The 72,089-nt window shown below is 36.7% G+C and overlaps 2 protein-coding genes and 1 non-coding gene across 3 annotated transcripts; all 3 read right to left on the minus strand.

Annotated features, from left to right (window-relative positions):
• Window positions 1-19,864: 19,864 nt before the first annotated feature.
• LOC145583578 (small nucleolar RNA R71) lies at window positions 19,865-19,971 on the minus strand. The gene has a single exon (XR_014100212.1). It is a non-coding gene; the product is annotated as a small nucleolar RNA R71 (small nucleolar RNA).
• An 18,350-nt stretch (window positions 19,972-38,321) lies between these two features.
• LOC145583099 (pectinesterase-like) lies at window positions 38,322-42,450 on the minus strand. The gene is made up of 2 exons (XM_081640245.1): window positions 39,433-42,450; window positions 38,322-39,308 (listed from the first exon to the last, which is right to left on the minus strand). The coding sequence occupies exons 1-2, from the start codon at window positions 40,481-40,483 to the stop codon at window positions 38,605-38,607; spliced, it is 1,755 nt and encodes a 584-aa protein (XP_081496371.1). The 5' UTR covers window positions 40,484-42,450; the 3' UTR covers window positions 38,322-38,604.
• A 105-nt stretch (window positions 42,451-42,555) lies between these two features.
• On the minus strand, window positions 42,556-44,987 carry LOC145583100 (28 kDa ribonucleoprotein, chloroplastic-like). Its single transcript, XM_081640247.1, has 4 exons — window positions 44,413-44,987; window positions 43,838-43,939; window positions 43,149-43,421; window positions 42,556-43,023 (listed from the first exon to the last, which is right to left on the minus strand). The coding sequence occupies exons 1-4, from the start codon at window positions 44,851-44,853 to the stop codon at window positions 42,970-42,972; spliced, it is 870 nt and encodes a 289-aa protein (XP_081496373.1). The 5' UTR covers window positions 44,854-44,987; the 3' UTR covers window positions 42,556-42,969.
• Between the last annotated feature and the right edge of the window lie 27,102 nt (window positions 44,988-72,089).

Here is a 72,089-nt window from a genome sequence, read left to right on the forward strand (position 1 = left end):
TAGAATGCTCAAATGGGCTATTGAAATGCAAAGTCTTGAAATCACCTACGAACCAAGAAAGGCAGTGAAGGGTCAGGCGTTTGCCGACTTCATTGTCAAAATGACAAGGTCGGTTGCTCCGGACAACCTTGATCAGGTTTGGAAAGTGTATGTAGACGGAAGCTCTACTATGAACGGTTGTGGTGGAGGTATAATCTGTCAGTCTCCTAAAGGAGACAAATATGAATATGCACTACGGTACAAGTTCCAGGCCTCAAACAATGAGGCGAAATATGAAGCCCTGCTAGCCGGAATCCACAAGTGCAAGACGGGAAGGGCAACAAAAATAGACGCCTGCTCAGATTCTCAGCTGGTCGTTAGCCAATACCATGGTGATTATGAAGCCACCCATCCGGCTATGATCAAATACTTGCAGGCAGTCAAAGCTGAGGCCGGGACACTCGAAGAATTTCATCTAAGTCAAGTTCCCAGGTCTGAAAACAACCAGGTGGATGCTCTGTCAAAACTGGCATCCTCCACCTCATGTGATACGCCTCGGTCAGTATTCTGGGAAGTTTTGGAAAAGCGGAGTAAATCTGGCGAAAAACCCATTGGAGTGCTTGACCGAAGCTCTACCTGGATGGATGGCATCTAGGCATATCTTACAGACGGTACGCTTCCGGATTCACCCCAGGAGGCGGCCGTATTAAAGAAGCGTACTGCAAACTTCGAGATGAAAGATGGATAGCTCTTCTAGGCGGGTTTCCTAAAACCTTTGCTGAAGTGCATTACCCCAGAAATGGGGAAAGAAGTACTCGAACAGTTGCACTTGGGATATTGCGCCTCTCACATAGGCGGCAAGTCCCTAGCTGTCAGGACCAGGCGGCAAGGTTACTTCTGGCCCACTCTTGAGGCAGACGCCATGAAGATGGTCAGAAAATGTGACAAGTGCCAAAGATTTGGCAAGCTCATCCATCAACGGGCCACTGACTTGACAACAATCCATAGCCCGGTCCCGTTTGCTAAATGGGGCATGGACATTCTAGGTACTTATACGCCTGCACCAGGCAGAAAGCGCTATATTCTGGTGGCTGTGGATTATTTCACCAAGTGGGTTCGGGTAGAGGCGGTCAAAGGCATCAAGACAAAGGATGTCATTTCTTTCATTTGGAAGAACATCATCACTCGGTATGGGGTACCTATGTCTATGGTGTTTGATAATGGCCCTCATTTTGAGACGCCTTAGCTCAAGACTTGATTGGGAGATCAAGGGATCTCACATTGTTTTGCATCAGTCGGCCGACCCCAAGTAAACGGCCAAGTTCAAGCCTTCAACAAACTCATCTCAGACGGCATAAAAAAGATAATTGAAAGAGTCGGTGGTTTATGGGCTGAAAAGTTAATTCATGTCCTATGGGCCATCCGAATAACTAAAAAAGGGGCGACTGGTGAAACCCCATTTTTCATGGTATACGGTGCTGAAGCCGTCTTGCCCATCGAACACTATGAGTCGACTTTACGAGTCATGCTATACGATGAAAAGACAAACTGGGAGGCCATGCAGCTAGCATTGGACTCACTCCTGGAGCGCAGAGGCAATGCCGCCTTGTGTCATGAGATTTACCATCTGAGAATGACTCGTGCCTATAACAAACGAGTACACAAATGGCCCTTGGAAGTTGGGGATTTTGTGTTACGGAAAATGGAGGCAACCGGTAGGGCCAATGAGCATGGAAAGCTGACTCCTAATTAGGAAGGTCCCTACCGGATCTATGAAGAAGTGAGAAATGGCACCTACTGCTTGGAAACCCCAGACGGCAGGCGGCTGCCCAAAACTTGGAATGTAGACAACTTGAAAAAGTACTACTTCTAAGAGTTTGTAAATTTCTGTAAATAAAAAAGCTTATCAATGACAAGTTTCTTTCATTTTCACTATTATTGTTTACTCCATAGTATACATGCGTAACTTTTTAAAGTACAGACTGAACAAAGTACAGGCGGACACTTCTAGTAGTCGAATAAAATAAGGCCGGATGATAAACTGAGTTAAAAACTCAATAGCTAAACAATTGTCTAACAGACATGAGGCCTTAGGCCGGATGAAATTAAATTTTATAATTCGTCTTCTCCAACATGAGTAAGGCGTCCGGCGACGGCCATCCGGGTGGAATCGTCGCGAAGAGTAGCTCCTTTTTGGGTGACAAAGTGCTCTACAAACGCACATAGATGGCAAAAATCGAATGACCTAATTGGTCAACTCGTAGCCGACTGACCAGGGTAATCTAAAAGAATGACCAAGACAACGAAAGCCGAATGTTTCTTACATCAGCCGGCGATCGGCCGAAGTTCTAACTTGGATTACCTCCCAAAATTATACAAGTCTTCCTAATAGGGGCAAGCAGACATGGATTATAATTGGATTACTAAGTTGTGGCTATTAATTTACATAGACGACCAAGTTTAAATTGGTCAACGTAAGGTAACTGTCACTGGAACCCATTTGAAATGGGGCAGGCACATAAGGTCGCTTGGTAAATAACGGACCGTCTATTATTGCAACAAGGTATAGCAGGCGGACCGCTGCAAACCTTACATCCTAAACCATACAACTTGTAGTATTTTTAGTATGGACAGCCATTCAGCTATTATGAAGAGGTCAATGACCGCATGCATCCATTACCGGTTGTATCCCAAATCAGTGGCCGGCTGCGCGCTTGGTTTAGGGCAATCACCTTAGTGATTGATTGACTTGGAAATCAGCCATACTCTCCTCAAGTATCACAAATTTCCAAGTCAATCAACTAACTTGTAAACCCAAGTGCACAGCCGCGCAGGGGCAAGAGCATCCGGTATACCATTCAAAAATCAATTTTCAAATCCAAAACACAGCTGTTGAAAATCGGCCTAACGGCCGGATGATTCATCATTAAAAAGCTGATCCCTTGATCAGCAAAAAAAGTTGAAATTGTTAAACGTTTTAAACAACCGGTGAGAAAAGAAATTGTTAAGTAACTCGACTCCATAGTCGGTAAAGAAACAAGCATACGCGGCACGCAGGCCGGAAAATGTATTCAAAAAGGCCATCCGGCCACTGAAAAATTTAAGCTTAATCAGCATTGGGGGAGGACTGCGCTTCATTCTAATCCGCCATCTTTTCGTCATTGGTCAGATGATTCACAGTCGAATCATCGTCCTGGCCCCTAATCTCTTCACCCGAGGCCCCTTCATCCGCCTGTTGATCATGATCCAGGGCTTTTGTTGCCTGCTCATAACGATGCTCCCGATGGAGTAATCGTCATTAGGAAAGAGAGTCTTCCACGTCATCTTCATCCGAGTGACGCAGTCTGTCTCATTCTCCTGAATGAGCTGGCACTTCTCTTCTTAAGCACGAGCCTTATACTTGGACCTAAGCTGCTCCTCCTGGTTGGCAAGCTTTTTCTGTAAATTCTCAACCTGGCGACGGAGATTGTCTGTGTCCCTGTCTATGTCTTGTAGCTTGCCAAGCTCCGCCAAGGTCGTCTTCAGCTCCCCCTTGAACTCAGTAACCTTCTTTTGAGCCGCCTCCAAATCTTTCTTGTCTTGCAAGTTGGCAGCCGCCTGCGAATACAGGATATTCTGAGTTAGTAACTCAGTTTTATTTACATCATAAAGCACCCGGTCAAGATTGGAAGCGGTCCTAAGGTTGGCAGCTCTTACCTCTTTTGTCTCCTCATTGAAAGGTTTTTTGAGCCCATTCACTCGTAGCATACCCTACATCCGGTCAGAGGAGTTAAGGGCGTCAGAAAACAGATGGTAGAGAAGCAAAATCTCAGAATTTTAAGTATAACATGAAAACACTCACCTCAGCAAGAAAAGCCAGTATAGCATTGAAGTTCATGGTGCCAACCCCCTTGATTGAGTCCCGTTGTTCGGCAGAGACGTTCCAGAGCATATCCTTGGCAATTTGCCAAACATCCGGCACTTGGGGAGCCTCTACATGATCAAAAAATTGGGTATAAGAGTGGATATACATTCGGTATGAAAGAGCTAAAGTCTCCTAAGATATTAGGAGGCCGGATGTAAAACTATACTTGGCAGAAATAATTTATCTGAATCTCAGATATCTAAGATTACAACCAGGTCCTGGACCTATTTGTCCCTGCGTTTGCCTGGGGAGTCGTCCCCAACCGCAGGCTTCTCCCTTGAAGATTTGGAGTCTGCCGCCTATTTAAAGGCAGCCATGGCAGCCAGCGATTTTCCGCCGGTAGAAGGGTGGGATTCGGAATTGCTCGCAGAAGGCTTGTGAGCAATTGTCTTCCAGGCCGCTTGGGTGTTTGCCCCCCATCGGAAGCAGGCCGCTTGGGGGGCCTTTCATTCAAAGCAGGCAAGATCAGGGGCTTGATAGAACCCTCCTGTAAGGAAACCAACGACACTTAGTAAAAATAATATGTTTGAATTCAAAGACAAAGAGACGGATTTATAGGGCTTACATGCTCGAGCTGGTCCTTCTTGAAAACTTGGTTTTTTTGCTTAATCATTTGGCGATAGGCGGATGCTGAGCTGCTTGGTTTCCTGCTTGGGGTTAGCTGAGACATAGCTTCCTTTGCAAGAAGGCCGAATGTCTGATTAGAAAAGCATAAACAAAGAACAAATGCACAACAAAACACTCATCCGGCTACACACCTTGACTTTTCTCTAAAATAAGGCCGCAGGCGCCTAGGTAGAATGGGTCCCAGCCACTCATATCTAGGGATATAGCTGTTAGAGATTATCTCTTTCTTAGCACTCCCCTTTATGGTCTTAACGTCAACTTTGAACAACCTAGGCGTCAGAATCTGATCCCAGCCATCTTCAGATACAGGCGGAAGGAATGCCTTCTGACCCAGGAGATAGGGATTTCTGTTCCAAGAATTGAACTTCTCGTTTTGGCTGGTATCCGGAGAAGATATTATGTAAAACTTGTTTCTCCGATCTTTCCACTTAGACTCTTTTCCAGGAGTCATCATGTACCCTTTATTGCTCGTTAGGGTATACCAGCGGAGATCAGATGACTTGGGGGCTTTGCTCATGTAATTCATAGAGGCAAATGCCTCAAAGCTTGACTTAATGCTTTGCATCTTACAGCCGACCACAAAACCTAGAATATTAACCCAGGAATTGGGGGTAAGTTGCCATACCCCCAGGTGGTAGCCGTCTAGGATCGCTTCAACAGCCGGATCCAAGGGAAATAAGAGGCTTGCCTGTATTGCGGCCGCATAACATCCAAAGCTAAAATCCTCGTAACTTTGGTTAAAAGGCCAGACGACTGTATCCTCTAAGGCTGGAACATTGATTTCATAGCCGACACCCATCACATAGGTGTCCCGAAGTTCACCTAGGTTTTCTACATAAGTTTTTGGGTGGAAAGTGATATGTGAGTGAAGTAAGGGGTGAATTCATCCTGCAGAGAGGAGGACACCTCTTCCTGACCTCTCTCGGGAGAGGCGGACTCCTCATTAGATTCATCAGGCGGCCCCTCTTCAGTTTCAGAGCCGCCTGAGGAAACACCTATATGGGAGGATCCTTTTTTAAATTCGGACCCCCCATCCGAGTCATCCGACTTCCTCAAAATAGAATCACCAGGGGTACTTGGGGCACCAGGCGCATCGTAATAAACTTCGCTCCTGGGCACCCTAATGAAACCCTCATCCTCTTCATCACTAGGCGGTCGAGCTGTCCTTTTAGTTCTGGCCATAGTGTCTTGCACAGACACAGAGGCGGTCGGATTGGGGGACGAATGCAGAGTGGGGTAGATGGCACTCCTAGTCCTAGATTCAGCCATCCCAGGTGACCGGCTAACAGCTATCCTAGGCCATGCCGTAAGTGTTTGTGAAACCATTTATGAAAACAATGAAAAACAAATACAGGCGGAGATTTAAAACTTTAAGGAGAAAAGAGTCAAGCGGTTACCTTGTAGAAGGTACTGATCGAAAGTGAATTGAGCCGGTTTAAGCAGGCGAACTGTAGCAAATGGCAGACAATAATTTTTTCTCTGGAAAATCTCAAATTCTCTTAAAGTTGTTTTCGTGACTATGCTAAAAACGAGGGGTAAACTTTATATATATATAGGGGTAATTCCAGGGATACCTTGGTAATTTTCCCCAAAGTTGAACAGTATAAACTGACCAGCTACTGAGTGACAAGTGTCACAGATGCCACGTGGCACGCCACGTCACATCTGTGAGGGGCAAATGTTTTGGGTAAAATTACCCCGCCACGTGGCCCATTTAAAGTAAGACACGTGTCCACCCAGTATTGGTCCAAATCGGGCCACTAGCAAGATGACACGTGGAATCCACTGTCAAGAGAAGGAATGACGGCTTTCAGAGGCCCAATTCCCCAAAAAGCCGCCAAAACGGGGCAGCCCACCAAATCTAGGTTATATGACCTATGTAAGGGCACAATCTCCAATGACCCTATAAGTAGGGAGATTTTCCCCATTTAGGAAACAAGTTTATTTAATACCTAACACCTACTTTTCTCTTACATCAGAGAAATCACCTGATCTCGGAATCCGAGAAGATCTCACTTTAACCTTTTTCTGCACTTTTTACTCACTCCAACACGTTCTAACTTGATCGTCGGAGGCGGAGCTCCCACCAACCGGAGTCTCCGTTGTTTTGCAAGTACAGACCGCGCCGGATCAGTCTTCGAGCTGTAACTCTCCCGAGGGACTAAAAACACCCAAAACATATAGTACGTGTGTTTTGTGAAAATTATTGATCAAATGGAAGCTTGCTTATTCTGAGCTTTATATATATGCTTGATGTTTGTGTCTGTGTTTGAGATACTTATGTTTGCATTTTGCTAATAACGCTGGTCTCTAGAAGTTTGGTCTAAAATGCTCCTTTGTTAGCATAAATAGTTGTTATCTTTGGGAGTCAATGATATTAGTTTATATGTCTGACACTTACTAACTTAAAGTGCCCAAATATTTTTGCTCAACTTGATTTCAAGGTAATAAAGAAATCTAAGATAAAATGGCACAGCTAGAAGCTATTCGCTATGAAATTTGTAGCATTTCCGTCATGAACCATGGTCCATTGACATGAAGAGTGATGGATAATCTTCACCAAGGTAATATGAACACAAGTATTAATTAAAGTTATGGTTATTATGAATGTGTCTTATCATTTGCACCATCAATATAATGTAAGTTGTTGTATGTATTCTAGGAGGGTAATAATTAAAATAGGTAACCAGTGAATTAAGAACTTTATTTTTCCTTTGTTCTAGCTTGTACTTTGTAAGTATTCAGTCACTCGAAGATTAGGGGTCTGGAGTTGTAAATCACCTTATGATAATTATAAGGTTGCAGGCTCTTGAATTAGAAGATTTTTTTTGTTGTTAGTTTGCTTCTCTCTACAAAAATTCTCTTAATTGCTTCCCCTTTGTATAAAGATGTCCATATTGCTTTTGTTGATCCTTTTTACCTTCCTTGAAACTCCAGGTTCTGACAGTAGCTTCAAGAAAGAAGCTTATATGAGCACCTCCATTATATTTATGGGTTTTACGTCTCTTACCTGGTACAAATTTAATTATATTTTGTCATTTTGGGATATGATTTGATGACTAATTTGACCAATTTATTAGAATTTTGTGTGCCATTATATTTAAGATCCACTATCTTCCTGCTTCTTATTTATTAATTTGGATGATACCTACAAAATTACTAGTGGAATTTAGTGCTCAAATTATCTCTGATCTAATTGAGATGCACAATACTTTCAATTTTTAATAGTAGGTATGGGTATTTTATACATATATGATTTTGATTTATTTCCAGTTCCATTCAAATGGATTATTTATAATTTACTATTTATCAAGTTGTGTCCATTACAATGCTTTGCGTAGTTGATATTTCTTGTAACACTCTCATCTTGTATTCTTATGTGATTGACTTTAGATGTTATGATATAGTTGGTTGCACTGTGTACATAAAACTTGGCTATGTATCATACTGAATTTTTATTTGAGTTGAGTCCAATTCAAGCTGTGTAAAGTTGGATATATAGGTAAAGACTTATATTGCTAGGTTTACTGCCTTGTATACAGTTTATCTTTCATTAAATTCAAAATCACTTGGTGAAAATAAGTCGTCTCACAGCTCAAGTAACGTCCTTGGTGATTTACCATATTAGTTTCCCCATAGATAGAAAGTACATTCCTATCTTCAGCTTAGACTAAGATTATATTATAGTTTCTTTTTTTTCTAACACTTCTATCTATATTATGCATACATTAGTACATTAGTTTGATCAACATTTTGGTTATTTTCTGATTTTTTTTAGGTGTTTTTGGGAAAAGATTTTGGTTATAATGATGGTGAGCGCATAAAAATTCAGGATTCAGGAGGATTGGTCTAGTTCCTTATAACTAAATATTTATTGAAAGACTCATTTTAGTTTTATTTAGATTTTTTTAGATGGAAATGTGTACCCAACTTTTAGTTTTTGTAATTATTTTCCTTTGTTTGGGACTGTGAAGAAAATTGGTTAGGATGTTAGCTGAAAACTTTCTTCATTTTTTTTATGTATTGTAATTGGACATGTTTGATACTATTATTATCCCAAATTGATTGGGTGGTATTGTTTAAATTGTAAAAAGCTAATATAATTATTTTTTCTTTTATGATGGAAAATAGTTATTAATATATATATGATGGTTCAGGCGCTTGTATGCAAAGGTGGATGAAATAATATTTCTAAAAATTAATATAATGATATTTCATAAGATTAATATAAAATGATATACATATATATATATATATTAATTTTTAGAAATATTATTTTATATATTTTTTTGTTTAAAAAAAAAGACTATTTGCAACTAGCCAAATTATAAGCCAACTGCAAATAAGTTATATTAGCAGCTGGCCAAATTATATGCTAGCTGCAAACAAGTACTATTAGCAGCTGGCCGAATTATATGTTAGCTGCAAATAAGTACTATTAGCAACTAGCATAGTACTCCGCCAATTGCTAAAAATACATTTTGATGTTTAAAAATTGACTATTTGCAACTGGCAGATAAATACGCCAGCTGTAAATAAGGACTATTAGCAACGGGAATTATAATCTTTTTATTTGTAGCCCCCGCAATAGCAGCCCCACGCGTCAGTTGCTCAAAGTCACTTTTCGCCAGTTACTAATAGCATTTTTTCCACTAGTGTGTTCAACTAGTAATGGCAATAATGTAATTCTTAAAACAAAAACATCAGTCCCTAAAACCCAAAGTACGTACAACTTGTATATTAATTCTTAAAACAAACACATCAATCCCCAAAACCCAAAGTACGTACAATTTGTATACTCCTCTTTCTCTCTCTTTAAAGCTGGAGGTGGGATTACAATGGAGACTAAAAATTGAAGATCGACTATTTCTCTCTCCTTTTCTTCACTGTTAATTTAACAAATGGGCAAAAACTTAGTTGCTCATTTATCAAATGAGCAAATACTTAGTTGCTAATTTGACAAATGAGCAAAAATGTAGTTACTCATCTGTCAAATGAGCAAATAGTTAGTTACTCATTTGTCAAATGAGCAAACATTTCTTTAATCAACAAGCATTTCTTTTCTCATTTAAATGAGCGACCATTAGTTTATTTGCTCATTTGGGTAGGTAGGGCTATGTAAGAAGAGGTCCCCTAAGTTTATTTGCTCATTTGGGTAGGTAGGGCTATGTAAGAAGAGGTCCCCTATTGCTAATAAACTTTTCTCGGCTGCTCCGGACCGAATAGAGCTTACCTACGGGCACATGGCTTTCTCCAGTGGGCTTTCTCTCATAAAGACAAAGACGCCCCAAGACAAAGTACAATTGTTTGGAAGAGGACATGATCAATAGAACTTGGCTAGATCCGGGTTGGGGGCGTACTCATTTCACAAATGATCAAAGTAAAATAAGCAAACATTTCTTTGATCATTTAATTTGGGAAATGAGTAGTCAATTTTTTTATCCTTTAGCAAATGAGCAAATAGTTAGTTGCTCATTTGTCAAATGAGCAAATACTTAGTTGCTAATATCACAAATGAGAAAACACTTAGTTGCTCATTTGTCAAATGAGCAAAGATTTCTTTAATAATTCATTAAATCAAAAGCATTTCTTTGCTCATTTGTGAAATGAGCAACCATTAGTTTGCTCATTTGTCAAATAAGCAAATAATTAGTAACTCATTTGAAAAATAAGCAAACATTTCTTTGATCATTTGGAAAATAAGCAATCAATTTTTCGCTCATTTAGAAAATGAGCAAATAGTTAGTTGCTCATTTGTCAAATGAGCAAATACTTAGTTGCTAATTTAACAAATGAGAAAACTTAGTTGCTCATTTGTCAAATGAGCAAACATTTCGAACGGAAATTGAACGAAAATCGCCAAAAATCGCAAAAAAATTGACGAATTAATTTATGCACATTTAATTCAAAAATTATGCACATTTAATTCAAAAATTATGCACGTGTAGTACAAAATTATGCTCATTTAATTCAAAAATTATGCACGTGTAGTACAAAATTTATGCACATTTAATTCAAAAATTATGCACATTCGTTATTTACTTGCGCAAAATGCACATTCTTCACAAATATTATGCACAATTAGTACAAATATTATGCACATTTAAATCAAAAATTATGTACATTCGTTTTTTCATTCATTTTTCTCATCACCGAAACAATCTCTTGCTCTCTCCTCCATTAAAACTTATTTCTAAGTTCTAATTTTAGAGGTAATAAGAAAGTAAATGTAGTTATGAGCAAATTGCAAACCCGGTAATAATGATCGGATTTTCAAGGTTCAGTACTTGGATTGTATTAAAATGTGCATCGTTCATACAGAGGGTTTGATGACTTCTGTTAATAAATATGCACATTTTTAAATTATGCACATTTTTTACATAAAAAATGCACATATTGCTTAAAAGTTATGCAAATTTAATCTTACTCTTGGATATAATACCCTTAATTGTTCTTTTTATTGTCCAAGACATATATATTTATAATAGTCATGACTCTTTTGATATTTTTGATATATGAGAGAGAAAAAAAAAGATGGGAGAAGAGATAGTGAAGGAGGAGAAAAAGGGAGAGGTACAAGGAGGAGAGAGAGAAAGAGAAATGGGTGTTTTTTTTTTTTTTGAACTCAGAGAAAAAAAAGTAATGCTGAAGAGTGATGATCAGGGAAGAAAGATCATTCCAAAAAAAAAAAAAAAAAAAAAAATTTACGGAGGAAAGAGATAGAGGGGAACCAAAGGAAAAAAAGAAAAATGGGAAAAAGTATTATTTGTTATAAAATATGTTATTATGGATGGTCATTATAGCTTGTAAATATCTCTTTTATGACTACATTAAGTATGGTAGTAATAGCATCCTTGTAACCCTCCTTTGTCATTAGTCCACATTAATCCTCTCATGAATGGACTCTTCATTGTCCATATAAGTTACATTGTTCACATCTTGTATATATATAGATGTTCATGAAATGGATGAAGATAGACATAACACTATTACCTCTCTACATCTCTCTCTCTTATTCTCCCTTTCTCCTTATTTTATAATACGTTATCAGCACCATTGCTTTACCTAACAAAAGTCGGAGGAAAACATAGTCAAATATCATAACACGTTATCACGGGAACAAAATCATCTACTACGTATGTAGGTTTTTTTTTATGTATACTATTTTAGATTCTTACAAATTTTGATGAATTATGTCACATGTTTATGTTAGCTATAATCATGAATTATGTCACTTTATTTTGCCGCAAGTATACTGCATTGTTGTGCTGCATTGTTATATTATTTTGCCAATATTGCTATGCCGCATTGTTATGTATGACTATGCTATAATCACGAATTATGCTGCATTGCTACATACAAGCTACTATATTTTATTATGGTTGCTATTTATTCAATATATTACCACGTACACTTTATTACGATCCGTGCAATGCTCTTGATTAGTGTTTCCCCAGTTTACTTGTTTGGTTAAGTAAATATGATTATTATACATATTAATATAGGATCTTAATGTTAACAATTCTTTATATTATGTATCTTTTGGATACTGCTTAATTTTTATTTGTTTATCTTGCCATTACTTTTTTTTTATTATCAACCATTATATTTTGATTTGTATCTGTTTGATGTTTTATGAGATCTAATTTTGAATATTATTTTATATAGTGAAAATGTCGAACCTTGCCAAGCTTGAATTTGTGGCCCTTGATATTACCGGAAAGAATTATCTATCATGGGTGTTAGATGCTGAAATACACCTAGATGCTAAAGGCCTTGGTGAAACCATTAAGGAGGCTGATGAGGCAACACCTCAAGATAAGGCTAAAGCCATGATTTTCCTTCGCCATCACCTCCATGAAGGGCTCAAAAATGAATATTTAACTGTGAAAGACCCACAAATCCTTTGGAGTAATCTAAAGGAAAGGTATGACCACCAAAAAACAGTGATACTCCCTAGAGCTCGTTATGAATGGTTGAATTTGAGATTACAAGATTTTAAATCTGTTAGTGAATATAACTCAGCTATGTTTAAAATAACTTCTCAATTGAAATTATGTGGAGAAAATATTACTGATGCAGAAATGCTTGAAAAGACATACTCCACTTTCCATGCTAATAATATTGTCCTGCAGACACAATATAGAGAAAAAGGTTTTAAAAAATATTCTGAATTAATATCTTGTCTTCTTGTGGCTGAGCAAAATAACGAGCTGTTAATGAAAAATCATGAATCACGTCCAACTGGCTCCACTCCATTCCCTGAAGCGAATGTGACAACCCATAACGGGAAAGAAACTAAAAACAGAGACCATTCCAGTAGTAGTGGTCAAGGTAGAGGTCGTGGTCGCGGTCGTGGCCAATGGCGTGGTCGCGGTCGTGGGCGTGGTTTTAGTGGATATGGTAGAGGTCGTGGAGGTCATTACACAAATTATCATTCCCTCCAGAAGTGGGAACGTAGGGATGATAAAGAGAAAAATGAGACCAATATATGTTACCGTTGTGGAGGAAAGGCCATTGGTCTCGGGTTTGTAGAACTCCAAAGCATCTTATTGAACTTTATCAAGAATCATTGAAGAACGGAAATAAAGTTGAGGCAAACCTTATTCTTGAAGATGGTGAAGGTGATTTTGATTTTAGAAATGCAAATCATTTCGATGTTGCTAATTTCCTTACTTCCCCGGAAGGGAATAATTTTGATTTCGGCAGTACAACTCATTTAGAAGTTAGTGATTTCTTCAATGCCCCGGAAGGGAATAAGTAAATTTATATTATTTTATGTCAACTTTAAGTATTAGACTTTATTTAGTTATTTACTTATGTTATTTTCTATGGTTGTAATAAGGACTTTATATGTTTTATGAATTTATAAACTATTTGGGTGTTTTTATTGAATTATTTATTTTATCATCTTTATTTTTATGCTTAATATTTTGACATATATTTTATTTCATGAAGAACATGGATATTACTCAAGTTCAGTTCGCTATGAATGGTGAAGAATTATGTCTTGTTGACAGTGCAACTACTCATACAATACTTAGAAATAAAAAATATTTCTCTCATTTGATGATGAAAAGGATTAATGTGAGTACCATATCGGGTAGTACAAATATCATTGAGGGCTCCGGAAGAGCCACTATAAAATTGCCTTTGGGAACCGAAATTAAAATCATTGATGCTTTATACTCCCCATTGTCTCAAAGAAATTTATTAAGTTTTAAGGATATTCGCAACAATGGTTATCATATTGAGACAATCAATGAAGAAAATAGTGAATTCCTTCAAATCACAAATATAACTCAAGGCACAAAACATGTTTTGGAGAAACTCCCTACATTCTCCAGCGGTTTATACTACACAAAAATCAATACTATTGAAACTCATGCTATAGTAAACCAGAAGTTTACTGATAATTTTGTTGTTTGGCATGACCGGTTAGGCCATCCCGGTTCAATAATGATGCGAAAAATAATTACGAATTCATGTGGACATTCTTTGAAGAGCCAGCAGATTCTTCATAATAATTTTTTATGTGCTGCTTGCTCAGTAGGCAAGTTAATAATTCGCCCATCACCAGCTAAAATTAATTTTGAATCAATTAGTTTTCTGGAATGTATACAAGGAGATATTTGTGGGCCCATACATCCCCCATGTGGACCATTTAGATATTTTATGGTTTTAATTGATGCATCAACTAGATGGTCACATGTGTCCTTGTTATCAACTCGTAACCTGACGTTTGCGAGATTACTTGCCCAATTGATTAAGTTACGGGCACATTTTCCAAATACTCCTATTAAGACTATTCGGCTTGATAATGCTGGTGAATTTACATCTCAAGCTTTCAATGATTATTGCATGTCTATTGGGATAAATGTTGAACATCCTGTAGCACATGTTCATACACAAAATGGTCTGGCTGAGTCATTAATTAAACGTCTTCAGTTAATTGCTAGACATTGCTTATGAAATCCAATCTCCCAATTTCTGCTTGGGGACATGCAATATTACATGCAGCAGTACTAATTCGCATTAGGCCCACAAGTTATCATAAGTTCTCCCCATTACAATTGGTTTATGGTCAGGAACCAAATATTTCCCATCTAAGAATTTTTGGATGTGCGGTTTATGTTCCAATAGCTCCACCACAACGCTCTAAGATGGGTCCTCAAAGGAGGTTGGGAATATATGTTGGGTTTGAATCCCCGTCAATAATTAAATATCTTGAGCCTACAACAGTGGGATTTATTTACGGCTCGTTTTGCAGATTGTCATTTTAACGAGTCACTTTTCCCAACATTAGGGGGAGAAAAAAGAGAGCTGGAAAAGGAAATTAAATGGAATGAATTATCATTATCCCATCTTAATCCTCGAACTAAACAATGTGAACTGGAAGTGCAAAAGATAATTCATTTACAAAGTTTAGCAAATCAATTGCCAGACTCGTTTGCTGACCCAAAAAGAGTGACCAAGTCACATATTCCAGCTGTAAATGCTCCATTTAAAATAGATGTCCCGGAAGGACAAAATAAATTTGCTAATGAGTCTAAACCACGTCAGAAACGTGGAAGACCAATAGGTTCCAAAGATAAGAATCATCGGAAAAGAAAAGGAGCATTGATTGATGATGGTCAAATTGAAGAAACAATTTCCGAAGGATCTCCAGAAGAGAATTTAGACATGATACAGGAAGAAATTCAGGTACCTGATAATGAAGAAATTTCAGCAAACTATATCATGTCTGGAATTACATGGAACCGAAATCAAATCGACGTAGATGATGTTTTTGCATGCAATGTAGCATTAGATGTCATGGATAATAATGAGGATCATGAACCAAAATCCATTGAATAATGTAGACAAAGAAATGATTGGCCAAAATGGAAAGAAGCAATTGAAGCAGAATTAAAATCTCTTGAAAAAAGAGAAGTATTCGGACCTGTAGTCCGTACACCTGAAGGTGTAAAACCAGTGGGATATAAATGGGTCTTTGTGCGAAAGAGAAATGAAAAGGGTGAAGTTGTAAGATATAAGGCACGCTTAGTTGCACAAGGATTCTCACAAAGACCTGGTATTGATTATGAGGAGACATATTTTCCTGTGGTGGATGCAACTACTTTTAGATTTTTGATTAGTCTGGCAATAAGAGAAGGACTTGACTTACGTTTGATGGATGTAGTCACAGCTTATTTATATGGCCCACTGGATAATGACATTTACATGAAGATCCCAGAAGGATTCAAACTGCCAGAAGCAGCAAAATTTAGTTCTCGAGAACATTTCTGTATTAAATTGAACAAATCTCTTTATGGATTGAAACAATCTGGGCGTATGTGGTATAACCGTCTAAGTGAGTATTTGTTAAAAGAAGGTTATAAGAATGATCCTATCAACCCATGTATTTTTATAAAGAAATTTGGATCGGGATTTGTTATAATTGCAGTGTATGTTGATGATTTGAATATCATTGGAACTCCTGAAGAGATTTCAGTGACTGTCAATTATTTAAAGAAAGAGTTCGAAATGAAAGATCTTAGAAAGACAAAATTCTGCTTGGGGTTACAAATAGAGCACCTAGAGAATGGAATCCTTGTGCATCAATCAACATACATAGAAAAGGTTCTTAAAAGATTCTCTATGGATACAACACATCCATTGAGTAGCCCTATGGTTGTAAGATCACTTGAAGTAGATAAAGATCCATTCCGACCTCGGGAAAATGATGAAGAGATTCTTGGTCCTGAAGTACCATATCTTAGTGCAATTGGAGCGCTAATGTACCTTGCAAGTCATACACAACCCGACATATCATTTTCAGTTAATTTATTAGCAAGGTTTAGTTCATGTCCAACCCAGAGGCATTGGAATGGAATAAAACATTTACTTCGTTATCTTCAAGGTACGAAGGATATGGGTTTATTTTTCCCAAAGTTGTCCAAAGAAAATTTGTTTGGTTTTGCAGATGCAGGTTATTTATCTGATCCTTATAATGGTCGATCACAAACTGGATATGTGTTCACATATGGTGGTACTGCCATTTCTTGGCGTTCCATGAAACAAAACATTGCAGCTACTTCTTCCAATCATTCTGAGATTTTAGCAATTCACGAGGCTAGTCGTGAATGTGTATGGTTAAGGTCGGTAATTCAACACATAAAAGAAGTTTGTGGTTTATCATCTGGGAAGGAGGCACCGACAACTTTATATGAGGATAATGCAGCTTGTATTGATCAACTTAAGGAAGGATACATCAAAGGCGACAGAACAAAGCACATCTTACCCAAATTTTTCTTCACTCATGATCTTCAGAAGAATGGAGACATAAAAGTATTGCAGATTCGTTCAAGTGAGAATCTAGCAGACTTATTCACTAAGGCTCTTCCGACCGCAACATTTAAAAAGTTAGTTTATCGTATTGGATTGCGTCGTCTCAAAGATCTTCAGTGATATAATAATGAGGGGGAGTAATTGCGCGCTGCACTCTTTTTCCCTTATCCATGGTTTTTTCCCACAGGGTTTTTCCTGGAAAGGTTTTTAATGAGGCAGCATATAAGCGCATTATTCTATTTTTAAATAATGACCATCCAAGGGGGAGTGTTATAAAATATGTTATTATGGATGGTCATTATAGCTTGTAAATATCTCTTTTATGACTACCTTAAGTATGGTAGTAATAGCATCCTTGTAACCCTCCTTTGTCATTAGTCCACATTAATCCTCTCATGAATGGACTCTTCATTGTCCATATAAGCTACATTGTTCACATCTTGTATATATATAGATGTTCATGAAATGGATGAAGATAGACATAACACTATTACCTCTCTACATCTCTCTCTCTTATTCTCCCTTTCCCCTTATTTTATAATATTATTTACAATTTTACCATTAATGAAGCTTAAAATAAGAACCTTTAGATCAGTTTATTTGGATGGTTCAGATCACTTCTCATCCTTCTCATTATATATATATATCTATATATATACTTCCTCCGTTCCTTTATTATTGCACCACTTGCCTTTGTAGGAAGTTTCACAAATATTGCACCATTTCTTCTTTAGGAAAAAAATTATTTGAGTTCACACTGCAAATACCCAACATACCCTTGCTTTTTCACACTTACTTTTTAGTTTATCAATATGTCACATGGGCAATTTTATATTTTTACCTTTCTCTCTCTTACTTTTTTCCACTAACAAAATATTTGTACCCAACCCCTATGGTGCAATAATAAAAAAACGGAGGAAATATATATATTTCCCGAATTTTTAGAGCGCGACCTAGGATTTTATTATTTAAAAAATTATGTGAGCGCCTGATATTCATGTTTTATATATTATTTTATCCCTTGTCTCACGTTCATTTACATACATATTTGAGCTCTTCGGAACTATTTTTGGTACAAATGTGCGGTTTCTAGTGTTTTGTAGAGTTGGCATTTGTTTTGTAGGATTTTCCCGGATTTGCCGGTATTTTCTATGGGTTTTCGGCCACTACGAGATATTGGAGCTTGAAACACATCATGACCATTGATCGTAGCCCAAGACCGATCGTATCGTTGATTAAGGGCTCGGTTCGTGAAATTGGTCCGAGCAATGGACCAAGAAGAGAGATTGACCCTGCTCATTTGAAGCCCAAGGAAATAGAAATGAAGGACAAGCCTCGGCTAAAGTAAGCCGGGCCTGATCGGGCGGCTATAGGCTCGATCGGGCGGCTGCCCAGAAACAAGCGTACCTGAAAAAAGGCGGGCCCGATCAGGCACGTGTGTTTGCAGCCGTTTAGGAAGTTCGATTTGGCTAATTTGTTGAGCTTAGTTTTGATACTCTTTTGTAGTCTTTCTTAACTACTTTTTTCATTATTCTTTCTCTCATACTCAAACTTTAGAGAGCTTTTTAGTTGGGGTTTTATTCTTAAACTCAAGATTCTACCTTTTTAGTGTAATTCCAATTTTCCTTCTTTCGGTATTCTTTCTTCTCTCTTTATTGTTTATTTTCTTGCTTTGATCTTAATTATGTCTTCTTTAATTGCTTTGATTAGTTTAGATTTAATTATGTGTGAGTAATTTAATTCTAGGGTTTTGGGGGAACCATAATTAATATGAAGGGATAATTTGTTATTATTAATTATTGATATTGCATGATGATTTCTTATTGAATTGTTTTAATTCTTCATAATTAGATTATGAATCGAGCAGATGTGATTTGATTGTAAAAGTAATATTGAATTGATGAATCGAGCAGATGTTAATTTGATATTAAAGGCTATTTTCAATAGGAACTTAGGTCTAGTAAATTGCGAGAGCCTGTTAGATCTATGTTGATTAATAAATTGCGAGAGCCTGTTAATCATGTCATATGTGCAATGTTAATTATTGATTGTTATGTTTTATCCCGAAATATTAATTATTGGTGAACCTGTGACCCTAGGCCTTTTATTAATTGATTTATCCCTTTTCTTAATCTTCGTAGTTTAATTCCCTTTTAATAGCAACAAATTTGGTTACTTGATAGGTTAGATTATAATAATTAATTAGGAATAGAAGAACACTGTTTCACTGTGGATTCAAGCCTACTTCCCTATGTATTATTAGTTAATGGTTTTAGGATATTCTTTTGATTAGGTGATACGACTCTAGCCTATTAAAATTTGGCGCCATTGCCGGGGAGACAGTTTTATTTTTATTTCTAATTGTTTTTGTAGTCTAAATTATTTTCTCCTGTCTCATAGAACGCAAGTTCTTTGAGACAAATTTCTCATATTTGTTTGTTTAGTTCTGTGTTTATGCCCAAGGGTTCTAGTTCAGGTTACATTCCATTCGACCCTGAAATCGAACGATCTTTTCATAGATAGAAGAACTTTTACAGGCATATACGAGACACTTCTGGAGGTAATCCACCTTCAGTTTCCCCATCTGATTGTAGCGATTCGGAAGCTTTTTCAGAAATTGAATAAGAAATGACAGCACCACCACCTCCTCCACCTCGCAAGTTCAGCGATTATTCGTAGTCGTCGCTGACAGATTTTCCACACCTTACTTCTACTCCGGCCCTTGATGGAGTGCAATTTGAGATCAAGCCTCAATTGATCACGATGATAGAGAGGAAGCAATTCAGTGGAGCCAAGGGTGAATATCCTAATCTTCACATTGCAGATTTCTGCTAATATTGCAATACCATCAGGCAAGCTGGGGTTACCCAGGACCAAATCAGGGATATTCTCTTTCCCTTTTCTTTATGTGGAAAAGCTAAATTGTGTTTTAATGGTTTGAATAGAACTGCACTTGGTATAACTGGCTAGGAGACACTTGCTTTGAATTTTTATAACAAATATTACCCTGCAAAAAGAACAGCTTTGTTGAGAAGAGCAATTTAAAACTTTGCCCAAGAGCTAGATGAAACTTTATATGAGGCTTGGGAAAGATTCAAGGATCTGCAGAGAGAGTGTCCTCACCATAACTTAGCACAGTGACAATTAATTCAAGCTTTTTACAATGGGCTTGGAATTCATCTAGATCAATTTTAGTTTCTGCAGCCAGTGGCAGGTTTATGAATTTAAATGTGGAAAATGCAGGTCAAGTTATTAAAGATATGGCAATTCATAATTCCCAATACGGGAATCCTAGAGGGTTTGCTAATAAAGGAAAACATAGTGTTGATTGCGTATCCTTTTTGCAGGCTTAGTTATCATCTATTTGTCAGGTACTAGATAATCTTAATGCTGCTCCTAATACTGAAGCTAATGTTTCTGCTGTCAATAATACTAATGATGTTTTTTGTGAAAATTGTGGAATTGTAGGACATTGGGAGCAAGAGTGTAAGAGTTCTATTGAGCAAGTTAATGCCTTTCAAACCTATAGGCAAAATAACCCTTACTCCAACACCTATAATCCTGGCCTCCGAAACCATCCATATCTTTCATACCGGAGCACCAATGTACAAAACCCCCCACCTCCACAGTAACCACAACAGCAACCACCACCACAGCAAAAATACTACCACCCGAATTCTAGCCAGAAAAACCAATCACAAACTCCTCCATCTACTGACCCTACCTTGACAGAAATTAGAGGGATGTTAGCAAGCATGCAAAAGCATATGGAGAGTAGAGATGCACAAACTGATTAAGTTATAGCCCATAATAAAATTGTTGATAATCAAATTGCGCAACTTTCTTCTACTCTACAAAATCGCCAGCAAGGAACTCTACCATCGCAACCAATGCATCCTACAGATCATGCTAATGCAATTACTCTAAAGAGTGGTTTACATTATGATGGGCCTCTTATCCCCAAGGAGGATGAACTTGTTGCTAATCCTGATTCCCTTGTACCAAATGCTAATAGTACTAACCCTACAGGGCTTAAGGTGATTTTATATACCTTGTCATATAGGAAATGTTTTTATTGATAAATCTTTATGTGATTTAGGTGCCAGTGTCAGTGTAATGCCATCGTTTGTGTGTTCAAAGCTTAATATGGGTGATTTAAAGGTTACTAATATTACTCTACAAATGGCAGATTGTTCTGTTAAATACCCCCTAGGTATTTTAGAGGATGTCCCTGTTAGGGTTGGTAAATTTTTTATCCCTGTTGATTTTGTTGTTTTAGACATGGCTGAGGATACGCAAATTCCTATTATTTTAGGAATTTGAAGACCCTTCCTTCATACTGCAGGGGCCGTAATTGATGTGAAAAATGGAAAATTAACTCTCTCTGTTGGTGATGATAATATGACATTTAATTTAGAGAGAGTTATGAAAGGTCCTATGTTAGAGGAGAAGTGTTATAGTATTGATGTCATTGATTTTATATGCCATGACAGCTTACCTCAAGTTCTCTCACGAGATCCTTTAGAGGAAGTACTATGTTGTGAACTTGACGCAGGTGACACTGATATTTGGAGCAAGGAAGTGGATGAAATTGAGCATGCTCTATCAAATGAGCAACTTAGCCTTGATGAGAATGGTAAGGTAGAAAATTAAATTCAGGAATCATACTCTGTGGAGGTAAAGAAACCTGAACTTAAGCCTCTTCCTTCCCATTTAAAATATGTATTTTTGGATGTAGTATTAGCTCATATTGTTTCTAACCAAGGTATACAGGTAGACAAAGCAAAGGTAGAAGTGATTGAGCAATTACCCCCACCGGTTAATGTTAAAGGGGTAAGGAGTTTCCTTGGTCACGCGGGGTTTTACCGCCGTTTTATCAAGGACTTTTCTAAAATTGCAAAACCACTAACCCAACTTCGACTTAAAGATGCTCCTTTTGATTTTACTGATGAATGTCTTGAGTCTTTTAACAGGATTAAGAAAGCCTTGATTTCGGCTCCTATCATATGTGCTCTTGATTGAAATCTTCCATTCGAAATCATGTGTGATGCCAGTGACTATGCTTTGGGCGCCGTGCTTGGCCAAAGAAAGAATAAAGTTTTGCATGCTATTTACTATGCTAGTAAAACTTTAGATGAGACTCAAGTCAACTATGCTACTACAGAGAAGGACTTTCTTGCTGTAATTTTTGCCTTGGAGAAATTTAGATCATACTTGGTTGGTTCTAAAATTATTGTTTTTACTGATCATGCAGCATTAATATATCTCATTGCCAAGTCAGAGACCAAACCTAGACTTCTTCGTTAGGTACTCACACTCCAAGACTTTGATATTGAAATCAGAGACAAGAAGGGAGCGGAGATTTTAGTTGCAGATCACTTGTCTAGAATCAGGTATGATGGGGGTAAGGATTCTACACCTATTGATGATTCTCTTCCTGACGATAATCTACTTGTAGTTGTATCACAAGGACCTTGGTATGCCGATTATGCCAATTATTTGGTAGGCGGTATACTACCTCCAGATATGTCCTATCAACAAAAGAAAAGGTTTCTCCATGATGTTAAATATTATTTTTGGGATGATCCTTTTTTGTTTTGTGAGTGTGTAGATGGACTATTTCGCAGGTGTGTCCCCGAATGGGAAGTGAACGGCATCTTACAACGTTGCCATAACTCTTCATATGGTGGGCATCATGGCTCTTCTAGAACCGTGGCCAAGCTTAACGAGTCAGGCTTCTTTTGGCCTACTATGTTCAAGGATGCGCGATTATTTATCATGTCTAGTGATTCTTGCCAGAGGACCGGAAATATTTTGAGGAGGCACGAGATTCCCCAAACTGGGATCCTTGAAGTTGAGATATTTGATGTTTGGGGTATTGACTATATGGGACCGTTTCCATCTTCCAATGAGAATTGTTACATACTCACGGCCGTAGATTATGTGTCCAAGTGGGTCGAAGCCATTGCTTCACCAACAAATGATTCCAAGGTGGTCATGAAGCTCTTTAAGAAGACCATATTTCCAAGGTTTGGTGTCCCACGAGCTATCATTAGTGATGGAGGTACTCACTTCCATGAAAGATAATAAGACAACCTCCTATTGAAGTATGGGGTATATCATAGAACCGGACTTAGTTATCACCTTCAAACCATTTGGTCAAGTTAAGGTCTCTAATAGGGAAATCAAGTCGATTCTAGAAAAGGTAGTAGCTAAGTCAAGGAAGGATTGGAGAATGAAGCTAGATGACACACTTTGGGCGTGTCGAACCGCATCAAGACACCAATTGGTACCTCACCTTATATACTAGTGTACGGTAAGGCATGTCATCTCCCCGTGGAGTTGGAGAATAAAGCTTTTTGGGCAATCAAGGAGCTTAACATGGATTCTAAGGTCGCGGGAGAGAAAAGACTTCTCCAACTCAATGAGTTGGATGAGTTTAGATTGTCGGCGTATGATAGTTCACGAATCTACAAGGAAAAGACCAAGAAGTGGCATGACAAGAAGATCCTACCAAGAGAGTTTGCACCGGGTGACAAGGTTCTACTCTTTAATTTTAGATTGAAGCTTTTCCCAGGAAAACTAAAGTCTAGGTGGTAGGGTCCCTTCACTGTCACTAAGGTGAACAAGTTTGGTTCAGTTGAGCTAGTGAATGAAAAGGGTGAAGCGTTCAGAGTAAATGATCAACGATTGAAGGTGTATCATGATGGAGCTACTGTTGGAGTGGTGGAGGAAACCCACCTAACTACACTCTCATCTTAGAGCTAAGTATAATGGTCGTGCGGGACCTTTTAAACCAGCGCTTTGCGGGAGGCAACCCGTATTTCTTGCTTTCTAGACTAGCTTTTTCTTTCTTTTTATTTTATTTTATTATTTTTAGAGAGGTGAGGAAAGTGTAATTTTACCCTTTCAAAGTGTTTTTGTACAGGTTTCAAGGTATCACGAAAGGGGACTTAGATAGAAAAAGTTGAAAAAAATCGCACCCCTAAAACTAGGCTGAGGCCTGATCGGGCGCGAGAGTAAAGTTAAAATCATTTCGAAAATTCGCCCGATCGGGCAAGGAGCCTCGATCGGGCGCAAGAAAGCTTTTGAGAGGCCTTAATTTTGCCCGACCGGGCGCGCAAGTGGAGGTTGATTTTGAAGGGAAATTTACCCGATCTGGCACAGAATTAGAGAAATCGAGTGATAGAAAAATATTTCCCGGGCAAAGCTCGCCCAATCGGGCAAGAATATTGAGCAAAAATTCATTTCTAATCGCTCCCGATCGGGTGGGTCTCGCCCAATCGGGCGCGCAAGTGAAGTATCCCAAATATGCTAATTCGCCCAATCAGGCGAACTAGCGCTTGATCGGGCGCGCCTATCTATCCGGAGTCCTAACCCCCTTATTCTCTTTTTCTTTTCACTTTCTTCTTTATTTCATCTTCTTCACTCACAATTTCTTTCTCTAAACTCCATTTTCAAACCTTCAAACTCACTTTCTCATCAAGATCTTCTCAAATTCTCCCATCAAAACTCAAAAATTTTCACATATTTTTCGTCCTCTCACTTGCCCCTACATTCTCCACCCAATTCTCACTTGTTTTTCTCATATTCTTAGAAAACCCTAGAGAGAGAAAGCTTCAAATTTCTAAAGAAATCATCTCCAATAGCTTCAAAAAGATCAAGGACTCAAAGGGCTGAGCAATCTAGAAAACAATTGACACCAACGGTCGACCCGGAGCTTCAAATTCCGGGATGGAGCGAGGAAGTGGTCACAAGTGAGGAGAAAAAGGCAAGGATGCTCAACCTCATCTCCAGGCAGGTAATTCCTACCCATTTTATTCTTCACCCTACGTTGACTAGGTTAGGAATTGATAAACAAGTTGAAAAGTTGTTTAAGGGAATTGGCATGAGTGGTTTGTTTAACTTGCATTACGATACTTAAGACTGTTTAACTGTGGAATTCATATCTACTTTTAACTTGATTAAGTCTAGTGCAATTATTTTTCATGTACAATTTCGATTGCTTAATAACGATGTGAGAATGTCTTTGAAAGATTTTAGCAAGATTTTTGAATTGAAATCCGATAGGCCTATGGAACCATCTAGGGATTATTGTGCCGAAGTTAACATAGCTTTAATGGGGAATGTGTTAGAGAACCTCCAACCTGCCAAGGGAACTTGGATTCAACATCCCGTGCCAAAATTTTGGCAAAGGTTTGTTGGCCTCACCATTTTCGGGAGGCATGAACCGGCAAATGTGAGGAGGGATGAGCTAGAATTAATGGCCACCTACATGATACCTAGGAGTGAGAAGTTAAACATCCCACTTAGGATGGCCCAACACTTCCAACAAAGTGCTAAGGCGGCCGAGGCCGATAGAGCTAGGACCCATATCTACTTTGGTGGGTTAGTCACCCACATTGCGGTTAAATTGATGGGTTTTTCACCCAACAACCATAGGAGAGTAGATGGCCCTACCCTCATGGACCTACCTTACTTATAAAGCATCAATTGGGTCCAACCTACCCATAGTGTGACTCAACCCAATGAGATGTGGTGGATAATTCATAGGGAGTCGGGTAGGAGGGTTCAAGCCTTCACATAGCCTAACCCAAACTTGACCAAGTTCGATAAAGGTAAGTCCACCTACACATTTGAACTAGGTAACCAAGGAGAGGCTAGAGAGGTTCACCACTCACCACCTCAACTACAACCCCAATTCCAACCTCCTCCAACACCCCAAGCCTACTTACATGATATCCCTACCTCTTCCAATGACTACAACATCGATCCCAATGCACCTTATGACTTCTTGGCTTTTAGGAGCCAACTTAATAAGATCGAGAGGGGGCAAGGAAGGGTAGAGGGCTTGGTTCAAAACCTTGACTCTAGAGTAGGTTATCTAGATAGACGGGTTGGGTACGTGGAGTGAAACCTAAGGAGGGGTTTATACCCCATGTATGATGACTATGCACGCCGAGGGGCTATCCCCCCCGAGGCTCTTGTTCGCGACTGGTTTTAATATCCACAAGGAGGATATTGGACCCCCAGTGCCTTTGGTAGTTATGTGGACTATTCTTCGATCCATGGTTATGGGACCGATGTTCCTTTTGGTGGGATTGGGGGGAATGTGGATCCTAACTACTTTGCAGGTGGTTCGGGTTATGGAGGTGTCGGTTCGAGCCATGGAGGTACCAGCTCTATCCATGGTGGTGGCTATGCTAGGATGGATGAGGATGAGGATGATGATGAGGAGTAGCTACTCCTAGATACACTCCCAAGTCAATGAGGACATTGCTTGATTTGGCTTGGGGGAGATTATCTTGTATATATGGTATCACTCTCTCTCTTTTCTCCTTTTATTGCTTTCTAGGTTAGTTTATTGCTTTCTAGTATAGTTTTATTGCTTTGAAAAAAAAAATACAAAAAAATTGAAAAATAAAAAAAAATCCAAAAATACGTTCCAATGAAGAAAATGAATCATGCTTCCCTGTGCCCCTTGAAAAAAATTATTTTGACTCTTGGTTGTTGATAATGAACATTGTGGATTAGTTGGTCATGATTTGATGTTTGATTACCTTGGAACCTTAACATGCGTCAATCTTGTCTAACTACTTGTGAATATAGTGCTTGACTAGTTGATTTGGTTAGGAATGTGTGTTAGTTCTTGGTATATCAATGAATTTGAGTATTGATTTGTGACTATGAGTAATGTTTATGTGATTCACTATTATGCACAATGTGAAGGACGAAGGTGTTCATTCTTTTAGGTAGCCTTCAGACGATATTACACACATTTGTTCGCTTCTTGCTACCCATGTTGTTGCTTGTGCCCTTTTATTGTTTATTTAGCCACATTAGAAGCCTAATTAAGCCCCATTGGTTACTAGTCCCAAGCTTGGCTTGGGGGAGTTTTTAGTTAGTGAGGTGAGAGAGTTGTAGTGTGCACATTATTTGCACAATGTGAAAAAAGAAGAAGAGAGATTTGTTCTTTTGATATTGTGATTGGAAAAAAATGATGACAATTTGTGTTTCAAAGTTGAAATTCCAATGTGAGATATAAAGAAAAAAAAAGAGTAAAAGAAAAAAAATATTTCAATGTTCAAGTGTTCTATGTGAAGGTTGCTCAAAAAGAAAAGAAAAAAAAAAGTATCAAGTTTGAAAGAAAAAAAGAATGAGTTCAAAGTTTGTTTATTCACTCTAATTCTTTAACATCATTTTTTTTTTTTTTATGAGTGAATTTGTAAGTGATGGTGGTTATATGAGATATCAATTTAATTGTTTGGTGAATTTTTGTGGAGTTAAGTTGTGTTGGAGATGATTTGGTCATTGTTTTTTACCTTGGTTTTGTTAGGATTTGGCTCCCTTTAAGCACGGCTTTGCTCTCACATTTTCCCAAATTTTCCTACCCTTTACCCTAGCCTTACATTACAAGCTTTAAAGACCTTCCGACCTTTTGTGCATAGAATTGTGTAGATGTGAAAGTAGTTGTTTATCAATGCGAAGGATGACTTGATGTATTCCGAGTCAACTATCTAGGTTGAGTGCTTATTTCTTTAAACACACGAGTGTTGTGAGTTTGGGAGGGCATTGTTCATAATAAAGGGGTGGTTGGAGAGCGATCAAGTACATTCGTTACTCACCACATAAATTAGAGTCGAGTGTGTGAGCACTAGTCTTGAATTCTATATGCTCTTGTGGTTTGCTCTACTTGACAATTGCTAGGGAAGATAGGAAGTCGGATGGATTTGAGTGATTCATTTTTATGCATGTTTGTTAGATTGGCTTTGAGTTATGTTGTGGATTTTTGATGTGATTCGGGGTGAAGCTATGTTTGTTTTGATTCATTCCCTTGCTTAGGGACAAGCAAGGGTTTAGCTTGGGGGAGTTTGATATTCATGTTTTATATGTTATATTATCCCTCGTCTCACGATCATTTACATGCATATTTGAGCTCTTCGAAGCTATTTTTGGTACTAATGTGCGGTTTCTAGTGTTTTGTAGAGTTGGCATTAGTTTTGTAGGATTTTCCCGGATTTGCCGGTATTTTCTATGGGTTTCCGGCCACTACGAGATATTGGAGCTTGAAACACATCATGACCGTTGATCGTAGCTCAAGACCGATCGTATCGGTGATTAAGGGATCGGTTCGTGAAATTGGTCCGAGCAATGGACCAAGAAGAGAGATTGGGCTTCCTCATTTGAAGCCCAAGGAAATAGAAGTGAAGGTCAAGCCTCGGCCAAAGTAAGCCGGGCCCGATCGGGCGGCGATAGGCTCGATCAGGCGGCTGCCCAGAAACAAGCGTACTTGAAAAAAGGCGAGCCCGATCGGGCGCGTGTGTTTGCAGCCGTTTAGGAAGTTCGATTTGGCAAATTTGTTGAGCTTAGTTTTGATACTCTTTTGTAGTCTTTCTTAACTACTTTTTTCATTATTCTTTCTCTCATACTCAAACTTTAGAGAGCTTTTTAGTTGGGGTTTTATTCTTAAACTCAAGATTCTACCTTTTTAGTGCAATTCCAATTTTCCTTCTTTCAGTATTCTTTCTTCTCTTTTTATTGTTTATTTTCTTGCTTGATCTTAATTATGTCTTCTTTACTTGCTTTGATTAGTTTAGATTTAATTATGTGTGAGTAATTTAATTCTAGGGTTTTGGGGGAACCATAATTAATATGAAGGGATAATTTGTTATTATTAATTATAGATATTGCATGATGATTTCTTATTGAATTGTTTTAATTCTTTATAATTAGATTATGAATCGAGCAGATGTGATTTGATTGTAAAAGTATAACAATATTGAATTGATGAATCGAGCAAATGTTAATTTGATATTAAAGGCTATTTTCAATAGGAACTTAGATCTAGTAAATTGCGAGAGCGTGTTATAGATCTATGTTGATTAATAAATTGCGAGAGCCTGTTAATCATGTTATATGTGCAATGTTAATTATTGATTGTTATGTTTTTTCCCGGAATATTAATTATTGGTGAACCTGTGACCCTTGGCCATTTATTAATTGATTTATCCCTTTTCTTAATCTTTGAGTTTAATTCCCTTTTAATAGCAACAAATTTGGTTACTTGATAGTTTAGATTATAATAATTAATTAGGAATAGAAGAACACTGTTTCACTGTGGATTCGAGCCTACTTCCCTATGTATTATTAGTTAATGGTTTTAGGTTATTCTTTTGATTAGGTGATACGACTGTCAGTGCCACATAGTATTAATATTTTTAAAACGCCATAATTAGATTACGCCACGTCAGATTATTATTATTTTTTTTAAAGTGCTATGTAGGATTATAATAAAAAAAAAGCGCGACATAAGATTAATTTTAGAGCATCACATAGGAAAATGTTATATTTTAACCAAAAAAAAAAAAAAAAGAGAATTGCAAGTTATTTTAGATCAAAAATTTTATATAAATTATAAAAATAAAATCAGCGGATTTTTTTGTGGCTGGTCATATTATGTGGTCGATTGAGACACACCTAAACACTGACCGAGTAACCCTTGACTTCCGAGTAACCCTTGACTTTCGAGTAACCCCTAATCGATTGAGTAACCCTTGACCAACCAAGTAACTTCTAACCAAAAAATCCTGACCACACAGTGTGACCCAGCTACATATGAAACTGTGTGAAATAAAATACGAAGTATTATCTTTTTATATTACGAATTTTATCTAAATATGAAAAATCCCCAAGTAGTAAGCAAGCGAATATCACAAAGTTTATTAGATAAATAAATATTAATGTAGACACCAAATTGTGTCTCCCTAAAACCAAACCCAGTGATGAGTACCTTTCACGTCATAGATTATCGAATGAGGTAAAATGTGAAAGAGTCTCGTGATTACTCTAAAAATACTTCATTCTGTTTTCGAAAATCTTTCTTTTCGTACCTTATTTATGAAAAATGTCCAATCCAATTTAATTTGGTCCATGATATGGGGACCAATAATAGTGTAGTTGGATGGGGCTCAAAAGAGCTTTGCAACGATATATTATAAGCCCAATTCCGATGAATAATGAGGAAGTTATGGCCCAAATATTAAGTTGGATATTAAACGAGTTTTATGGGTGACCCAATGATCAAGTGGAGGGTCCATTTAATTATCATTCCTAAAGTCATTAGGAATTACTTTAATTTTTTAGATTAATCTAGAAGGTTATTTTAAGTTCTAAAGAGATTAGGATTAATAATTATATTTTTAGAAAATATAAAGAATTTTAGTTGGAATAAAACAATTGTTTTAAAAGTTGTAATCTAAATTTAAAAGATATAGTATGAACTCTAATTATCGAATTATATTCGATAATGGATTCCGTACGGCTAAAAATTATCTAGCAGCATCATCACGTTGCGATGGGCCTGTCGCGTCACGATGGTTTTGTCACGCCACTGTAGACATCTACTTTTGGCCTCCTGTCCCGACAGGAAGTGCAATGATGATAAATAAAACCATCTTCGTGTTGGATTAATGTGAAAAACACTTATGGATAACTGATTGAATCACAAGAACATAAAAATAAACTAGCCTAAGCCAAAAACAAATGCATTAAGGTCCAAACCACTAAGCCCGATCATAATTAGGCTTGAGCCCGAGCTTAAAACCAAAAAATGATGGATTTAGAGGCGCCTAGGTTAAAAATCAATGTTGCCGCAAAGAAATCCGCGCGCATCTCACGGAGTCGCGCTGGTCTGGCGTGCGCAACTCACAAGGCTGCGCGCAACACCCAGCGCAACTGTTAGTGATGCGCTTGTGGAAGATTCAGAATTTCATAAAAATATGAAATCGAATCTTACCATAATACTGCGCACAAGAAAATCAGTTGCGCTGCTATCCTAATTACTAGCGCTTGGATACCACGCGCTACTCATTCAGATGCGCGTGACACCTGCTGCGGCAGAATGTTCAAAACCCTAATCGTACCCATTCCCTATAAATAGGGGCTTAATACGAGGCTCAAAGAGACGGAAATTAACCTAAAACACTAGTAGAAACTTTGTGAACTTGTGTGCTACCAAACCCTCTTGTCCTAAACACTCACCCTCTTTAATACTTATTACTACGGTGGAGGTTCCCGAACATGAAGGAGTCCATAAGTGTTCTAAACGAAGATCTAGCAAAGAGAAGTGGTAAATTCCCGAACACTTAGATTAATCACCTTTGTTTTGTTGTTTAAAACAACTTTAATTAATTAATTAGTGTTGTTTGATCACGTTAAACGGACTTTAAATTAATTAATTTCACATAGTATCTTGCGTTAAATAAGAATAGAATTGAATAATTAATTGTTTATTGATCACCTAAGTCAAGGCGAATCTTGTTTATTTTGTTTAATTCACGAATATTGATTAAATAAGAATAACGACTTTTGCAATGTAATTCCTACGTGATTAAGGCGTGTAAATAAAATCAACTAACTTAGTTTTAGGTATCACGTTGCATATATTGTTTGGTGATGAAATTGTGAAAAAGGAAGAGCTAGTAGAGGCCGTAACTAGGGCTAGAATAGCGATTCCTCCCTAAAAGGAACGTTATTTTACTATCCTCGCTCCCGAACTCATTTCTGGTACACGTAGACCAATTTGGACATGGGTAAACTTACAATTTGTGCTAAATATCCCTTGAACTCTACTTGAGAGAAAGGCATGAACGAGGTTTATGAGTTATCCTAAAACTCATTGGCGACTCCTACTTGTTTCTTACAAAAAAGTGTGATGAGAGGATCATTTCTAATTCAAGGTCCCCCAAACAGTCAGGAATTCAAATCCTAATACACCCTAAAAAGTGTAAAGTCCTAGGCTTTTAAAGGGCCATGGGCATCTAAGGAGAAGGATCCCCTACGATGGGAACACCCTCCTTACAGCCGCGATGGATGCAGTTTTACTCCAATTCGAATTTGATCTTCTCTAATCATTTTCGGATGTTTTTCTCTATAAATAGGGTCATATTTTCAACCAATCATCTTTCTATTCTTTCTCTCTACAAGCTAAAAGCTTATTCTTTCTTTCTCTCTCTTTTTAAGCCTTCCCTTTTCCATCACGAGACTTAGACACAACTAGCCAAGCTCGAATTTGCCTTCACCCTAAACATGAAAGGTTGATAATTTCTAAGGGTTTGGTCCCAAATTCCTATTTTAATTATTTAAATTAATTGTTCGATTTAATATTTTTTAGAAGTTACTAACGTGTGTATTGTTTTGATAGAAAGAGATATGGGGCAACAAAGTGAGTAATTCAATTGCTTTATTTCTTTGGAAAGCATGCTTAGATTATTTTAATTCCTAGTATCATATTAGGATGTCTTTATTATTCATAGTATCATGTTTAGGGTATTAACTAATATTTCTAATATCATGTATGCTCCTAGTATCATGATAGGGATAAAGTTTTGATTTTTATTACTTAGTGACATGCTAGGATTTGTTATTAATCATGTTAGTATCATGCCAAGGATCTTGCTAATATTATTATATTTTATTGAGGATATTATTTTGATGATGATGATTTGTTGTATCAATGGTATCTGTTGCTTGATATTATTGTTATTGCTTGATCACGCCCTTTCTTGCAGGTTTAAAGGGAATTTGTACTTGAAATCACGCTCATTGTTATCAAAATCGCGATCTGGATCGTAGGATCGTACGATCCTATGATCCCATTTTAGCCGAACAATTCGGATCGGATGCAGAATCGCAGAGCAAGCAGGATCGTTGTAGGATCGCACAGGATCGGTCAGGATCGCATAGGATCGGTCAGGATCGTACAGGATCGGACGATCCTGTTTTTCACTTAAATTATTATTGGGTTGTACATGATCGGTTAGGATCGGACAGAATCGTGCAGGATCGATCAGAATCGAATAGGATTGGTTAGGATCGTACGATCCTACTTTTTACTTAATAAAATGAGCCTAAAGCAATTAAACTTTTCTCTAAGCTAAGAGAAGTACTATCGAACTACTAAAACTATAAATTTTACCATTTTTATGGCTTAAAAAATGTTATCTAATTATGTAGCAATCTTTTTATTACTCTTTTTATCAATTTTGTAGGATCTTACGATTCTACGGTCCGATTTTACCGATTCGATCATACTCCTCTCACCGATCCAAAGTAGGATCCCGATCCTGACAACCTTATTCACGCTTAATAAGATAATTAATAATTTCATTTAGGCTAATATGATTTTAATTCAAGTGATCGCCAATAATAGTTTTATTTGTGCATTAATATTTAACCAACATAGGTTAAACAGGTTCAGGATTAATATAATGATTGTATGTTAGTCAGAAAGCGCACATGAATATAAGAAGAATAAAGTAGAAGCCTATGTAGGGCAGGTTCAATCTCTTTTAGGTTTGATTTGTACCTTCCTCCCCGAATATCCAGTCATGGTTCAGGACTACTATGGAGTTAGTGATCTCATGGATCGTGAAGGGGTGTAACCTTCACCCTGTGAACATTTACAAGTTCCTAAAACTTGTTGGCAACACTTTTGCTCTAGCTTCCTTCCCTTTGGACGCCACCATGCTTAAGTGTATGATTATAGTGGGGCTCAAGTGTGGGATGCTTGAAATATTCCCTATAATTAGTAAAATAATTTATTTGAAAAAATACAAACAAACGGGCTTCATCTAGTGTGCTTGGTTGAAATGGAGTACTTAAAAAAAAAAAAAAGAGGAAGTATGTTTTTTATTTTCTTGTTATGTTTTTTATACCCTCTGTTCTAGACTTGGCAAACGAGTCGTTCGGGCCGGGTTAGTTCGGGTCAATCAATTTTCGGGTCGAGTCGAGTCAATTCGGGTTTCGGGTCAGCTTCGAGTCAATGGTAATTCAGATCGGGTTGGGTATAAGGTCAACACTTCGGGTCGAGTTCAGGTCGGATCAAGTTCAGATCGGGTCAATTTAGGTCGGATAAGTCTTCGGGTCCAATTATCGGGTCAAGTTCAGGTCGGGTCAAATTCGGGTCGGGTTGAGTTCGGGTCAGGTCTATTCGGGTCAGGTCAATTTTCGTCTATGTTGATGTAGAAATTTGACCAATACTATATTATAATTATCAATGAGTATAAAGTATAACAATTGAATATTAACAATATATTCATTAGACATTTCCAACAGTACTATGTACACAAGACTGTATTGTTTCATATGTATGATCACTATCATTGATTAATTGGTTAAAAACTCAAATTAGATAAAGTGAATAATGGAAAAAAAAATTCAATGTAACACTTAAAAGATGAAGCTAAGAGTAATAGTAATAATAACAATAACAAAAACTAGTGTTCCTAATCAAATGGAACTCTTTATGAATTACGAGTAATAAATTACACGTACATTTCAACAGTATTATACACAATATTGAATACTTACTGTTTTAATTTAGGTTATTTTTGTTAAGTGCTTATTCGCATAAAGTAATTAAGCCCTAAATCAGTTAGGTCATTTTGAGTATTTGTTAATTTTGGTTCGGGTCATTTTGGGTGTAGTTCGGGCCGCTTCGGGTTTCGGGTCCCCTCGGGTCAATCAACTCAGGTCAAATTGGGTCGAGTCACTTCAGGTCGAGTCGCTTTGGGTATCGGATCAATTTCGGGTCGGGTTAATTTGGGTATCGAAGCAATTTCAGGTCGGGTCAATTCGGGTATCGAAGCAATTTTAGGTCGGGTTAATTCGGGGCGGGTCAATTCGAGTATCAGGTCAAGTATGGGTCAACTCCACTTCGGGTCGGGTATGGATAAACTTTGTGTTGGGTCAATTTTGGGTTACGTTTTCGGGTCAATTTCGAAACCTGGGTCAGGTCAGTTCAGAATTACCAGCTCTACTCTGTTCCAAAATAATTGACACGTTTGACTTATTTTCATTTTTAGTATGTCATTATTAGTCACTTCAGGTTGTTAAAAGCGGATGACTACCAAAACTGATTGAATTATTTAAAAATAATGTAGAGTTATGATTATCTAAATCGAACTATGTAAAGTTGAAATTATTTTTATCAATTTTATCAAAAATGACATCTAACAGTGTCATGTAAAATAATTATCACTTGATTTGATGCGACATTAAATGATAGTTTAATTTAAAGTGAATGACTTGATATTGCTAGTTTCAATGACTCAAATCATAGTTTTATTGAGTTCTTGAATTTGTCTAATCAAACAAGTTTATTGGGGTAGAAAGTGTATTAGCAAGATTCTAATTTATACTTGCTCTATTTTTTTTTATTTGCATCATATTGAAAATCGAAAATTGAAAATTGAAGGAGACTATATGAAAAGATGTTAGTTTGAAACTAATTTGTTTCGTTTTATTCTATGGTCGAATTGGTATCACATTGGTGGTTTGCTTGTTGTCTATCATATATAGTAGATTAGAATTTTCAATCTTGTTTAGCTTAGTTACTAGTTATTGAACACTTCAGTCTCAAGTATATAATGTAAATAGTGTTCTTTTATTGTTTTATGTACATGGCTTATTTTTCAAGTTGACTTTGAGCTTAAAGAGTTATAAACTCTCCTTGTGAGATCGACCCTTGCTATCATTTTACTAGTTGTGTATATTTTTGAAAGTCTAAGTTAGGTAATTAATTAATTAATTTGGTGTGGTAAACAACACGTTTAATTATTATATATATATATATATATATATATATATATATATATATATATATATATATATACGCGCGTGAAATAAAATTATCAAAATTTCATAGTAAAATTAGAGCTGATCAAATGAACAAACAATTGATCAAAACTAGAACAGAAAAAAGAACACAATGATTTAAGCTATCACGCACTGTTTCTTCCTTAGATACCGAGCTCTTGCAAACTACAACTAAAATTTTATTGAAGAATATGAAGTAAAATTAAGGGAATGAAAATAAGGTAGAACAATCCTATTTACATCTGGTTCGTATTATATATAACTTTAAGGTATTATTTGTGAGATATTAAAATTTTCAAAGTTGTATATAATAATAATCGGAGATAATATTACAAATTAAATTGGTTGGAGAGTTTATTATTGTTGTAATAGACTCTACTGAGTCAGCTTATTGATTGTTTCACACCTTTCCATGTGCCACGTCAGTTTCATTTATCAGATTCAATATCTCTAAAAAAAAGACAGTATTAGCCTCAACATCACGAACTTTTAACAAGGTGCATATAACAGCATGAACTATGACTATTAGTTATAGCATCACAAACTTTTGCATCGAGTGCACAAAATAACATAAATGAAACTCGGTACTAAAGATTTGTCAAAGACAAGGTATCTTTAATATTTTATTATTATAAAAAAATTATCTTGGATTGCGTGTCTTAATTGTCACATGTAAAAATGATTAGGCAAGGTTTCAAGGGTTATTTTAGTCTGTAGGGGTCAATTTAGAGATCAAATTTAGTAATTTTTTTTTACCAAAAACGTATAAGTGGTATGTTATAAAGTGCATCGGTTAAGGTCTTAGGTAAATTTGGACCTTAAAATCTAAATATTATGATGTCAAAATTTGCAAAAAAGTTAATAAAATATTAAAGATTCCGCGGCTTCAATAAAATCTCCGGCACTGGATTTCATTTATGATAGTTTTTTCACCCGATGAAGAAGTTGGTGTTGTGATAGCTATTAGTCAAAGTTCATGCTGCTACATGCACCTTGTTAAAAGTTCATGTTGCCGAAACCAATTTTACCTAAAAAAAAATTATGGCAAGCTAAGTTGTTTTGAATTTTTTTTTTTACACTTACTAGTCATAAAAAAATCAGTATCAAGCTTTGTAGTGCTTCTCCCGAATTAGCAAGTAGTTTCGGTGCAGTAGTGGTTGTTTTGGAGGGAGTTGTGGTAGTTTTGGTGGGTGTAGAGGTGGTTTTGGTAGTTTTCGATAAGAGTGGTGGTGATTTCGGCATTGGCTAAGGTTTTAGGTTTTGTTGGTGGTTTTTTCGATGGGAATGGTGGTGGGTGGTTGATGGTGGTTTCGGTGAGATCACCTATAAAATGGTTTGGGGGGTTGGAGTAGCTTGGGTTTAGTTAACAAGAGTTATATGGCAACTAACGGCTATTCTACTTGGTGTAAACTTGGTGTCCATAATTTTGGTCTAACAGAGTAATTGCAAATTGTGGCGAGCTGTCAAAATACTTGAACTAAGGGACACATATTTCCCAGTTATTTACAATTCATGCCATCACATAAACGAATTTTGCAAATCTGGGGCATAAACTTGTATTTGCCGGGTTTAGTTAATGTTTAAGAGTGATGCATGGGTGATTAATAAATGTAATGTAGTTTAAGTAAGGGTAAAACTGTAAACTTAGTGTAAAAAACTTGTCAGAATTACTATGTTGCTTTTAATATGACATTTCTATTTATATAAAGTGCTGCATAAAAATAAAAGATAAAAAAAATAAAAATAAATAATAAAAAAAAATCTTACCTTAGTTTACGTATGAAATAACTCGATCTTATGAATATTGTAGGGACAATTATACCCTCTAAAATATCTATTTACTTAATTGCCCCCATTAATGTTAATTAGCTCTTTCTTAAAACTCTTATAAAAATATGCGAGTATTTATACCCTTAAAACTATATGTTTACGTATTTTTCCCTCATTAATGCTACTAACAAGTTGTGATGTAAGGCCAAACCAAAAGAGCTTTCTGAATATTGCTAGTTATGACGCGCGCATTGCGCGCATTAGCCACCCTAGTAATAAAAAAATGGGAGTACTATATATATTTACAACAAACGGACATGATATTTCATAGTTTTTGATGAGCAAAACACATCATTAATAATAATTTTGTGATTGTATCTTTGATTCTAAACTTAAAAATCCCTTTGACGTAAAACAGTTATAGAAAAGTTTTCATTCATTTGATCCGATAAGTAAAGAATAAACCACAAAATGTAAATCATAATGATGTAATAGCTAATAAAAATGGCCGGTTTAAAGTAAAGTAATCATGAATTAGTTTGAGAGGTTGCAAAATTATGTAAGTACCATCAATGACACGTAAATCAACTTGTTCATTGGATAACATTGATCTAAAGTAAAGTAATCATGAATTAGTTTGAGAGGTCGCAAAATTATACAAATACCATCAATGACACGTAAATTAACTTGTTCATTGGATAACATTGATCTAACGATGCAAATAGGATTTTAATTCTCATTTTAGGTTGTGGTTCTCACTAGATATTCATTATAAGTTTATACATAAAAGACTCGATCAAATTCGTTCCTAAGAGAACCCGTGTTAGTTTAATCGATGAAATTGGTCAAATCTGAGATATATATTTTATGAAAAAGAAAATAATTGATGAAACATTATTTAATAAGATTTCTTAAAGTTATAATTATATAATGTAGATAAATCTAATTCAATTAACCCAACTAAAATTTTTCTTTGCTTAATCACAATTAGAGATAGGAAAAACAAATTTTCATTTTAAAATGTCCTAAAAATAAGTAAAAGTATTCTTCACTCTATTGCCTTCGAAATCAAAGGTTGTATATTGATTTCGTTACAAACCATACAAGGTTCAATAAAAATAAAAATAAAATATAGGTACATAGAATGAACATACCATGATAAATATGTTAATTATATGTTACGCAAAACAAAATACACTACAACGATTTCATTTGTGATTCATCAGAAATCATTTTTTCTACTATTTTCTGTAAAGTTACAAACAATCTCTCGTCTTTCCACATAATTATTTAAAATTTTTTTGTTTCCGTCTTTTAACCTCTAATTAATTAATCGCTTAGCTTGCAGAAAACATTCCAGCAGCATATGGCACACCAGTCTGAGGGATCCATTTGTCGCCGCTAACGAACAACTTAGCAGGAGTGAAACCATCAGCTTGTTGAGCGCTCAAAGTCTTGAGTCCCGCCCATTTAACTCTCTTAGATGTATCAGCACCTATACCTTTGTTTTGGTACTCGGCGTAGAACAATGTGTCAAGGGCAAAGGTTCCTCTCCATTCAGTCCATCCTTGAGGAGCAATACAGTCATCAATGTTCGAGTACATGAAGATGGTTCTAGAGTATTCCTTCCATGGTCGTCCCAAGTAGGCTGGGAACTGAGCCTTTACCGCCTTGTAGTCAGGCTCACCAGAGATGGTACAACCTTCCATCACAAACCCACCGGGTCCTTTCTCCTCGGTCCTACCTTGGGCTGTAACCATACATTGTTGGTTGGGTCCTGGCTTTCTTACTAGCAACTTGCAGTTTTGGAACACTGCTTGTGCATCACCAAAGATGAAATCGATTGTGCCTGAGATGGTACAGTCTCTGTAGAATTGACGACCTCTTACTGCATACAATGTGTCTTGGTGTCCACTAATGTGGCAGTTGTATATGACGGCGAAATCACTCACCACCCTTAAGGCAACTGCTTGGTGGCCCTGTGGTCCTGCAGTGTTCTCAAATCCAATGTCCCTTGCCATGAATCCATCTCCAACAGCACCTGTATAAAATTGCATTTAATTGTAATAGTAGAAAATTATTAGCATATAATACATTTTTGAGATATATCTAACATCTTTTATAAGTGAGAAAATTGCACCTATAAGTTACACATAAGTACTTACCAACAGTTGAAGTCTTAAAAGTTTGAATACCATCAGCAAAGTTCTTGCTACCGGTGATAATAGTCTTAGTAGGTCCATCACCAACTAGAATGACATTAGTATGCTTCTTTTCGATGAGGACGGTCTCCTTGTATGTACCAGCCTTAATGTAGATAATGAAGGGGATTTCATTCTTTAGGGGCACCTTTCCTACGGCCTCACCAATGGTCTTGTATTGGCCAGAACCATCTTGAGCAACAATAGCATCAGGCTTAATTTGAGAGACAGGGACGTTCATAATTTTGCGCTTAGGGTCATTGACCCAAGGAGGCATCTCACCAGCAACCCACACTCCCTTACCTGCCTTGTGAAGAAGACGACGGTGAGCTGAAGAACCAGCACCACTACCAAGGGCACTAAGGTCAAGCCCTGGGATGTCAAGGTATTGAAGCATAGATTTGGCCTCAGTGATGATGTTCAAGGCATTGCTGCTAAGCTCACGCGACACATTAAAGAAGCTACGCATCTTAGTGCCTGCATCACTAGTAGAATTCTCAAACGCCTCGAAACAAACCTCTTGATAAGTAATGGCACCACCAATCCAAACCCTTAGATCTTCAAGGAAGTCATCGACATTATCCATCGTAAAGGCGCCCACAGAATCCACTGTCCTCTCAAGGTCATTTACGGCATAGCCAACCACTTCCTTGCATATCTCCAAGCCTTCAGCTGCTCGAGGATCATCTTTAGCTGCCTTAATCGTATTGGATTTTTCCAATGCTTTTGTTATCTCGTCCTTTGCCACCCTAAATGCCGTCTTTACCAACTCCTTAGGGTCAGTAGTGTTTCCAGCCGAATTACTCAGGGTTGTTTCACAAGCTTGCTTGTACCGCGTAGGTTGGCATATGCTTTGGATTGCCTTCGTACCTGAGGCAATCTTATGGTCATCTCCGCCACCTTTGGGTCCGTCATTACCATTGTGACCATACTTCGAAACACCAAGTGTAACAGCCGCGACACATGCCACCACACATATGGCCGATATAGCAATAACAATAGGACTCTTTCCCATTTTGTAAATTCTTTTTTTTTTTTTTGTTGCTTTAAGGGTAAGAAAAATGTGGTGGGATTAGTTTTTTTTTTTTTTTAAATTTTTTGATTGGTAGAGCTATTTGGGGCTTAAGTCCCTATTTTATTTTAATTATTGTAATTGTACAAGCCCCCAGAAGGCTCTATAATGCTATGCAAGATTGTTGGGGAAGAAGTGTTTAAACAGAGGTAAAATGCTAAATAAGAAAAAAAGAATGATGTAGCGCAAGTATAGTCAAGATTAGAATTTTGTGGTTATTTTCTAAATTAAAAAAGTGTTTTGAATCCTTTATCTTCGTTTGGTTATTTTGGGGTTGATTAATTTTAGGACAACAAGTGGATTGCAATGGATCTAAACTTTGGTGATTGATATTAGTGGAGCTAATAATATCATATGATCAATGGAACATTATTAATTTACTTTATTTAGATTTATGCTATGTTTGGAGCATCTCATAATCATTGTATAATGCTTAACAAAACTATGGTCAAAAGAAATACTACAATATAAATTTATAATTCAAGTTAAAAAAAAAGAACGAGTTCATATGAACTTTGGTGATAAATACTAGACATGATTTAAAAAGAGCAGTGCTAAACATGTATTTCGTATTTATTAGAATGGAAAAGATGTACTCATTGTAAAATTAGTACGGAGTATAACAATTGCTTGAATAGGACAAATTATTTAACATAAAGCACACTCAACACTATTATGTGACTTCTTATCCAACGAAAAACACTATTTCATTCAAGTCAATGCTATAAGTCTGAGAACTGTCAAGCGATCAAGTTTTACAATTGTATATATTTTCTATATTTTTCATTTTACCTCCAAGGACTTTTTTTTTTTATATAACACAAGAGCCTAATCACTTCAGCTTAATTTCAGTTCAGTTTAATTTAATTCAATTACGTTCAGTTTAGTTCAGTTCAGCTCTTAATTTCCTACTCTCATAAAATATTCATTTAAGCTCTATTCAATTCAATTCAGTTCACTTCAATTCAGTCAGCTCAGTTCAGAAATGTGAACAGGCGCTAAAAGTAAAAATATATTTAAAAGGTTAAAGTGGTTTTCTTAAAAATAATTAAAAAAGTCTAAAGCCAAGTCAATAATTACAATTTACAACAAACACCTTTTCAGTTACTAATACAAAACTTGGTGTTGAACAAAATAAGGTAAACATACTGCCTTTGCATATAGCCGTCAGAAAGACTAACCAAAGCACTAAGCCAAAAGAGAAGACACAACCAGTAGTAAGATCAGTTGGAAGAAGCAACAGCTTCCATGTCAATCTCATAGACTTATGTTCGTTAATTATTTATTTATTCAAGATTTTGCCATTTAATAAACAAATTTTATCTATCAAGGTGATAAAGTGAGATTTCCTCATAAAAACAGGAGTGAGGAAAACAAGATGGTCAAATGAGTTTGAAAAAAATTCCATGACTTAATTTTAAAATTTTTGTCACTTACTATTCATATTTGTCATAATAGAAGTATACGTTATAAACAAAAGACATTTTTTGTCTCAATTTGACTTTTGATAACTTGTGCACCACACTGATAGAAAGACTATTACATTGGAATAGTCTACACAAAAAGATTAATTAAAGAAGATTTGTTAGAAGTTACGTAATAGTGTAATAAATGATGGGTTAAATAAAGTTGTACCCAATACATCAGATGCCAAATTACCAACTCCTATTGCCCAAACCTCCATTCTCCTTACCTTTAGGGCCTTGGGGGTGTTACTCTTTCTCAAACACTTTCATTGGTCGTTTACTCACTAACCCAAATAGAAGTTGACCAATGTGAAGTTCTAGCCCAATAAGAATTTCTCCTTATCGATAAAATGAAAACTAAATTAAAACTTCCAACTCTACATGTCTTTATGGTTTACAAAGGTATTGTGATATAAGTATATAACACAAGCATAAATCCATTAAGACGTCCACAAATTTTATCTTAAATTGATAAATTAAGGTTAATGTAAGATTTCCTTGATGTCACACGTATGAACCCATAAATAAAATATAAACTATAATTAAAACTTTAAAAAGAACAATGAACTTTTAAAACTTATCATGATCCTTTAACAGAATAAATATATGGCAAAACCATACAAGGATCTTCTCATAATCATATTGCTTAGATTTGCTTGTTAAATCTTTCTTGTATGGATTATGTATAACCATCATAAGACCAAATAAGAACTAAACATGAGAATGATAAAATCAGAAATTAATCTAGAAGATGAATAACTTTTATCAAGAGCAACCCATGCTCACCTCATCTATAATGTTCATTACTGAGAATAGTAACACAAGAATCGTCTCAAAACTCATGACATTCATGAGTACCATACGCCGTGTGAGCCAGATGACTCGAAAGCAGGACTAGATCTTCTTTCATCCCCTTGTTTTTTCTCTTCTTAACACAATGTGATAATGTAGCACCGTGTCCACCTATAATTTCTTCCCTTCTGCCAAGCTTACTCGCATTTGTCGGCCTTCCAATTCCTATATTTAAGAAAGCGCGAATAGTGTGTTAATGTACAAAAAGATTTGTAAATTATACTACTTCAACAAACATCTGAACAAGGCGAAACAGATTGTAAAAGGAAAAGAATGTGATAGAAAATTACCACTCCATTAAGAGATTCAAGGGCACTTTCCATTTCTGCTCTTGTTGAGTAACAAACGAAACCATAGCCTCGTGACTTACCGGTCTCTCCATCAAACAACACCCTTGCTCCCACCACCTTTCCATACTCTTGAAACGCTTGGTACAAGCTCTCTGAGGTAACTGACCAAGACAAGTTACCAACGAACAATTTGTGATCTGTCTCTGGAAATAAGGGTTCTCTTTTCCTTGGATTATCAGCAAAATTCACTCTCAAATATCGCCCACCATATTCCTGCATCGAATTATCAAAGCATCTTATCTTAGTAATTATTTTGTCTTCTGGTTGATCACCCTTGTGCATTGAATTAAAACAAGGCCATCTTGCTAAATGATCATTATGATATCCGCTAATTGCCAAACAGGACCAAAACAAAATTTTCATTTGTCATTCCACGAAAATGCTACTTCGAATTTTTGTACGTGTGCATTCAATTCACCTTCCAACATCCGACTAAAACATTATGTTACGATAACAGCCAGTTAAAATCCGCATTAACAAAACCATTAAGCACATTATTCACATGTATAAGATGAATTTACATTACATTCCTAGCTACTTCCAAGAGACTGTAACACTAGAACTATTTTTTGATTGAAAATTTGAACTTACGATTATATAACTAAAATGCAAGAATGATAGATTCTTACACTTCCATCCAAATTCTCAATAACAGCATTGCAATCTTCAACACTGCTCATGGTGACAAATGCAAATCCTCTGCTTTTCCCTGTGTCTCTATTATATAGAACCTGTAAAATGCAGTAAATTTGTATTATATCAAAATCGATTATATTATACTTCGTGCAACACTTTGACCAGCATAGAGTATCAGGATGTTGAGTCGAATGTGTTCATTAAGAAAATGTGTACAAGATTTTCATTTAACAAAATGTTACACTAAAAATAAAAAAAATAGAAACCATTTCTCTTACGATTAGTACTTTAAAAAAAAACATTGGAAGGATGGATAACTAAAAGGGAATTAGTTAGTAAGGTTGTGTCACAACGGTAATATAATAAAGTTTGCATTTACTATTTTGTATAGGGGTGCTTGAGATTCTGAGTGAATTGCAATCCACTTTGAAAGTCATGATGATATCAGCATAATCCATTATACACTCGGGTGCACCTAGGAGGTAGTCTATCTAAAATTCTAAATCGGAAGACTAAGGAGACATTCAAAATAAGAAATTACAAAGAAAAAAAATGTAAAACATGATACCTCAACTAATTCAGGGGTGCCATACTCTTGGACAATACCAGCAAGCTGAGCACTATCACAATGATAAGGCAAATTCCCAAAGTAAAGCTTAGTATTCACTTGAACCTCATTATTGTTCTTTTCACTTGAACCTTCACTTTCAATTTGTGCTTCATCTTTTTCCTGCTCCACATCATCCGCAGTCTCTACCACTCCCTCCTCGGCCACCGCAGCGGCTATCCTTGGGGCTCGCCGCTTGTGGGATACGCAAGCGATCGGAGTTGATTCATTTGTAGAACAATAATGTTGTGAAATTAAGGGTGAGTATGATTTCTTTGTTGAACCAAATTTTACTTGGATTGGGTCAGATGGCAGTTGTTTGTTTGATAAAAATGCGAAGGATGGTTTCGGTGTCGAAAGCAAAGATTGAACGGTCGTGCTAGCGGTTGCTGCGGCAGCCATGGGTAAAAAAAGAGTTAGAGTGTGGAGGTTTTGTGTGGTGTTTTTCCCCCTTTTTGAGCAGCTCAGGCAGTTTGGTAAGTGTTTGTGAATAGGAGTTGGCTAAAATATGAGGTTGAGATGAGGAATTTCTGGCCAATGAGAAAAGGAAAGGCTAATTTAATGGATTTTTGGGATAAGGTTATTAAGGAATTTGTACTTGGATGGAAAAGTGTTACTCCTATATGAATACACTTTACTTATGTCCTATTCTCTTCACTTTTAAAAATAATACTTAATAAAAAAATAAATTTAATTTAGTAAAAATAATTTTAACTTAGTAAAAACAAATTTCATTTGGTAAAAATTTGTAACTTAAAATAAAAAAATATAATAAATAATTACCAAATTTTTTTTTTATTTTTTATTTTTTTATTTTTTATTTTTTGAAAACCAATCACTAAAACAAATTTTAGTACAGAAAAAAAAATTAGTAAAAATAATTTCATTTCAACATAAGTAAGGTGAAGTGAACATAGCTTTACTCTTTTGCTAATTAAGTGAATCAATTTAACTATGTACTTAAAAATGAATATACCATTTTGATTGTCACTTAGAGTTTGAGATGGATTTGCCAATAAAATGTAGGCTGTTGGGAAATTTAAAAAATCAGTAAAAGTTAAAAATAAAAAAAAAATAATTAAAAAAAAAGTGGATACCATGGTAAATTTTTTTAAAAAAATGTAGAAGATTATCATTTTTTTTAGGAAAATTTTAAATTACCACCCAAAAATAGAACCATTTTCGAAAAAACTACCATTAAAACATTTATTTTAAACTATCACCCCTTAAATTAAATAAATACTCAGATTACCACCTATTTTAAAAATGCGGTGGATTTCTGATGTGTGGGGCCCACAATCAAATATTTCCATCCTTTTTTTTTCTTTTTTCTCGAATTCACTCTTCTAAGCTATTGAAGCCTATTCCTCATTGATTTTTCTCATTCAATTCATCCTGTACAATCCACCTTTCTTCATAAATTCTCACCTACTCTTCCAATTAGAACCCTAATTTTGTAATTAAAACCCTAATTTTTTTTTTAGTTAAGCAAAGAAGTAACTCCTGGGTAATTGGGTATTTTGTGGAAGGAAGATTGCGGAAAGTCACCATTTTTAGGGCTTTTGTTGGGGACCAGTTGCTTAGGTCAGTCATCTGACAATTGTTGAGTGCAATGGCGTCGACAGAGGTAAGCAATTTTGTTCTTTACCTTTAATTTTTTAAGCTGTTGGTTGTTGATGGTAGAATTGCAATTATGTGGAAATTTAGGGTTCATTGTGTACTTGATTGAATAATTTAATAGAAGTCAATTATTATTTAATTGATGTTGAATTGTTTAAGTAGGGATGTTGGTAGGACAGTTGTAGGGAATATTTCAAGCATCCCACACTTGAGTCCCACTGTGATCATACACTTAAGCATAGTGGCGTCCAAAGGGAAGGAAGCTAGAGCAAAAGAGTCGCCAACAAGTTTTAGGAACTTGTAAACCGTTCACAGGGTGAAGGTTACACCCCTTAACGATCCAAGAGATCGTTAACTCCAATAGGTCTGGAACCATGACTGGAAGTTCGGGGATGAAGGTATAAATCCAACCTAAAAGAGATTGAACTTGCCCTAATAATAGGCCTCTACTTTATTCTTCTCGTATTCCTGTGCCCTTTCTGACTAACATACAACCAATAAATTAACCCTAAACCTGTTTAATCTATGTTGGTTGAAATTAATGCACAAGCAAATCTATTATTGGCGATCACTTGTATTATAATCATATTAACCTAAACAAGATTATTAATTATCTTATTAAGCGTGATTACAAGTACAAATTCCCTTTAATTCTGGAAGAGTGGGCGTGATCAAGCAATAACAAATAATAATAAATATCAAGCAACATAATATAACAACAACCATAATCATAATCTCAATCTCAATGAAGCTTAATAATAATAGCAAGATCCTAGGCATGATACTAACAAGATTAATAACAAATCCTAGCATGTCACTAAACAATAAAGATCAAAGCTTTATTCCTAGCATGATACTAACATGATATAAAGAAAAGAAATAGGAAGCATCATAGAAACATGCATGATATTAGAAAGCAATAAAAGCATCCTAACATGATACTAGGAATCAAAACAATCAAAGCATGATTTCTATATCAAAATAATAACAATTAAATTACTTACTTGGATGCCTCGTATCTCTTTGTAATAACAAAATACACATGTTAATAACATCAAGGAAAATAATAAACAATAAATCTAATTAAAGAATTGAAATAGGATTTGGGACCAAACCCTCAGAAATTAAACCTTTCACGTCTAGGGCGAAGGCAACTTAGAACTTGGCTTGGTGTGTCTAGAACTTGTGAATGTGGAATTTTGTGAGAGGGAAGGTTTAGAAAAAGAATAGAGAGAAAGCTTCTAGCTTTTAGAGACAATAGAGAGAGAATATTGTGAATTGTTGATTATTGATTATTGTTGATGATTAATTCTGGAAAACGAGGAAATATGACCCCTATTTATAAGAAAACAATCAGGAAACAAATCAAGTCATATTCAGGATAAAATACCTCTTGTCGCCAACGACAGGAGTTAGCGCCAGACGACAGGAACAACATCAGGCGACAGCTTTGTCGTCTCGCGCTAAGTGAAAATTAAAACGCGCTTTGTACCGGAATCATCTTCTTAATATGATTAGGCAAAAAATTCAGTGTTTATCAGATTAAAATCATATTTGTGCCAAATCACATATTTTATTCAAAATAAAACTCTTTAAAATATAATTATCACTCCTAATCTCATTAGAATTAAAAGGAACCTTCTAGATATTTCTAGAAGATTAAAATCAATCCTAATAACTTTAGGAATAATAATTAATAGGCTCTCCTCTAGATCATTGGGCCGCATAAAAAAATCATTTCGGGCCACATTTAATTTAATCCATAACTTCCTCATTATTCATCTGAATTGGGCTTATAATATATCGTTGGAAAGCTCTTTTCGAGCCCGACCCAACTACACTATTATTGGACCCTTATCATGGACCAAACTAAATTGGACTGGCTATTTTCATAAATAGAGTAAGAAAAGAAATGTTTTCAAAAACAAAAAGAGAAGATATTTTAATAAAAACATCCACATCACTAGACTTTTCACACTTTCACTTCGTTCAATAATCAAATGACGTGAAAGGTATTCATCACTGGGTTTGGTTTTAGGGAGACACATTTGGGTGTCTACAGAAGCCCCCACTTTGACTGAGTTTGGAGAAACGCAAGTTTTGAAAACGAAAGTCAAAGTAGCGATAGGGACGAAGAATGATTCAGAACGTTCTGCGATCCTAAATCATTTTTGTAATGCCGATACTTGCAAACTAGCATTAGTTAAACAGATAAAAGAGTTAAGAGACGTGTATCTTGCACCGTCGAGCACACGTCTCTAAAGTAACCGATTTTGTTGCTGCTTTCGTTGGTGACGACCTTAACAGTGCCTCGTGAACATCGTCTAAAGGTAACAGTGCCTCGCTATCTTCATTTGCTTGTGACAATCCTCCACAGTGCCTCGGGAACATCGTCGAAGGTGACTATGCCTTGCCATCTTCAGGGTTGTGGCAGTACCTCGCCACGGCTGTGCTTCGCCGCTATAGACAATCTCCTCTCTGCTTTGGGACATCGTCGAAGACCGCTGCTTGTAGCCATCTTCATTTGTGGCCGTACCTCGCCACGGCTGTACCTCGCCGCTGTAGACAACCTCCTCTTTGCTTCGGGACATCGTCAAATACCGCTGCTTGTAGCCATCTTCATTTGTTGATGATAAATCCCCCAGGAAAATTATCGAAGACCATCGCTTGTTGATCCTCAGTGCTTTACTTCGCTATTTGCTTGTTGTATTGATACCTTGGGGGTGATGACAATCCTTTCTTCTTTAGGAATAGTTGCCAACACAACTCTTGAATGATGTACGACAATCCAATTTAGGGAAAGTTGTCAATGCCACGTAACAATCCATCCTAGGAAATGTTGCCACGATGAAGCGACAATCCGTATCTCGGAAATTTTGCCAAAATCCAATTTTGGGAAAAGTTGCCAATGCCTCGTAACAATCTGTCATAAGAACCTTGCCACGATCGACAATACACGTCTTGAAATATAACACTTGAAAGCAATCCACCTTGGAAATTTTCCAATATTATGCGACAATCCTTTTGGGAAAATATTGCCACAATTGACAATCCGCGTCTTGGAACATTTGCAAAAAAGAGTCTACTGACAAGCCGTCTCGGGAAAATTTTCCATTACTGAAATGAATGACAATCCACGTTGGGGAACCTTTGCCGAAATGTTAAGATGAATAGCGACCTACGACAATCCTTTGGGAAATTTTTCCATAGGAAACTTGATGCATGACAATCCAATCTTGGAAATATTGTCAAGGATTTGATGAATGTATGGCAATCCGAACTTGGAAAAACTTACCACATAGAGAAGGAGCACGACAATCCATGCTTGGAAACATTGCCAGTTTGAGATGACAATCCAATCTTGGAAAAATTGTCGAAGATTTGATGAATGTATGACAATCCGAACTGGGAAAAACTTGCCAAATAGAGAAGGAGTACGACAATCCACGCTTGGAAACATTGCCAAAGGGGACAATCCAATCTTGGAAAATTTTTCGTTGAAGAATGATGCTCGACAATTCACTCTTGGAAATATTATCGTTTTGGTGATGTGGTTGCTTTTGAACCAATGCTTTGGTGCTTGTAATAAGCCAATGATTAGGCACTTAAGCTAAGTGAGATGATCGTCGTCAGGCCGATCACTGATTGCGATTGTGATCGAACCGACTATTAATCATGTCAATTTGCTTATAGGGGCTAACTGGCGTACCAAGGAACCCAATCAATCAATATGACCATTTGACTCTAGTTGATTTGTTAAGTTGTTTACGTCCTTTAGCTTCAAAATTTTTGTAAAGATCACCTGTCCGTCTGGGACTTAGTGTGCCTACATTTATTTTTTAGACTATAGGACTTTTTTGATGTCTTTAAGATTGACTTTGTGTGACTTAATTCTATTGCCTGACTCGTAGTGTAACTCGATGTACTCAAATCGACTCGTGTGCGTAGACTTAACTCAATGTGATAACACGACATGACTAAATGTGTACATGACTCGTATGTGCATTGTGTTGTGATGTGTTTGACTCAAAATGCAGAATAGCAAAAATGTTCCGTTATTTTTGTGGAGGGTACCGACTTTCTCCCGAAAAAGAAAGATGCAAAGGGAAGAAGTAAAGTGTTTGATGATGCATGTTGAACGAGTTTAGTCAAATGCATGCGTCGATGTTGTATCTCATAGTGCAAGGATTAGTTCATCCTAGGATATCTCAATTGTTGACTCGATGATGAAAGTATTTGGGTAACTTAGGCACGGAGGCTAAGTACTTCATACTTTGTGATGCAATAAGAATTATGATAATGAGTGATCTTGATACGACAAGGCGTGCTTCAACGTCATCTTAAGATTTCATGACAAAGGGTTCCTATGAGGAGGATTTGTCTATGTATCTGTGATGTGTGTGAAAGTGACACTAAAGCTACGCTGTAAAGGCTAAGGGTATGGAAAAATAGTATTTCAAGAAGAGTCAAATGATGGTGACTCTTAGGCTAGGTAAGCTAATGGATGTAGGGATCAATGTAACACCCCCCAAATCTCCCTCTACGGAAATACCAGTATAATACGTATAACTATACCATAGAGATAGACTTAGGTGTATTACCGCCGCGTGATTATGCAAGGCTACTCAAACCTACTAAAATAACCCAATACTTTGCAGCAGAAACTTCAAAACTCTTCTTTAATTAATAATAGACCAAAAATAGTAACCATTGTCATGAGTACTCAAAAATAAATACAAGAACCAACATTTCCTAATCTAGGTGAAACCATTCCCGGGACTCCAAATGCTCATTTATGACTTCATCTGAAATTAGTCAACACTGCTTACCATTAAGGTAAACAAGGCGAATTAAAACAAAACAAGAAATACGAATTAGCAAAATATGCTAAATACGATAAGTGCAAGATAATTAAACTCAATTTATTAGCAAACATGCTTTCAAAATCAATTCCATCCTTTCCAATGATTTAACCAATAATTCCAACTCAAAATTCAAAACCAATTTCAATAATCAATATTAATAATCAACTCAATAAACCAATTCCTGTTTAAAACCAATTCCTTCTAATCCAATTCCTTTTAAACCAATTCCTCACCCAAGTGTGCACACCCACCAAGCTAGTCTCCTTATATTACAAGGCTATTCTTGAGGAAAGACCCGGTCATACAAAGTCCAAGGCCTTATCAATAAACCAAATCCGCATAGTGGGATTACCAACATGCTTGTAAAGCATTAATAATAATAATTCAATAAATCCTCTTTAAATCCAATAATTTCAACTTTTAATAATAATAATTCAAACTCCTTTTTTATTTAAATCCACGTGCTTTCAAAATCAAACCTTTTAAACATGAATAATAATTTAAATTATTTAAAAGATGAAATAAATCAATACTCCAATTTATTTATCAAAACCAATTTATTTAAACATGATTTTATTTCATAAATCATAATTCAATTCAATTTAATTCAATCATCATAAAATCATTCAAACATGCTTATTCAAACCCATCACTTTCAAGGTATCTAGCCACCTGACGTACCTTGATCTTCCCTTATCAAAACACACAAACGAAACCTCAAGAATCTTGATCGAACACACCCTACAAATAAATATAACCTTAATTAATATAAGGTTAACAAATAATCACAATAATTAAATTAAAAACCCCCCAACTATATGTACATGAACCTTTTTAAATTAATTTTCATAAACATCATTAAAAATCTGATTTTATATAATTAAAACTACTCATAATAATTTTTATAAATCCTCCATAATAATAATAATAATAATAATAATTGAATAAGAGAAGAGAAGAAGAAAAGATAAGAAACCAAGGAAAAGAGAAGAATTGGATTTGCATTGGAAAGAATAGGCAGAATTTGCAGAGGCTGTAACTCCTTCGATATAACTCCGAATTGTGTGATTCCTGAGCCTAACCTCAAGGATTTTTTCGAGAGGAACAATCTTCTGTGAAACGTCAATACCCCAAAAACTGACCAGAAGTGCCCGAAAATTGGCTTTAAAGATAAACAGGATGATTTGTGTAAAAAGAGGAGAAGAAAAGAAGAGAATTGGTGTGAAGAATGTGAGAGGTATGGAGGGGTATTTATAGGCTAGCTCATGCAAGAGTTATAGCAAGAGAATGTGGGAAGAATTATGACAAGTAGGGTTTAAGGGATTACTTGGAGAAGTGAGTAAAAGAATTAAGGAAAGTTTGGATATTAAGGTGATTGTGTATAATTGAATATGGAATATATGTATGTCATGAAAAATAATAAGGAAATTGGAATTACTTGGGGAATAATTAACAAGAATGAATGACAAGAAAATATGATAATTAGATATTAAAAAGATGGAGAAATAGAATTAAGGAAAATAAGAGATTTTGGAAGATAATTAAAGATACAATTTTACCAAATAAATTCCCCCAAAATAATTCAAAAGGGCCGAAAATATTGAGCTTACCATAGCTCAAATTTTCGGATTCCTCTAGATATATTTAGGAAGATTTTGCTCGGTTTTTAAGGAATAATTAATTGTATAATAATATAGAATAAATAATTAAATAATTAATTAATTAAATACCAATTATTCACCAATAAATGACCAAGAAATATCAAATTTTCCATACATGGAAAATCCGAAATTCCTAGCTAATTATTGGGATTTTCAGCCATCATAAATAATTAATAAAATATTATTTTGCTTTAACTAAAATATCTGAAATGTGTAAATAATGCAGTTTTTAAAATAAGATAAATGGATAATAAATCTTATCCAAAATAATGATTAGTTTTAAAAATACTTTTGGCACCAAAATTCAAATATTATTTTGGCTCCAAACAATTAATTTACTAAAATACCCTTTTTATAAAATAATTCCTAATTAATTAATTAGAAAATACGTATGAAAATACGGGGTATTACAATCAAGCTCCCAAGTCTAGCTCTAAATGGATAGGGATTAGCATAGTAGATCCCTTGATATGATCATGCATGAATGTATATATGAATGAATGCATTTTATTACGGTCGCACCTCCTTGTGAGGTTGCCTACGTATCTGTTAGGAATCAGGCCGAACGTAGCTCTAGCCGAACCTCGTACAAGTGTGTGTATACCTCAAAGAGGTCTTTTAGGGGGTGTAACGTGGTTAGGCTAAATGTTGAAGAAGAAGGGGATAAAGGCTCAAGACCCTAGATAAGCCCCCAAGGCGTGCAACCTTGCTTTTGAAATCTTTTTATTTTTATGCTTAAGGCTTCTTACTTTTGAGCTCTTTCTTTTTTTTATTTTTGCTCTCTATTTTTTTTTTTTTTGCTTTTGTGTTTTTTTTTTTTGATAAGTATGGGCAATCTCAATCATGCGGTCTATCACTCACTTGGCATTCATGTTTCTCAGGCACGGTACCTAGCACTCGATAAGAGATGCAATTTGAGACGTGTTCTTATCAAAGATATATTCATATCAAAGACATTGGAACACTTGCCTTTTGCACACTTTTATTATTGTTATTGCTTATTTTAATTTTTTGAAATTACTCAAGCTATTGTTCTTTGAAAATTGTATAAGTTGCACACCATCCTATCCCAAGGTTAGGTGGATGTGGGTCGAAGAAATAAAGGTCTATCGTTAGACGAGGTTCAAAGTGGTTTGTCAAGAAAGGATTGTATATTTGAAGGGTGGAAGGTAATATGATACGGCTACAAGAGGTGTCTCTAATCATATGTATACCTTGTGCTTAGTTTAACATGATTATTTATTTATTTATTTATTTATTTTTTATTTTTTTTTTGTGCAATGCAATGTGATAATCATATGCAAGAAAATAAATGCTCATTTTATTAAAGGGAGAAGAAAAAACCTACTAAATAAAATCTAAGGAAAACAAAGGGTGCTTATGCTAGACTTATTTAGAGAAAGGAGGAACAAAAAAAGATAGAAAAAGAGGTCACGAGATCTTATCGTTGATGCTCGCCTTGTGTCTTTTGCTTGATCATCATCCGGTCTTCTTGCTAGCTAGAGGCAATGGGATCTTATTTTCTTCTATGAGGTCTTGAATGAGATTTTGAAATATGCAACATTCATCCGTGGTATGACCCTTTCCTTGATGGTACTTGCAATAAGAGTTGGGATTCCATCTTGAAGATCGCCTTTCTGGCGTTAGATCTTCAGTGGGGCCAATAGGTTTGATTAATCCTCGATCATGGAGACGATCGAAAGCAGCATCATAAGTCATTCCAATGGGCGTGAAATCTCTTTTTGGTTTCTTTTTAGATCCTTGATTATCCCTAGCTAAGACATCATTTAGGTCAAAGGTACTAACATTGTTACTAGAGTGGGTGTTTTCGGAAGAAGAAGGATTGTCGTTCTTCTTTCCTTTCCAGCCACTGTTGTTATTATTGTTAGTAGCTTTTTGTTTCGCAAGGTCATCTTCGATTTCAATACCTATGTCGTAGATGGCCTTGAAAGTATTCAAATTATGTTGATATTTCAAATGCTTCGAATACTTGTCTTGAAGGTTCTTGATGAACATCCTTACAGACTCCTTTTCATTAGGGACCTCAACCATATTAGCGGAAGTTTCCCTCCACTTGTTGAAGAAAGAGGTGAACCCTTCGTTTTCTTTTTGTTTTAACATCTCAAGTTTTCTATGGTCTGTGTTGACTTAGATGTTGCACTTGTATCTATCTATGAAAGCGTTTACTATTCCGTCCCAAGTAGAGGTTTTTTCTTTGTCAAGGGAAAAGAACCATTGTTGACAAACGGTTTCAAGAGATAAAGAAAACAAAGAATGAAAGATTTTCCTATCGACCCCTTTAATATTCAATATGGTTTCAAAAGCCCTTAAGTGAAAATAAGGATTGTCATTGGCATTGAACTTAGGGATGTCATTGGCATTGAACTTCTGCGGAAGAAGTTCCTTATTCACTGAAACCCCTTGTGAGCTAATGCCCTGGAATTTATAGTCACTAGAGAGTTTGCTTAGGCTTTCTTGCATGAGCTCCATTTGTTGTTGCTTCACAGGGACATTGATTTGGAGAGCCATGGTCTTTATCAATTCAGTTAAGTTGGCCACGTCCTTCTTAAGTTCGTTAACTTCTTCTTGAGATGCCATTATCTTCTTAGCTTTTCTTTTCTGACTGATTGGTTTATCAAAAATTAGTACTTGAACAAAGTTATTGTCCTTGATTAATCGCCCTTCCTTTCTTGACCAAGTGCTGTGAAAAGGAAAGTTATGGATACTTTTTGTTAATTATTTAACTCAAACTCTATTCAACATGCAGTAAATGGAAAGAGGTAGGAAGAATGAAGGTTGTGATATGTAGAAAGCATGTAGAGAATGGAAAGACAACGTAGATGGAGAGGTATGAAAGAATTAGGAATAGAATGTACCCCCAACTCAAATGACGGAAAAAAATCGACTCATGCATGAACCCAAGACATGGTCATGATGACGTATACACAGAGTGTGTGCTAAGACTAGTGAGTGTAGGTGACATGTTTGACTCGTGTCATGACCATATGACTATGTGCCTAATTAAAAACATGACTACTGTCGTTAATAAACTGATTAAACCGATTAAGCAAATTGATTAGTTAGACTCGTCGTGAAGACTCGAGCAAAAGCATGGACCGTCGTCGGACGATAGGATTGTCGCCAAACGCTAAGGACCAGCGCCAGACGACAACATTGTCGCCTGGCACTAATTACTAGCGCGTGGCGCTACAGTCCAAACCTCTGCGCCATTGCTGGAACATTGGTCTGGGACTATTTCCAGTATTTTTACTCTAAGGGACAAGCCTAAGGTCGTACTAAGTCAAGTCCGATCAATTTATTTAGACTTTAATCATTTATTAATTAATTAATTTAGCAAAGTCTTCTAGTCATTAATTAGTTCGTTTAAACTCATTCACAAGTCAAACAAATGGTTAGTGTAAACACATATAGGTTATGCACAAACAAATAATGCACAAGTAGCCAAATAGTCACAATATGATGCAATGAGTTTGCAACCTAACCATGGCTCTACTTCTCTAAAGTTCGGGATATGGGTTAGTCAAAGAGGGTCCATGGTTATGAGTCCGGATGCACCGCGTGGAAGCCTTACTGTTGGATTTAATGATTTTGATGATGACAGAACCTCACTTACTTACAGACTAATAAGATCTTGATTGTTTAAGTGTGTGATAAGATGTAATGACTAGGAGAATTAAGTGTCGTGCAAAGATACCATGAGGAACAAGAAGGCCAGAAGCAAAGCTATCCAAAAAGAAGAGTTCCTTTGCAGGAACTGGTGCTTTAGAAATGAAGACTTGAGAAGTGAAGGTTCCCCTCAGGGAACAGAAGCTTCACCAGAGAAGAGAAGTTCCCCTTGAGGAACAGAAGCCTCGGAGTAGAAGCTTCAACAGAGGACATGAAGACTAAATATATTTTTATATTTTAGGATTTATGTAAGTATGAGAAATTAGTTACACTCGAAAAAGCTGTGTGGAATTGGTCTAAGTTGATAAAATTGTGCATTCTAGTTTTTAGGAAAACTGTTATCTTCTAACGGTTATCTTTTTCCTAACAAAAAGATTTTATTTATTCTAATTTTTGAAAATATCTTTTGAAAATAAAATCTTCCACGTTTTCTAAAAACTTGCGGCCTACTCCTCCATGATCTTCTTCAAGTCATTGTCTTGCACATTGAGGAGTTCATGTTTCCTTAATTTTAGGAACATGATCTTCTTAGTGGGTTGGAGTAGTGGCGTAATGGATTTGCTGCACAAAGAAGTTTTTCCTAAACGAATTTGATCTATAAATAGTCTTTGAAATCAGTTGGAAAAACTCACCTTTACTCACATAAGTTTTCAAGCTTTAATTCAAGTTAAGTGTCAATTCCACATAAGTGATATAGAGTGTTCTTATGTTCTTATACTAGAGTTATTTATTTTCCGAGTTGTAATTTGGGGAATGGGGAAGTTTAAGTGAATTTCTGTATGTGAGAAAGAGAAGTGAGAAAGAGAAGAGAAAGAGAAGTGAGAAAGAGAAGAGAAAGAGAAGTGAGAAAGAGAAGAGAAAGAGAAGAGAAAGAGAAGAGAAAGAGAAAGAGAAGAGAAAGAGAAGAGAAGAGTAACAAGTTGGGTGACTTGTTCCTCGGGGTTTCAAGTTCGTTGAGGAACTTGAAGTTTGAGTCTTTAGTTTGTAATAGGACCATTTGCCCTATTCTAGTGAAGATTCTTTTCCCAAAATCCCAAGTGGTTGTGGTTTTTCTCCTTGTTAGGGCCAAGGAGTTTTCCACGTAAAAATCTCTCTTGCATCTTTTAGTTCCTTTAGCTTACTTAGTCTTAATTTCGCAAAAAGTTTGGCTAAACTCTCATACTACAATTCAACCCCCCTTATTTTAGTATTCATTGGAATAACACTTACCTTTGGAAGGGTTGGCGCGAGTGGATGGGACCCCGCGAGTTAAACTCGCTTCCACGGTTTGGTGAATTCAACAAACTCGGATGTACCCTTCGTTGCCAGGAGCGTTCGATTGGGTAGATGGAGCGTGAATCCCCAGAGGGTTATGGCCATATGTAGAACACATATGGGTTTCAGAAAAAAGGGAAAAACTCAATCAAGAAGTAAAATCGAGCAAATAGTACTAGAAACTAGTCGAAACAAGAAGGTAGATTTCTGGCTCGGTATTGGAAGAACTCAGCGCGAGACAATAGCGTCTGTCGCTAGACGATGCCTCTGTCACCAGACGACAAGTACTATCGCCAGGCGACAGAGCCATCGCTCGGCGATGACGCTGTTTTCTCAGCGCTAATTTCTACATGCCTCGGCAGCTTTCTGTTCTTGAATTTTCCAATTTTTCGTAGCGTTATTTCGACTTTAGTTGTGAAATATATTTCCCTAATTTCCTACGTGTGAAAATCCTATGTTTTTGATGCATTTCGGATGGTCTTTCCAATACGGACCTTTTTATGCATATGCCAATAATGTTAATCAAAATTACGCACATGAAATACTTAGAACTTTTCGAGTCTCATCCACTCTAATGCACAGATAAATTTTAGGAATTAAAATAGAAATCCTTCCCAATTGAGTCGCCAAAAAACTGTAGGGAATATTTCAAGCATCCCACACTTGAGCCCCACTGTGATCATACACTTAAGCATGGTGGCGTCCAAAGGGAAGGAAGCTAGAGCAAAAGAGTCGCCAACAAGTTTTAGGAACTTGTAAACCGTTCACAGGGTGAAGGTTACACCCCTTAATGATCCAGGAGATCGTTAACTCCAATAGGTCTGGAACCATGACTGGAAGTTCGGGGATGAAGGTATAAATCCAATCTAAAAGAGATTGAACTTGCCCTAATAACAGGCCTCTACTTTATTCTTCTCATATTCATGTGCCCTTTCTGACTAACATACAACTAATAAATTAACCCTAAACCTGTTTAATCTATGTTGGTTGAAATTAATGCACAAGCAAATCTATTATTGACGATCACTTGAATTATAATCATATTAGCCTAAACAAGATTATTAATTATCTTATTAAGCGTGATTACAAGTACAAATTCTCTTTAATCCTGCAAGAGTGGGCATGATCAAGCAATAGCAAATAATAATAAATATCAAGCAACATAATATAACAACAACCACAATCATAATCTTAATCTCAATGAAGCTTAATAATAATAGCAAGATCCTAGGCATGATACTAACAAGATTAATAACAAATCCTAGCATGTCACTAAACAATAAAGATCAAAGCTTTATTACTAGCATGATACTAACATGATATAAAGAAAATAAATAGGAAGCATCATAGAAACATGCATGATATTAGAAAGCAATAAAAGCATCCTAACATGATACTAGGAATCAAAACAATCAAAGCATGATTTCTATATCAAAATAATAACAATTAAACTACTTACTTGGATGCCTCGTATCTCTTTCTAATAACAAAATACACATGTTAGTAACTTCAAGGAAAATAATAAACAATAAATCTAATTAAAGAATTAAAATAGGATTTGGGACCAAACCCTCAGAAATTAAACCTTTCGCGTCTAGGGCGAAGGCAACTTCGAACTTGGCTAGGTGTGTCTAGAACTTGTGAATGTTGAATTTTGTGAGAGGGAAGGTTTAGAAAAATAATAGAGAGAAAGCTTCTAGCTTTTAGAGAGAATAGAGAGAGAATATTGTGAATTGTCTATTATTGATTATTGTTGATTGTTGATGATTAATTCTGGAAAACGGGGAAATATGACCCTTATTTATAAGATAATAGTCCGAAAACAAATCAAGTCATATTCGGAATAAAATACCTCCTGTCGCCCATGACAAGAGTTAGTGGCAGACCACAGGAACAGCGTTAGGCGACAGCTTTGTCGTCTCGCGCTAAGTCAAAATTAAAACGTGCTTTGTACGCGGAATCATCTTCTTAATACGATTAGGCAGCAAATTTCGTGTTTATCAGATTAAAATCATATTTGTGCCAAATCATATATTTTATTCAAAATAAAACTCTTTAAAATATAATTATCACTCCTAATCTCATTAGAATTAAAAGGAACCTTCTAGATATTTCTAAAAGATTAAAATCAATTCTAATAACTTTAGGAATAATAATTAATAGGCCCTCCTCTAGATCATTGGGCCGCATATAAAACTCATTTTGAGCCAAATATAATTTAATCCATAACTTCCTCATTATTCATTGGAATTGGGCTTATAATATATCGTTGGAAAGCTCTTTTTGAGCCCGACCCAACTACACTATTATTGGACCATTATCATGGACCAAACTAAATTGGATTGGCTATTTTCACAAATAGAGTAAGAAAAGAAATGTTTTCAAAAACAAAAAGAGAAGATATTTTAATAAAAACATCCACATCACTAGACTTTTCACATTTTCACTTCGTTCAATAATTAAATGACGTGAAAGGTATTCATCACTGGGTTTGGTTTTGGGGAGACATATTTGGGTGTCTACAACAGTGAATTGTGGGATTTGTTTATTGCTACTATGTATATGGGGTTTAATAAACAAATCAGTCTTTTGTAAATGAATTAATATTGTTATTATATGGACAGATTGCTGCTGCTGTTGAATTTGTAGATGTTAAGGTTAGATTAGGGGGTGTGTTTGTGCACAAAAAAATAAGGGGGAAGACTCTTTGTGGGTATGAGGGTGGCTGGGAATATTGGAGGTATAAGTGCAAAGTGAGTGAGATGTCAGTCAACTTAGTGAGGGAATCTTGCATTTGGGGGTTTATGAAGCTTGATTTGCATGTGCCAAGCTTATGGAATATATGGTATAAAAAAAGGGGAAGACTTGGTCAAGTGGTAAAAAAGAAATTTTGAATGAAAATGATGTGAAGGGCTTTTTGGAGACAAAGACTAAAGATGGGTTTGTAGTTGTTTGTTGTACTTTCCAAGTACCCAGCACTGTTCAACCCACCCAAAACATTCAAAGCAAAGCTATTAAGCCCACTGAAGTTAGGAGAAGCCCTAAGTTTAAGCAGCATGTGGCAAAAATAAGGACAAGGATGAGGAAAACCAAAAAAAATGGGGGTGATAAGGCTGTAGAGCATACTAAGAAAACATCAAGAAAGAAATTGTTCTTAGAAAGTGTGAAAGGGAAAAAGAAGCAAGGTGAAGAAGAAGGTACATCTGGGAGAAGTAGGGTGAAGGGAAAAGGACAGGAAAAGGGAAAACAAAGAGTAAAAGGAAGAAGAAGACAAAGAGAGATTCTGAGTTGGAATCAGAAGGTGGATCTTGCTCCTCCAGCTCTGACTGCTATGACACTGACCTAGACTGGGAAGTAGGGGAAGAGGAGGGGGTAAATGAGGATGCTGACTTTGGGGAAGATTTGGACAGCACTGTTAACAACATACTGCAAGAAGTAAATGCAAGTTTAGAGTGTGTGCAAGATAAGAGTGAAAATGAAGTGCAGAACCATAAGTTTATGCTTGAAAGTGAACTGTTGAGCAAAGAAGTTACTCTACAGAGAGAGTTCACTTCTGATTCTGAGGAGTTAGATAGCCCTAGAGGTTCTGATGATGAACAAGACAATTGTCCATGGTTTCATGCCTCCCAGATTTCAAAAAACCTATTTAATTGCTGAAAGGGCAGAAGTTCCTCAATGACAAACTACTGAGGAAAACTTTAAGGGTTCATGCCATTGAGAATAGGTATGAATATTGGTATTTTCACAATGATAGCAGGAAAGTAACCATCCAGTGCAGGAGGAGGTGTTAGTGCAAATGGAATGCCAAAAAGTGTAGGCTGCCTAAGTGTACATGTGTTAGGGGGGGAGAAGATGCCATTTTAGGGTGGTTGCAAGGAGGTCTGTCAAGAACTCGTTCATTTATTAACAATCATGTTTCTTAGCATTCAAATAAAGATCCTAAGTGATATACGCTTTACCGAATCACACGGTAAAGCTCATAACACTTGGGGGAGGGGGGGTAATAAAAAAAATACATACCGTTCAAAGTGTTCAGATTTTTTCGAACATTACGAAAAACTCGTCACACTTGGGGGAGGTTATCATACAAAAAAAATTTAACGCTCGTAGCACAGGTGTTGCGCGCAACTAAATCAGTTGCGCGCGGATGTCACGCACAACAGAATCACTTGCGTGCGACAGACACGCGCAACCTTGGACGTTGCGCGTGCCACCTGATGACGAACTACAAACCCAGAATTTTACGCTTGAATAAAATTTCGATTTTTACTGACGATAAAATAAGGGTGTTTTTCAACAATATGTATACTCGAAAAACAATAAAATTAAACTTTGATTTAAGTTATTAAAAATGGTTTGATTAGTTTTTCATTTAATTCCTACAAATAGGATTAAAGAAAAATTACAAAAAAAAATTAAATATATAACTTTTTGAAAAGAACTATGCAAAGACCTGATTTCGTAATACGAATACGTAGGCAATCTTTATGATTCGGTGATATAAAAAAAAGAGCTAATTTTTATTCCAATCAGATTCAAAAGACATTATAGAATTAGATAATAAGTAATTAAAAAAAAACATAGTAGTGCTTACACTTTATTCAAAAAAAAATTATTCTTAAGCTACTAATATTGTGTAACACTCTAAGGTTTTACTATGTCCTCGACCGTCATAGTTGATGGAGGAGTAGTTTCCATCGTAGTAATTTCAGCAACCTTAGAGCTTTCCCCTTCGCCCTTCTTCTTGACCCAAATGTTATTTTTCAACTTAGGAATTGGGGCCTTTTCAACTCTCTTTCCTTTGTCCTTAGAATTTGTTGGAACCTTTTTGCGAGTATTCGATGAAGGTTCCTTAATCTTCACGCCTTGTTGCGCAGGTTTAGGAGGAGCCTTCCTTTTAGGTTCCCTTGAACGAGCCTTGGGTGATGAGGAGAAGTCTAACTTTCCTCTCAATCTTTTGTTTTGGTTACTAGGAGGAGTAGTAGTGGCCGAATGCATCGAAGGCTTGGGTGGATTGCGAGCTGAGGCGGCTTGATTTTGTGATCGAGCCTTGTTTAACTCTCCTTTGTTTGCCACATTCATCCAAGCTTTATAAAAAGAAAATAGTACAATGCTCACCGTGGGATTTTGTACTACCCACCTAGGAAGACTTAACCAATATTCCATCCAACGGGGAATTCGTTCAGATTTAAACATCACATCCTTAGGGGCATCACAATCTTGTGGGGGAATAACTTGTTTCATCCCATATTCTCTCATCGCTCTACAAGGAAAGATGTAAGTGGTACTAGAAAGGCCTAAAAGCCTAATGTAGGGACAATTAAAACTATTCCCAATCATACTACTTATGTTCCACCAAGGAATCACGAAGCGTATGTTAGGAACCCCATTATAGAAAAAGGATGTTCATTCTTTTTCATTCTTATGTTTGTAAAGAATGCGACGACCAGGGAACGTTCTCACTCCGTTAGCCTCAAGATTTTGTGGCTGATCAACAGTTTGCAAGCACTCCATGAGCCAAATCTGAAAAAAAAGAAAAAAAAATTAATTTGCGATATTACACCAGCAGGTGGCGCGCGCATCACAACCAGTCATGCGCGCCACTCACGTGCATCACAGCCAGTTGCGTGCGCCACTCACGCGCATCCTAAAAGATTGCGCTAGTTAGACCAGCGCAACTTTAAAGGTTACGCTAACATAAGACGTGAAAAAAAAGAAGACGTACGTGTAATAGGAGTGGACTTCCCATAAAGTCGTTGTCGTTAGGGTCTCCTCTAAGGCGAATCAAGCAAAGAAAAGTTTTCGCTAAAGCTAAGGGAGCGGGTGAATGACACCCCTCTATTTGCTCCACTATGGACACCATGAAATAATCTCCATACTCTTTACATGTCCTAAGCAAACAATTAACAAAAACACAAAAACATAAGACACGATTTTTAAAACGTTGTTTAGTCAAGTTGTCACGAGGGGCGACAAAGTGTTCAATAAATTGAATGAAATTCACGCCTTCTTCTATCCAAATGTTGGCCATATCATTATCATTCAAGCCAAAAAATCTTTGAAATATAGGTTTAGAATCCGATAAGTTAGGGGCATGTGTCACGGGGAGAGTATTTGCAGGGAAGTCTAGTAGAGCCTCAAACTCGCCAGGTAATGGGACAATTTCATCCCCTTTAAAGAGGAAAAGATGGTGGTTCGATTCCCAATTATTAACCGCGGCATAGAGGAAATCAAAATTTATATTAAGTTGCATATAGCTTAGTAGGGGGTCAAGGTGGTATATTTTAAAAGCTAATTTGTCCTCGGTTGAAAGAGAAGTGACCCATTGTTTCAAACGTTTCTCAAAGGATTTTACCATTGTTAAAAAAAAGAGAGAGAACAAGTAGAGAGAGCAATAGTTTTCTTAATAATACTACTAACGAATGAATGTGAGATGATCAAAAGCCTACACGAAACCACGTTTAAATAACCCAAACTAGGCAATTTTTCAGCAATTTTTGCCTAAAGGAAAGTTCACGCGTAGGTGGCGCGCGCATCTCATGAGTTGCGAGAGCCTGCCGCGCGCAACTAATCCACATGCGCGCGACAGCCGCACGCAACCCATCCAATTGCGCACGCCCTGTTCTGTCGCGACATGTTGTTTGGTTAATTTTAGTATTTTAGATTACGAAATAATGGAATATCAACGAAATCTTATGACTAATCCATACGCTTGCCTTTGTTAATCTTGTTTACTTTCTTTATTTTCTTTTTATTTGTTTCTAACTTCCTTTTTATCTCTTTTATTATATTTTATTTTCTTTTAATTTCTTTTTCTCCTTTCACCTTTTTCCCTTCCGTTTTTTTATTTTTTTTATTATTTTTTTTTCTTTTCGTTTTTCATTTTCTTTTCTTTGTTGAGGGGGGTAAGTTGGGAACCCTTTCCTTCCCTCGGAAAATTTTTTCAATTTAAAATACTTATGGAAATAAAAATATAATTTATATATAAAAAAAATGTATGTCATATGTACAACAGTAAAAAATATATACATGTTCATTTTTTCCATAAGCTAAAAAAAATAATAATATAAAATGGAAGTCAGGATGCTCGGCGACTCCCGGAAGGCTGCTGTACATCCTGCAAAATCCAAAACGAAGATTAATACAAAAAATGTGTAATAACTTTGAAAAAAAAGAAGCAAACAAACTTACCGCGACCATCCGATGATCACGGCATGACAAAGCCACGAGGGCTCTCCGATAAGCAACTCGGAAAGCGCGCATAGTCCTCACCATTCCGTTCACGTTTTCTCGCGGAACCTGTTCCAAAAAAATTAAATATAAGGACAGTTATCAAACAAATGTATATGATATATGAAAATAATATACATGTACAAAATAAACATACCGACTCAACCGTCTCCGGTACAAACGATATGTTCTCGTCCTCCGCCGCTGGAAGGATCTCACGAATTACTGACCCGAAAGCGTCAGTGTACGCGATCTCCACTGTGGGAGGCACCCAACCACCCAGCTAGACTCGATGAAAATACGATAATAAGGGAGTTAAGGTTCCGAAAAAAAAGAAGAAGAATAAAGAAAAAGTTATAAAAATAATATAAAAAAAAAGAATACTAACCGGAACGAAAGCTGGAAAAGGAGTCAGCCTGGATGCAACAAATGTCGGATAAGATGCACCCGGCAGCACCAGCTGCTCTGCTGGATAATCAAGGATTGCCTAAGCTCGATCCTCGGTAGATAGCAGGTCCGGACGTAGCATCCAAAACGGAGGATCCGCAGGAACCAAAGGCTCCTCGGACGAAGACTGCTAGAGAACGCGCTCGCCTAAGAATCAAGCGTCTGTCCTTTGGAGCACAGAGAGTCCTTGATAAAGTGCTCGAAAACAACAGCGAACCATGCCTGACCGGACAGCCTCAGGGACCCCGACGATCAAACTCCAAGGACGGAGATCGATCTACAAAACACAACCACATGAGAAAATCATTCAAAAAAATATACATATATATAGACATGTGTGTTGTCAAAATACACAACGATGCATGAGTCGCCGAAAGAATCCTCTGGTGATAGTCGCCGACTTAAGTCGCTCGTTTCTTCCTAATCATTACCAGACGATGGCCGATAGGAAAACGAGCCTCCCCAAGTATCCTTGGGGCTAAGAAAGGCAGGTACGAGTACCCCCAATCCTAAAAGAAAAGAGAGAAGACAATGAGATCAAAGAGACAAAATGGTGATTAAGATAAAAGGATTAAGTCAAACACGCACCTCGAGGATACGACTATGCCATGAAATGGAGATCCGAGGTACCTCAGTAGTTGCCGCAGAATCCATCACCCGGGTCGCCTTGCCCATAGCTGTAAGCATACGGGCATACGACACCTCCGCCCAACTCAGATTACCTACTTGCCCTAAATCACTAAGGCAAATGAGTAACCCGATAGAGAAATGCTCTCCCCGATCACTCAAGATAGTGACGGAAAGAACGTGAGCAATGTATATCCGAGCTAGCTGCTCAAGTGTACACTGCCAATCAACCTCGTCAGCCGACAGCTTGTCGGCAAGAACCGAGTATGGACAAGACTACACATACAGATGAAGGGTCGCCGCAAGACGGTCCCCTACAAGGTTACGCAGTCTCTCATCTGACCCCTTTTACAATCTCCATGACCACAAGCTCAAGAGCCACTAGCTGGGGGCTGATCCCTGAAAGCTCTACTATGTCCTTTACCACATCGGGTAAACTCTCGAAACGGCCTCTCAAGTCGCAGAGCCGTACAAACACATGCTAGGCTCGCTCTAAAAGAAAAATATACAAAAAATACGATTACAACTTTGAAAAGAGAAGGAACGATGACAAAAGAGACGAAGACGCGAAAATAACTCACTATGCCGCACCAACTCCGCATCGAAACATGATGGTCTGGGTCCCACTTAAGGACCTGGGGGTCCCAGTTGGGAAGAGCCTCCCAGACCAAATCCTACTAGTGACGTTGATCGGCCCCGACGCGTCGCTCTCGAACCTCCTCACAAGGACGTGTCACCCTCTTTCGAGGGCAAACTGCCTCATCAGGCACGGGTCCTCCTAGGTCCTCCTCAACATTGACAAACGGAGGAGAATCCATGCTATAACGGATTAAATTCCTTATTAGTTTATTTCTAAAAGACTAATACACGTGTTCTAGACCTATTTCGGCAGTGTAGACACCCAAATGTATCTCCCTAAAACCAAACCCAGTGATGAATACTTTTCACATCATTTGATTATCGAACGAAGTGAAAGTGTGGAAAGTCTAGTGATGAGAATGTTTTTATTAAAATATCTCTCTTTCTATTTTTGAAAATATTTCTTCTTACACTCTATTTATGAAAATAGCCAGTCCAACTTAGTTTGGTCTATGATAAGGGTCCAATAATAGTGAAGTTGGATTAGGCTCGAAAAGAGTTTTCCAACGATATATTATAAGACCAATTACGATGAATAATGAGGAAGTTATGGATTAAATTAAATTGGGCCCGAAATGAATTTTATATGCGGCCCAATGATCTAGAGGAGGGCCTATTAATTATTATTCCTAAATTTATTAGGATTGATTTTAATCTTCTAGAATATCTAGAAGGTTCTTTTAAATTCTAATAGCATTAGGATTGATAATTATATTTTAAAAGAGTTTTATTTGGAATAAAATAAGTATTTTATGATAAATTTGATCTTAAAACTGTTTAACGCGAATTCTAATTACTTAATAATATTAGGAAAAGGATTCCGTACAAAGCGCGTTTTATCTTTTAGTTAGCGCCAAACGATAGAGTTTGTCGCCAGACGACAGAGTCTGTCGCCGGGCGCTAATGTCTGTCGCCTGGCGCTGATGTCTGTCGCCTGGCGACAGATGCTAGTTTTATTCCGTATAGAATTTAAAGTATTTTCTATCGTTTTTGGACTATTTTCTCTATAAATAGGGTCCTTGACCCCCGTTTTTAATCATCAACAATCACCAATAATCGTCATCTATTCTCTTCTCTCTCTAAAAGCTACAAACTTCTTCTCTCTATTCTTTTTCTAAACCTTCCCTCTTACAAAATTCCACATACATTAGTTCTAGACACACCTAGCCGATTTCGAAGTTGCCTTCGCCCTAGACGTGAAAAGTTTCTAATTTCTGAGGGTTTGATCCCAAATCCTTATTTCAATTATTAGATTTAATTGTTTATTATTTTCCTTTAAATTACTAACGCGTGTATTTTGTTATTAGAAAGAGATACGAGGAATCCAAGTAAGTAATTTAATTACTTTAATTGTTATTATTTTGATATAGAAAGCATGCTTTGATTCCTAGTATCATATTAGGATGTCTTTATGGTTCCTAATATCATGTTTAGAGTAATAACTAAGATTTCTAATATCATGCATGTTTCTATGATGCTTCCTATTCTTTCTTTATATCATGTTAGGGTTAAAGCTTTGATTTTTATTGTTTAGTGACATGCTAGGATTTGTTATTAATCTTGTTAGTATCATGCCTAGGATCTTGCTAATATTATTATGCTTTAATGAGATTGAGAATATTATTTTGATAATGATTTATTATATTTTGTTGCTTGATATTATTATTGTTATTGCTTTGTCACGCCTTTTATGCATGATTAAAGGGAATTTTTACTTGTAATCACGCTTAATAAGATAATTAATAATCTTGTTTAAGGGTTAATATGATTATAATTCAAGTGATCACCAATAATATATTTGTTTGTGCATTAATATTCAACCAACATAGATTAAACAGGTTTAGGGTTAACCTATTGATTGTCTGTTAGTCAGAAAGCGTACATGAATACGAGAAGAATAAAGTAGAGGCCTATTTTTAGGGAAGGTTTAATCTCTTTTAGGTTGGATTTGTACCTTCATCCCCGAATATCCAGTCATGGTTCTAGACCATATGGAGTTAGCGATCTCATGGATCGTGAAGGGGTGTAACCTTCACCCTGTGAACGGTTTACAAGTGCCTAAAACTTGTTATAGACTCTTTTACTCTAGCTTCCTTCCCTTTGGACGCCACCATGCTTAAGTGTATGATCACAGTGGGGCTCAAGTGTGGGATGCTTGAAATATTCCCTATAATTTTATGGCGACTCCGTTGGGGAGGATTTCTATTTTAATTCCTAAAATTTATTTTGGCAATGATTTAGAATGAGTGGATAAGACTCGAAAATTTCTAAGTATTTCATGTGCGTAATTTTGATTAACATTATTGGCATAAGCATAAAAAGGTCCGCATTTGAAAGACCATCCGAAATGCATCAAAAGAGGATTTTTACACGTAGGAAAATAGGGAAATATCTTTCACAACTAAAATCGAAATAATGCTACGAAAAAGCTAGAAAATTCAAGAACAGAAAGCTGCCGAGGCATGTAAAAATTAGCCCTGAGAAAACAGCGTCATCACCAAGCGATGGCTCTGTCGCTTGGCGACAGTTCCATCGTCTGGCGACAGACGCTATTTTCTCGTGCTGAATTCCTCCAATACCGAGCAAGAAATCTACCTTCTTGTTTCGACTAGTTTCTAGTACTGTTTGCTCGATTTTACTTCTTGATTGAGTTTTCCCCTTTTTTCTAAAACCCATATGTGTTCTACATATGGCCATAACCCTCTGGGGATTCACGCTCCATCTACCCAATCGAACGCTCCTGGCAACGAAGGGTACATCAGAGTTTGTTGAATTCACGAAACTGTGGAAGCGAGTTTAACTCGCGGGGTCCCATCCACTCGCGCCAACCCTTCAAAGGTAAGGCTTCCGCGCTGTCCAGTTGGACTCATAACCATGGACCCTCTTTGACTAACCCATATCCTAGACTTTACAGAACTAGAGCCAGGGTTAGGTTGCAAACTCATTGCATCATATTGTGACTATTTTACTACTTGTGCATTATTTGTTTGTGCATAACCTATATGTGTTTCCACTAACTGTTTCTTTGACTTGTGAATGAGTTTAAATGAACTAATTAATGACTAAAGGACTTCTCTAAATTAATTAATTAATTAATAAATGATTAAAGTCTGAAAAAAATTGATCAAACTTGACTTAGTACAACTTTAGGCTTGCCCCTTTAGAGTAAAAATACTGGAAACAGTCCCAGACCTACGTTCCAGCAATGGCGTAGAGGTTTGGACTGTAGCATCTGGCGCTGGTCTTTAGCGTTTAGCGACAGTCCTGTTGCTCTGGCTATAGTCCGTGATTTTGCTCAAGTCCTGACGACGAGTCTAATTAATCAGTTTGCTTAATAGGTTTAACCAATTTATTAATGATAGTAGTCATGTTTTTAATTGAGTCTAAGCACATAGTCCCATGGTCTCATATAAGAGTCAAAGCATGTCACTCACACTCACTAGTCTTAGCACACACTTTGTGTATATGTCATCATGACCATGTCTTAGGTTCATGCACGAGTCGTTCTTTCCGTCATTTGAATTGGAGGTCCACTCTATTCCTAATTTTTTCATATCTCTCCATCTACATCGTCTTTCCATTCTCTACATGCTTTCTCCATATCACAACCTTCATTCTTCCTACCTCCTTCAATCTACTGCATGTTGAATAGAGTTCGAGTCAAATAATTAACAAAAAGTATCCATAACTTCCCTTTTCACAGCACTTGGTCAAGGAGAGAAGGGTGATTAATCAAGGACAACACCTTTGTTCAAGTACTACTTTTTGATAAACCAATCAGTCGGAAAAGAAAAGCTAAGAAGATAATGACGTCTCAGGAAGAAGTTAACAAACTTAGGAAGGACGTGGCCAACTTAATTGAATTGATAAAGACCATGACTCTTCAAATCAATGACCCTGTGAAGCAACAACAAATGAAGCTCATGCAAGAAATCTTGGCAAAACTCTCCAATGACTATAGATTCCAGGGCATTAGCTCACAAGGGGTCTCAGTGGAAAAGGAACTTCTTCCGCAGAAGTTCAATGCCAATGACATCCCTAAGTTTAAGCCAACTGAAAATCCTTATTTCCACTTAAGAGCTTTTGAAACCATAATGAACATTAAGGGGATTGATAGGAAAGTCTTTCACTCTTTGTTTTCTTTATCTCTTGAAATAGTTTGCCAGTAATGGTTCTTGTCTCTCGATAAAGAGAAGATCTCTACTTGGGATGGAATAGTAAACGCTTTCTTTGATAGGTACAAATGTAACGTTCAAGTTGAAACTAACCATAGACAACTTGAGATGCTAAAGCAAAAAGAAGACGAAGGGTTCACTTTTTTCTTTAACAAGTGGAGGGAGACTTCCGCTAGCATGGTTGAGGTTCCTACTGAAAAAGAGTCTATAAGGATGTTCAACAAGAACCTTCAAGAGAATTATTCAAAGAACTTGAAATATCAACACAACTTGAATACTTTCAAGGTTGTCTATGATATAGGCATTGACATCAAAGATGATCTTTTGAAAGTTGATAGTGCGAAAGGAAAGAAGAACGACCATCATTTTTCTTCCTCTCCCACTAATGAAATACATGCTACGAACACTTCTAAGCAATGAATCCAAAGGTCTAAAAGAGTGTTCACTCCACTTGGCATAAGTTACGAGACAGCCTTCGAAAAGCTACACCACAAAGGACTAGTCATGCCCATAGGACCTATCAAAGATCCAGTTCCAGAAGCTAGGCCACCTAAGTGGGATCCTTATAAACACTGCAAATATCATCAAGGAATGGGTCACGACACTAAGGAATGTTGAAAACTTAAAGAAGCTATACAAGACTTGATCGATAACAATAATACTTCCGAAATTCTAGCCATCGCAGAAAATCAAATATCTTCGATCCTTCGCTCCTTATCACACCTGTAGGAGAGCCCATGATCGAGTCAGTCTATATAACCTCTATTGATGAAGTGACTATGATTGAGGAAGATGAAGGGGTTTTCTTAGGTGATGTCGAGGAAAATTTGTCAAGTCTAAGAAAAGACGTTTGAAAACTACAAGATGTCATTGCCGTGCTCTTGAACGTGGTAGAAGGACTAGCAACTTGGGTAATGGTTATCGAACAAAATTCTCACCAAGGATTCAATGAAGAACTCAATGCTCCTAAGCTACAGGCAAAACAAACCATTGAAAAATATACACCTATAGGAATAACTTATAATGAAGCTTTTGACTATTTTCACAGTCAAAACCTTATCCATCCCATTGGTCCAATCCAAGACCCACCACCTGAGAAACGACTTCCCAGCTGGGACCCAAACTCTTATTGCAACTATCATAGAGGCCATGGTCACACCACCGAAGAATGCTTCACCCTCAAAGACCGAATTCAAGATCTTGTTGATTCAAATTACCTTCGTGTTCCTCCGAGCAACAAGAAGGTCAAAATCTATAACAATGGTGGCAAGAGCAGGAAGAACGACAACCCTTCTTTTGTTTCTTCCTATCAGAATGGAAGTTGCAATGATAAAAAGATTTTGAAGATCAAAGAACAAGAAAGAAAGTTCACCCCAACTGGAATGAGCTATAATATCGCCTTTGATCGACTCCTTGCTAAGGGGCTCATCACA

This window comes from Chenopodium album, chromosome 15 (genome assembly GCF_948465745.1).
Source record: "Chenopodium album chromosome 15, dcCheAlbu1.1, whole genome shotgun sequence".
Classification (NCBI taxonomy): Eukaryota; Viridiplantae; Streptophyta; class Magnoliopsida; order Caryophyllales; family Amaranthaceae; genus Chenopodium; species Chenopodium album.

Excerpts from the sequence above, each read along its gene's own strand:
- LOC145583099 (XM_081640245.1), bottom strand. The coding sequence starts at position 40,483 with ATGGGAAAGAGTCCTATTGTTATTGCTATATCGGCCATATGTGTGGTG. Across the intron at positions 39,309-39,432 it reads TTTTAAGACTTCAACTGTTG|GTGCTGTTGGAGATGGATTC; the intron begins GTAAGTACTTAT and ends AATTTTATACAG.
- LOC145583100 (XM_081640247.1), bottom strand. The coding sequence starts at position 44,853 with ATGGCTGCCGCAGCAACCGCTAGCACGACCGTTCAATCTTTGCTTTCG. Across the intron at positions 43,940-44,412 it reads GCACCCCTGAATTAGTTGAG|GTTCTATATAATAGAGACAC; the intron begins GTATCATGTTTT and ends TGCATTTTACAG. Across the intron at positions 43,422-43,837 it reads TTGAGAATTTGGATGGAAGT|GAATATGGTGGGCGATATTT; the intron begins GTAAGAATCTAT and ends AATTCGATGCAG.